At 38.8% G+C, this 72,089-nt stretch overlaps 2 protein-coding genes and 1 long non-coding RNA gene across 4 annotated transcripts in view; all 3 read left to right on the top strand.

Annotated features, from left to right (window-relative positions):
- The window catches only part of LOC122026658 (probable protein S-acyltransferase 22), a 15,796-nt gene extending 6,685 nt beyond the window's left edge, over positions 1 to 9,111 (top strand). The window contains exon 6 of the mRNA XM_042585388.1: positions 8,950 to 9,111. Within this exon, the coding sequence (XP_042441322.1) occupies positions 8,950 to 9,111 (162 nt within the window). The remainder of the gene's footprint in view (positions 1 to 8,949) is intronic.
- A 28,015-nt stretch (positions 9,112 to 37,126) lies between these two features.
- Positions 37,127 to 38,180, top strand: LOC122026172. Of its 2 annotated transcripts, none has more exons than XR_006124042.1 (2): positions 37,127 to 37,694; positions 37,777 to 38,180. It is a non-coding gene; the product is annotated as an uncharacterized LOC122026172 (long non-coding RNA). The 2 variants fall into 2 exon arrangements; XR_006124043.1 differs by having other exon boundaries at positions 37,757 to 38,180.
- A 5,546-nt stretch (positions 38,181 to 43,726) lies between these two features.
- On the top strand, positions 43,727 to 47,276 carry LOC122026991 (luminal-binding protein 2). Its single transcript, XM_042585768.1, has 7 exons — positions 43,727 to 43,907; positions 44,676 to 44,943; positions 45,022 to 45,236; positions 45,330 to 46,052; positions 46,136 to 46,290; positions 46,385 to 46,467; positions 46,552 to 47,276. The coding sequence occupies exons 1-7, from the start codon at positions 43,850 to 43,852 to the stop codon at positions 47,045 to 47,047; spliced, it is 1,998 nt and encodes a 665-aa protein (XP_042441702.1). The 5' UTR covers positions 43,727 to 43,849; the 3' UTR covers positions 47,048 to 47,276.
- The last annotated feature ends 24,813 nt before the right edge of the window (positions 47,277 to 72,089 follow it).

Below are 72,089 nucleotides of genomic sequence, written 5' to 3'. Positions count from 1 at the left end.
CTTATAACGTCGCAGCGCTGCCCTCTCCTTTACCTCTGTGATCTGCGATAAGTGTTCCAGCGATCCCTGTGCAATCCGTTGCTCAGGCGATTCCTGTGCAATCAGCTGCTCCGGCGACTTACCACCTTCTCCTGCGGCAACATTTTCCGCTCTCTGTAGGCTCTCTTCGATCTTCTTGTAGTTCTCTCGGATCTTCATCTCTTTCTCATGTTCATCACATTTTCTATCCATCTTTACTTCTATCGAACTCTTGTTATTGTTTTCCGACCATGGCTAGCTCTTCTCGACAGTCTGACCCTGCTTCTGGTCTCTGGTACAATACCATGGAGACCAGATTTGACGCGGCCGATGCCGAGAGCCTTAGGAATGTCTTTGAGATCCCTTCTGACCATGACATAATCCTGGCCTCCCCGTCCGATCGGCCAAATAACCCGCCAACCGACACTATTTATCTTTTCCGAGACCAATTTGTGGCCGGCTTCGATTCCCGATCCACCCGTTCATCATTGAAGTTTGCAACTATTTCCGTGTCCCCCTTCCATAACTTGTACCAAACTCTTTCCACCTGCTGTGCGGCATGATAATTTTGTTTTGGCTGGACGGCATTCCCCTGACCCCACGTGACTTCCACTATTTTTACTACTCCAAGCAATCCGAGCTGGGGACTTTCCTTTTTCAATCGCGAGTCGGGCTAGTCTTTTTCGACAAGATGTCTTCTTCCAACAAGCATTGGAAGGAGTATTTTTTCTTTCTGCGTCTTCCCGTACGACCTTGCTACCGAACGCGCTGGCAGGTCGGCCTGCCTCCTCAGCCCAATCTAAAGAAGTACAAGAGTCAGCCGGACTACCTTCACGCAGCGACAATGTTGGCCGGCTAGAAGTTTGACATTCATAAGTTGCTATTGGAAGGCGTCATGTATATCTTCGATCTGAGTCCGATCTGATATCGACTCTCGCACGGCTTAGGTAAGAAACTTCTTGGTTCTCTCCTTTGGGTCTAATTGATTTTCTCTTTTCCTCTTGCAGCCTAAATCATGATGCGAGCACGGGTGGCCAGCTTCAGCAAGTTGAAGGATGTCGAGGTTGAGGCGGTCGCAGCTAAGGAGTTAGCAAGCCTCGGCTTAGCGCTGGTCGGCTCCCAGGAGGGCACGGTTGTTGGGAGCGGAGAGACGCCCGCTGTGGGTGAGGGCACCGCCGACTAGACGACCAGCATTGAAGTGGTTGGTGATCCGCTCCCAACCCCCGAAGCACAGCCTGCCGATCAGACCGGAGGCTCCGAGTCTTCCGATGGAGTGCCCCTCCTTAGGCGCAAGAGGCGTCGTACGGACAATCCATCCCGTTCTGCCACCTCGGTCGTGGGGGTCATCAAAAGGGTCGGCACTGTTAGGATCGATGGTCGCGGCTAGAGAGGGGGGGGGTGTGAATAGCCGACCTCAAATTCTTCGCGTTTCTTCCTACGATTAGGGTTAGCGCAGCGGAAATAACTAAATAGAAACGCAAAAAGGAAAGATCAAACCTCAAACTCGAACTCGACGATGTAACGAGGTTCGGAGGTGATACTCCTACTCCTCGGCGTGTCCGTAAGGTGGACGAGCCCTATCAATCCGTCGGTGGATGAGTCCCCGGAAAACCGGCTAATAAATACTCCTTGTGGGTGGAGAAACCTCGCCACAATAGCTTGCAACAGCAATATGGAAATACAAAGAAGAGCAAGAACAAAATACACAATGAATATACAAATACTCGCTTGCCTTCTCGTCGACTGAAGTCCCGGATGAAGCACCAACTTCACGGACGAATGCCAACAAGCAACTCAGTCAAAGAAGCTCACCCGAAGCTTCGGAGCTCAGCAAAGCTCGATCACAGTCAGGAGTAGGAAGAAGAAGAGAGGCTAGTAGAAGCCCTTGAACTCCTTTTATAACCTGCACTCAACCTGCACTGCACCTGTGAAGAACAGAAGACAGAAGACTAGCCGTTGTGAGCCAACGGCTAGGGCCAGACCGATCAGGCATCACCCTGATCGGTCTGGGGCTGATCTGATCGGTCGTGGGGACCGATCAGGCTCTATGCTGATCGGTCCCCAGACCGATCAGAAAGCTTTCACAGAGAGTTGCCCAACTCTCTGTGCGTACCCTGATCGGTCCCCAGACCGATCAGTAAGCTCACAGAGGCACACTGATCGCTTTCTGATCGGTCTCCAGACCAATCCAGGTCTTGGTTTTTGCCCAAACCAAGTCCAAACCAATATCCGATCAACCTTGACCTCTTGGTACATCATGCTTAGCATCCGGTCACTCCCTTGACCTGCTAAGACTCCCCACCAAGTGTCCGGTCAATCCCTTTGACCCACTTGGACTTTTCTCTTCGTGTCAAGTATCCGATCACTCCCTTGACCTACTTGACCTTCTCAACACCAGATGTCCGATCACCCTTGATCCATCTGGATTTTCCCTTGCCCGGCTTCACTCACCAGGACTTTCACCTAGCTTCACTCACTAGGATTTTCACCTGGCTTCACTCACCAGGATTTCCAATCTGCCCGACTTCACTCACCAGGACTTTCCAACTGCCTGGCTTCACTCACCAGGACTTTCCCACTGCCTGGCTTCACTCACCAGGACTTTCACCTAGCTTCACTCACTAGGGTTTTCACCTGGCTTCACTCACCAGGATTTCCAATCTGCCCGGCTTCACTCACCAGGACTTTCCAACTGCCTGACTTCACTCACCAGGACTTTCCCACTGCCTGGCTTCACTCACCAGGACTTTCACCTAACTTCACTCACTAGGGTTTTCACAACTGCCTGGCTTCACTCACCAGGACTTTCCACATCCAGTCCAGAGAACGAGCTACCGAGCCCTCTCTGACCACAGTTCGGAGAACGAGCTACCGAGCCCTCTCCGACTTCCATTCGGTCCAGAGAACGAGCTCCCGAGCCCTCTCTGACCACAGTCCGGAGAACGAGCTACCGAGCCCTCTCCGACTTCCCATGTGCCAAGCTTCCATACTTGGACTTCTCCGTGCCAAGTCTCCATACTTGGACTTTTCCCGTGCCAAGCTCCCTGCTTGGACTTTTCACCATGCCAAACTCCCTGCTTGGACTTTTCCGAGTCAGGTTAACTCACCTCGGGTCAACCAGGTCAACCTTGACCACGAGTTGCACCCACAATCTCCCAAGCTTGTATCCTTGTAAAACATCAAGGTACAACTTTTCTGTTCACGTCAAACATTGTCAAACATAACTCGTCAAACATCAAAACACAACTCGAGTCAAGTCAACTCGAGTCTGGTCAACCAGGTCAACCTTGACCTAAGGTTGCACCAACAATCTCCCCCTTTTTGATGTTTGACAAAACTCATAATCAAACTCATAATCAAGTTAGGTTAACCCGATAACCTAACTTAGGTTTTCCAATGTTCTTCCCTGAACATTCTCTAGACATTCTCCATTCTCCTTTCTACTCTCTCCCTTTTTGACACACATAAAAAAGAGTGAATCAAGGTCAAGAGTTTCTTCCTAATGAAAGTCTCATACCTTTCATTGAAACCCTTAATTTCCCCCTTGATACTAAGGTCAACAATTAACTTAGTGATAATCTCATATCACTCAAGTCTTTAGGAGTAAAAACTCCCCCGTCAACTCCCCTTGACTAATAGGTAAAATTCCCCCTAAAGGTCAACTCCACCTTGACCATTGCACCAACAATGTCTTGGTGAGTTTCAAACCTTTATAACTCTAAACCACCAACTTCCGTAGCTGAAATTTCAGTCAACAGTTGAAATTCAGCAACTTGGCACGCCCTGATCGGTCACCAGACCGATCAGGCTCCCTCTGGATTGGTCCAGTGACCGATCCACACAGACCTGGACCGATCAGGGAACCTCCTGATCGGTCCATGACCTCTGATTTCTGTTTTCTGAATTTTTCTTCTCCCGAAATTCAGAAACCTCTAGAAAATCACAGAAAATTCTAAAAATTGTAAAATTTTGAGGATACACTCCTCATAACATATACTATCATGGAAAAATAGTTTTCTATGAAAATAAGTTCCATTTTCAAATCTTGATACAAAGTTCAAAAGTCTTTGAAATAGCTCAAAGTTAACTCATCTTTGTATCACTTTGCTCAATGATGAATGCTATCACTAGAAAAGCTTTATCAAGGTTTTTCAAATTAATTTTGAAATGATTTTAAACTCTTTAATTTGGGACCACAATCTTAGGGCTAAATGTACATGACTTGTACACAAGCTTTCCCTATGATCCCCAATTTAGAATTAGGCTCATCTAGGTACAAGAACTATGCACCTTGATCCTAACTCATCATCCTAATATCTCACACGCATCTAAGGTGTATCAAACACATTCAAGTCAATTTTGATGTGAGATATGGGTCTAGGTTATCTTAAACTAGATTCTCATGCGTTTTCTAAACTATAATTTGATCTCCATATCAAGTTGTGTTTTTGTCCTTAAATCAATTTAATTGATTATACATGCAAGAGATGATGACATGACATAAAATAGTATCATAAATGAAGACATGTGACAATGTCATGATGTCATGGCATAAAGTGTGAAACTTAACTAGAGCATGACATATAAATAACTTAAGCATTATCATGGCATTTCAAATGATGATAAATTAAGTATGATGTCATGACATGGCATATGGCAAGCAATAACACGTAAAGGTATAGAAAATACCTAACTCTAGCCTTAGTTGCCATTTTTGATCATTTTGCCATAAAATCCATATTCCTAAGTGTATTAGACCTAAAATCATATACTAAGGATTTTTAGATCACTATGTGCTAATTAGATTGACCCTAGAAAACTCTTCAATTGTGATTGGCACATCCTAAACACCTTAGGAATACTTTTCCATTTCATTTCCAAGGCTTGATTACACCTTGAGAATTCCTAAAGTGCCACCTTTTGCCATGATTAGGTTAACTACCTATTCAAGTAAAGTTGGCACACCCTAAACCATCTAGCGTGATGGAATCCCGCTCTTAGGAACCCAATACCTATTGGAGCTCATTGGGTTCACTAAATATTCACTAGGGATGACTTCCCTAGCAACCCTCCTAATGACCCTCCTAGGCTTTAAAGCCTTGGTCATTTGGGACTCATCAAGATCCACTCTAGGGGTGACTCCCCTTGTGACCTTGGTGATGGTCTTCCTAGCCCTAGATTTTATTCCATAATCGAATGGAACATTATGATAAGTGGGCTTGACCACTTGGGACTTAGGTTTGTGACCCAAACCTTTCTTGTCCTTGGACATTGGTTTTTGACCCTTAAACCCTAGAGATAACTTCTCCAAGTTCTTAAGAGCCTTTTCCAAAGTATCAAGTCTTGACCTCAAGACTTGATTCTCCTTCTCTAATACCTCAATTTTTAATTTTTCATTTTTCTTTGAGGTATTCCTAGGCATGTGTCTAGTTGTTTTGGGGTTTCTACCTAGATTTTCCTTAACCTTAGATGAATTAATCCTAGGGTTGGCTTTCCTAGTGTTATCCTTATCTAGGCTCACATGTTTGGCACCTAAGCATGTGTATCGATTTCTAATGTTATCATGCTTACCATTATTAACAATAGCAATAAGGCTACTAGCATGTGTCTTATTATTATTACAATAATGTGCTTTAGAGATTACCTTAAGGTTTGCCTTAGCTCCCCCTATCGATGTGCTCGTCTTCTTGTCCTTGTGAGGTTGCCTCCCCCTCGGACATTGGCTCCGATAATGTTCCCTTCGCTTGCATTGGAAGCACACCACGTGCTCCTTGCTCTTGCGTATCGGGACTCCGGCTTCCTTGATCTTTGGCGCCGGTGGAGTCTTCCTAACCCTCTTTGGACATTTACTCTTGTAATGCCCAAATTCCCTACACTCAAAGCATAATATATGTAATTTACTAGAACTTAAATTGCTTGAGTTACCTAGGGTTGAGGTGGGATGTAAGCTCTCTCTTTCATCCCTTCCAGAGGTAGAAGCTTCTTCTCCTTGCTCCGAACTTGAAGAGGAACTCTCCTCTTCTTCTTCTTTAGATGTTGAGTAGCCCTAAACTTCTAAATCCATCCCTCCATGATGTGAACTCCTTGGCTCACTTGACTCCTCTTCATGGCTTGAATTGGAGTTCCCCTCATGGAGCTTAGCCAAGTTGTTCCACAACTCCTTGGCATCGTTATATCCACCTATCCTACACAAAACATCATTAGGTAAAGAAAATTCAAAAATTTTCAATACCTCATCGTTACTAGGGATTGGTGGACTTGTTCCTCGGTCCACTCCTTCTTCTCTAGGGTTTCTCCTTTCTTGTCCATCGGAGGCTTGAACCCTAATTGAACACAACTCTAATTTTCAAGGTTAGTCATAAGAAAGTACTTCATTATTACATTCCAAAACGCGAAGTCGTCGCGATCGTAGAAGGGTGGAATCGTGACATCTTCTCCAAATAGATTCATTCTCTAGCTCGTGCTCCCCCGGGTGTTGATCCAACGAAGAGAGACCTGGCTCTGATACCACTTGTTAGGATCGATGGTCGCGGCTAGAGAGGGGGGGTGTGAATAGCTTACCTCAAATTCTTCGCGTTTCTTCCTACGATTAGGGTTAGCGCAGCGGAAATAACTAAATAGAAACGCAAAAAGGAAAGATCAAACATCAAACTCGAACTCGACGATGTAACGAGGTTCGGAGGTGATACTCCTACTCCTCGGCGTGTCCGTAAGGTGGACGAGCCCTATCAATCCGTCGGTGGATGAGTCCCCGGAAAATCGGCTACTAAATACTCCTTGTGGGTGGAGAAACCTCGCCGCAATAGCTTGCAACAACAATATGGAAATACAAAGAAGAGCAAGAACAAAATACACAATGAATGTACAAATACTCGCTTGCCTTCTCGTCAACTGAAGTCCCGGATGAAGCACCAACTTCACGGACGAATGCCAACAAGCAACTCAGTCAAAGAAGCTCACCCGAAGCTTCGGAGCTCAGCAAAGCTCGATCACAGTCAGGAGTAGGAAGAAGAAGAGAGGCTAGTAGAAGCCCTTGAACTCCTTTTATAACCTGCACTCAACCTGCACTGCACCTGCGAAGAACAGAAGACTAGCCGTTGTGAGCCAACGGCTAGGGCCAGACCGATCAGGCATCACCCTGATCGGTCTGGGGCTGATCTGATCGGTCGTGGGGACCGATCAGGCTCTATGCTGATCGGTCCCCAGACCGATCAGAAAGCTTTCACAGAGAGTTGCCCAACTCTCTGTGCGTACCCTGATCGGTCCCGGGGACCGATCAGGCTTCCTTCTGATCGGTCCCTAGACCGATCAGTAAGCTCACAGAGGCACATTGATTGCTTTCTGATCGGTCTCCAGACCGATCCAGGTCTTGGTTTTTGCCCAAACCAAGTCCAAACCAATATCCGGTCAACCTTGACCTCTTGGTACATCATGCTTAGCATCCGGTCACTCCCTTGACCTGCTAAGACTCCCCACCAAGTGTCCGGTCAATCCCTTTGACCCACTTGGACTTTTCTCTTCGTGTCAAGTATCCGGTCACTACCTTGACCTTCTCAACACCAGATGTCCGATCACCCTTGATCCATCTGAATTTTCCCTTGCCCGGCTTCACTCACCGTGACTTTCACCTAGCTTCACTCACTAGGATTTTCACCGGCTTCACTCACCAGATTTCCAATCGCCTGGCCACTCACCAGACTTTCCAACCGCCTGGCTTCACTCACCAGACTTTCTCACCCGGCTTCACTCACCGTGACTTTCACCTAGCTTCACTCACTAGGGTTTTCACCGGCTTCACTCACCAGATTTTCCAACTGCCCGCTTCACTCACCAGGACTTTCCAACCGCCCGGCTTCACTCACCAGACTTTCCCACCGCCTGGATTCACTCACCGGACTTTCACCTAGCTTCACTCACTAGGGTTTTCACAACCACCGGCTTCACTCACCGGGACTTTCCACATCCGGTCGGAGAACGAGCCACCGAGCCCTCTCCATGGTCCTGAGAACGAGCCACCGAGCCCTCTCCGACTTCCATTCGGTCCAGAGAACGAGCTCCCGAGCCCTCTCTTACCACAGTCCGGAGAACGAGCTACCGAGCCCTCTCCGACTTCCCATGTGCCAAGCTTCCATACTTGGACTTCTCCGTGCCAAGTCTCCATACTTGGACTTTTCCCGTGCCAAGCTCCCTGCTTGGACTTTTCACCATGCCAAACTCCCTGCTTGGACTTTTCCGAGTCAGGTCAACTCACCTCGGGTCAACCAGGTCAACCTTGACCACGAGTTGCACCCACAATCTCCCAAGCTTGTATCCTTGTAAAACATCAAGGTACAACTTTTCTGTTCACGTCAAACATTGTCAAACATAACTCGTCAAACATCAAAACACAACTCGAGTCAAGTCAACTCGAGTCTGGTCAACCAGGTCAACCTTGACCTAAGGTTGCACCAACAGGCACCTCTTCTCCTACAACCCTTCCGGCCACGACGGAGGCTACTTCATCTGACCAGACCCCATCATTGCCCAAGCTACCCCCGGAGGCTCTTGTTGCCCAACCGGTCACCTCTCTACCGCCGACCCGAACCCAACGGAGACCACTGCGGTCTAGGATCGATCCCGCGTCTGCTGCTGCTCCTTTCGGTTCGGTGGTCTTCACCTTGTTAGACTCGAGCGGTCGGCGATCAGTGACAGCGACCCTCAACCTTTCAACAGAGAACTACCTCGAGCAGTGCACTCGTCCGACCATCCCCGAGCATAAGATTCTGATTCGCGGGCCACTTACTAGTATCTGGGAGGAAGCGAGGGCCAGAGCGACGATGATGTCACCAGGGGCGCTCGACAACAGCCACCTACAGATGTCCACCGGGGTACGTATTTCATCAACAATTCACAATTTACCTCCGACTGATGCTTAACATTTGTCATATACAGTACTGGGTGGAGAGCGTGGCCATGTGCCAACGACTCACTCTTGTGGAGGAAGAGCTAAAGAAACTCAAGATCTCGAGTGGCACCTCTTCCTCCCAGGGGTCATTGGTCGCCGAGTTAAAGGTCAATCTAGAGAAGGCCCAGAAGCTTCTTGAGGCCGAGTAGAAGAAATCTACCGACCAGGCAATCCAGCTGGGCCAGCTCGAGTCGCAGGTGAAGACTTATGAGAAAAAGCTCGAGCTGGCCACGACAAGGAGGAGATGAGCTATCGCTGATCTAGAGCTGAAGAACTAGGAGGCTCGGCAGCTATCTCAGAAGCTTAAAGAAGTCGAGGATTACCTGGTTATCGAGCGGAATTACCGCTCAACTAGAGAAGCTACTCTGAAGGGGCAGCTTAAGGAGGCTGAGGACGCTCTGGAGGTATCCCGCTCGGCTCTGGTGACCTATCAGGAAGCCAAGCCGACTAGGTTCAAAGCGATGAAGCAGGCGTACCTTCACTTGGACCAGTTTACCGACAAGGTTGTCCAGCGGATCGTCTGTGTCTTCAAGCTGGCCATTGACGGGGCACTCTAGCAGCTTAAGGCGGATGACCATCTTCCTCCCGAGACGACGGACAACATCATTAGTCGTAGCAAACTAAATGACTCAATGTCTGACGATGTTTATGATTATATAGAGTGAGGCTGAGCATCTATCTTGTAAAAGTTCTTTTTTGAAGTCTCCTCATATGTACGTCGATCGACGATATTTCCTTTTGATTAATGAAGTTATCTTCCCGCTCGACAGGCTTTCTCTTAAAAATGTCATGTTTGTTTGCATGTCTTCCCGTTCGACTATAGTCATCGTCTATCTACGATTTATCTCCTCTTGGATTTATGGTCGCCGCTCGACCATCGATGGAGATAGGGGTTTAACGTCGTTGCTCGACGATTTGATGAAGTCGTGGGTTTAAGGTCGCCGCTCAACTGTCGATGGAGATAGGGGTTTAACTGTTGGTTGCTACTTGGAATACCGTCCTAGCTCCCCTGTACAAAAATTTGTACAAGCATAGAACTATCCTAACTACCCATGTGTTCTGCTAAAGTTAAATTTGGATTGCAAATGATGCTTAACATTATTAATCCAAATTTTTCCTTTAGAAGTTAAACTTGAATTGGGAACGAAACTTAATATTCTTACTGCAAGTTCAACCGATGTGATCTTCCTAAGTTAAATCATATTACAGAAGTTGATCAAATATCTATTTCAAGGATCAGCTTCTAGGTCAAACGTGGTGAGACACTAGGCCTTCTTGGGTATGGGATCATCCACCACTACTTAGACAAAGTCTTTCAAATAAATCAGATATTTAAACTTCTCACAGTAAACTAGGTTTAACAATAGAGACCTCAATAGAAACACATTATTGAAACATGAAATCGAAACAAATATTGAAAATAAAAATGATAATTAAAATTGATAACCTCTTGTGTTTGGCTTTACAAGATCTATACAAAAGGATGCACTAGTTATGATGCGGAAACTTATAACTAGTTATACCTCTTGTATCTTATAGACATCTTAATCTTCTATTGTATTCCTCTTCTTATCTCAGACGTCGTGTGAGCGACGATCTACCAAGACGAGAATCCACCCAAGCCTTCTTCTTCCTTCCAAGTTTCGGCCACCAACTTTCTCCAAGAGATGATGAAGTTCGGCCACCAACTTTCCTCCAAGGGATGCTAGACAAGAGAACCTCCTTCTCTTCTTCTTCTCCTTCAAGCAACCGGCCATCAATGGATCTCCACACCAATATGCCACCTGCCACCAAGAGGGAAAACAAAGGAGAAGAGAGAAAGAGTAAGAGTCGACCACCACCAAGGAAGATAGGAGAGGAATAGAATATGTATTCTTGTTGTGAGGTGAGACACCTCTACCCTCTCTATTATATTCTTTGGTCTTGGCAAATAAGGAAAGTTTTAAACATAATTAAAACTTCCTTATATTCCTTGTCAATGACTAAAAAGGAAAGTTTTAAAACAAAAAATTAAAACTTCCTTTTCTTCTTGTCATGGTAGGCCACAAACTTGTTCTCCAAGCAAGGAAAGATTTTAAACAAAAATTAAAATCTCTCTTTTAAAAATCCCTTTTGTGAATAGTTCTAAAAGGAATATTTTATAAATTAAAATATCTTTCTTTTAAACCCTTTTATGGATATCTATAAAAGATAAGATTTAAAATAAAACATGGTTTCAAGAAAGGAAAGTTTTATCAAAAAAATTAAAATCTTTCTTTCACATTATAGATAACTACAAATAAGGAAAGATTTCAAATCTCTCTTTTATTCCTTTATAGAAAGCTATAAAAGGAAAGATTTTAAAAATTTAAAACTCTCTTTTAAAACCAACATAAAAGGAAAGTTTCCAACAAAATAAAAACTTCCTTTTATTTCCTTTTATGACCAATCTAAAAAAGAAAAGTTTTATATTAAAATCATTCTTTTAAATCCTTTTAATGGATCTCTATAAAAGGAAAGATTTTACAAAATAAAACTTCATTTTGAATTCAATGTGGCCGGCCACCCTTGCTTGGGCTCCAAGCTAGGGCCGATCACAACTTGAACCCATCTAACCTTGGTTTGTCCGACCCTAGCTTGGGCTCTAAGCTTGGCTTGGCCGGCCACCTTAAGGTGGGTAAGAAGTTGGGTTTGTGTGGATATAAGACTTTATAAATAAGAGGCTACAATAGGGATCGAGAGGAGGAATTGGTTTTGGTCTCCCGATGAGCTTGAGCTTCCCGTGTTTGCCCCGAACACCCAACTCAAGTTCATCAATAATATCTCATTCAACTAAAGAGTTATTATTGTACTACCGCACCAATCCCATATTACTATATAAGCTCCTTCTTATCATGAGTGTGTTAGTCTCCCTGTGTTTAATTAAATGAGTTACTGACAACTCACTTAATTAATATCTAGCTCCAAAAGTAGTACCATTCAACCTTATCATCATGTCGGACTAAGTCCACCTGCAAGGTTTACATGACAATTTTTATGAGCTTCTCAAGGGGACATCATCAACCTAGATTACTATGACATAATTTCATTCTATAATTAACAACACACCATATAAATAATATCATTTCCCAACTTATCGGACTTATTGATTTAACGAGCTAAATCATACCCTTTGATAAAATAAAGAAATAAATATTAAATATACGTGCTTGTTATTATATCATGATTAAGAGTACACACTTCCATAATAACAGAGGTTTTGTTCTTTTATATAGTCAGTATAAAAAGATACTACCTCAAATGGTCCTGCTCAATACACTCATAGTGTACTAGTATAATTTATTAGTCAAGATAAACTAATACCTAATTATACTATAACCACTCCAATGGTTTATCTTATTCCATGTTGGTTGTGAACAACTGTTTATAATTTATAAGGAACTGATAACTTGAACTTTTGTGTGTCTTCTCACACCATGTTATCTTCAATATAAATTCAATGGACAACTACACTTCGCATAAATGTAGACATTTGACCAATGTGATTCTTAAATGTTTATACAAAAGCTAGACTTTTAGTATACACTACATTAACGTCACCGCTCGACGATTTGACGAAGTCATGGGTTTAAGGTCGCCGCACAACCGTCGATGGAGACAGGGGTTTAACGTCGCTGCTCGATAATTTAACGAAGCCATGGGTTTAAGGTCGTCGCTCAATCGTCAATGGAGATAGGGGTTTAACATCGTCGCTCGATGATTTGATGATCCCGCGTTTAACGTCGTCGCTCGACGGTTTGTTAGGCCATTCGGCACAGAGCTCGAAATTTGAGTCTTTTATTTCTGCCCTGCATACAGGGAGCACAAGGATATAAAGATACATTGATTATTATATTAGCGCACCTCTCACCCGGCTCGGTAAGGCTGGAGATGGTTTGCGCTCCACGACCGCTCCAGCCGACGCCCGTCTTCATCCTCCAAGTAATAGGTGCCCGAATGGAGCTTCTCCATGACCTTGAAGGGTTTAGCCCATGGGGCTTCTAGCTTGGTGATGTCGTCGACTGACTTTACTTTCTTCCACACCAAATCGTCGACCTGGAACGACCTTGGGATCACCCTTCGATTGTAGTTCTGCTTCATCCTCTAGCAGTAGGCCATCAGCCGGACGGCGGCTTTTGCACACGCTTCGTCCACCAAGTCCAGCTTTAGAAACCTCCGCTCGGCGTTATCCTCGCTATAGTGTTTCATCCGGTCAGATTCGACTCCGACTTCTACAGAGACGACCGCTTCGCCACCATACACCAGGTGGAAAGGAGTTGCCCCGGTCCCCTCTTTAGGAGTCGTGCGGAGCGCCCACAGCACACTGGTGTTAGAATGTATACTAAAAGTCTAGATTTTTGTAAATAATTATTTTGAAATAAGAATCACACTGGTCAAATGTCTACATTTATGCTAAGTGTAGTTGTCCGTTTAATTTATATTGAAGATAACATGGTGTGAGAAGACACACATAAGTTCATGTTATCAGTTCCTTATAAATTATAAACAGTTGCTCACAACCAAGATGGAATGGGACAAACCATTGGAGTGGTTGCAATATAATTAGGTATTAGTTTATCTTGACTAATAAATTATACTAGTACACTATGAGTGTATTGAGCAGGATCATTTGAGGTAGTTTCTTTTTATACTGACTATATAAAAGAACAAAACTTATGTTATTATGGAAGTGTGTACTCTTAATCATGATATAATAATAAGTACATATATTTAATATTTATTTCTTTAATTTATTAAAAGGTATGATTTAGTTGTGCCCGATAAGTTGAGAAATGATATTATTTATATGGTGTGTTGTTAATTAAAGTATGAAACTATGTCCTAGTAATCTAGGTTGATGATGCCCCCTTAAGGAGCTCATAAGGATTGTCATATAAACCCTGCAGGTGTATTAGTCTGACATGACGATAAGGTTGAGTGGTACTACTCTTGGAGCTAGATATTAATTAAGTGAGTTGTCAGTAACTTATTTAATTAGTGGACATTCAATATCTTAAACACAGGGACACTAACACACTCATAATAAGAAGCAACACATATTGTAATATGAGATTGGTGTGGTAGTGCAATAATAACTCTTTAGTGGTATGAGTTATTATTGATGAACTTGAGTTTGGTGTTCAGGGCGAACACGAGAAGCTCAAGCTCATCGGGAGACCAAAGTCAATTTCTCCTCTAGGTCCCTATTGTAGCCTCTAATATAAAGCCTTATATCCACCCAAAGCCTAGCTTCTTAAGGCTCAAGCTAGGGCCGACCAAGCCTTGCTTGGAGACCAAGCAAGGGGCCGACCAAGCTAAGCTTGGAGCCCAAGCTAGGGCCGGCTAAGCCTTGCTTGGTACCCAAGCAAGGGGCCGACCACACACAAGAAGAAGGAAGTTTTATTTTTTGTAAAATCTTTCCTTTTATAGAGATCCATAAAAAGGATTTAAAAGGATGATTTTAATATAAAACTTTCCTTTTTTAAATTGGTCATAAAAGAAAATAAAAGGGAGTTTTTATTTTGTTAAAAACTTTCCTTTTATGTTGATTTTAAAAGAGAGTTTTAAATTTTAAAATGTTTTCTTTTATAGTTTTTTACAAAGGAATAAAAGAGAGATTTGAAATCTTTCCTTATTTATAATTATCTATAATGTGAAAGAAAGATTTTAATTTTTGTTATAAAACTTTCCTTTTTTGAAACCATGTTTTATTTTAAATCTTATCTTTTATAGATATCCATAAAAGGATTTAAAAGAGAGATATTTTAATTTATAAAATGTTCCTTTTATAACTATCCACAAAAGAAATTTAAAAGAGAGATTTTATTTTTTGTTTAAAATCTTTCCTTGCTTGGAGAACAAGCTTGTGGCCGGCCATGCTATGATGAGAAAGGAAGTTCTATTTTTTGTTAAAAAACTTTCCTTTTTTGTCAAGACCAAGGAATATAAAAGAGAAGGAGGGGGTGCCTCACCCAACAACACATCTTCTATTCCTCTCTATTCTTCCTTGGTGCCCGACCCTTGCTCTTTATCTTCTCTCCTTTTGTTTTCTCTCTTGGAGGCCGGCGACATCAATTGGTGGTGATCTCTTGGTGGCCGGTTGCTTGAAGGAGAAGAAGAAGAGAAGGAAGCTCTCTTATCTAGCATCCCTTGGAGGATAGTTGGTGGCCGGATCTTAGAAGCTTTGGAAGAAGCTTAGGTGGACTACCTCTTGGAAGATTGTCGTCCACACGACGTTTAAGAGAAGGAGAGGAATACAATAGAAGATCAAGAGGTTTATAAGCTATGAAAGGCATAACTAGTTATTAGTTTCCGCATCATGACTAGTTCATCCTTTTGTATAGATCTTGTAAAACCAAACACAAGAGGTTATCAGTTTTAAGTTATTATTTTTGTTATCGATTTTATTTTTCAATTTCATGTTTCGATAATGTGTTTCTATTGAGGTCTCTATAGTTAAACCTAGTTTACTGTAAGAAGTTAAATATCCAATTTCTCTGTGAGGCTTTGTCTAGGAAGTGGTGGATGATCTCATACCCAAGAAGGCCTAGTGCCTCACCATGTTTAACCTGGAAACCAATCTTAGAAATAGATATTTGATAACTTCTGTAATATGGTTTAACTTAGGAAGATCACATCGGTTGAACTTGGAGTAAGAATGTTAAGTTTTGTTCCCAATCCAAGTTTAACTTCTAAAAGGAAATTTGGATTAATAATGTTAAGCATCGTTTGCAATCCAAATTTAACTTTAGTAGAACACATGGGTAGCTATGATAGTTCTATGCTTGTACAAATTTTTGTACAGGGGAACTAGGACGGTATTCTGAGTAGAAACTAACAGCTGGGGAGCTCATCGACCCAGCTGCCTCCCATATGATCAAGCCGAGCGCGTAGGATTCTAAGAATTTCGTGGTTGGCGACCTTCGCTTGCCCGTTGCTCTGCGGATAGGCCACTGAGGTGAAGGCTTGCTGAATGTCATATTCTTCACACCATTCTTTGAGTCTCTGACCGACAAACTGCCTTCCGCTATCTGAGACGAGCCGACAAGAGATGCCAAATCGACAGATGATGTTCTGCCAGATAAACTTCATGATCATCTGCTCAGTTATCCTTGCCAGCGGCTCGACCTCTACCCATTTAGAGAAATAACCCACTACGACGAGCAAGAACTTCCGCTGACCTGTTGCATGGGGAATGTACCTACAATATCCATGCCTCACTGGTCAAACGACCAAGAGACCGTGGATGTCTTCATCTCCTCGGTTGCCCGGTGCGAGAGGCTATGATACTTCTGGCAGGACAGACAGGTGGACACCGTCCGGACGGTATCCTCCTGGAGGGTCGGCCAGAAATATCCAGCCAACAGGATCTTCCTTGCTAATGAGCGTCCGCCCAGATGTCCCTACAGGACCCTTAATGTACCTCCCGCAGTATGTAATCGGCATCCTCCGATCTGACACATTTAAACAGAGGCCTAGAGAAGGCCTTCTTGTAGAGTTGATCCCCAATCAAGGTGAACTGACTGGCTCTTCTCCTCAATATGTGAGTCTCCTCTGGATTGGATGGTGCAGCTCCTGACCGCAAGAATTCCACTAAAGCCATTCTCCGGTCATTTGGAAAGGAGAGTCCCTCCATTCGATCAACATGAGCCACTAAAGATACTTGCTTGATCGCTATGCTATGACAATCGGTAATAGCGAACTGACTAGTTTGGCCAGCTCGTCCACAGCTTGGTTTTCCGATCGGGGGACCTTATGTATGATGACCTCCTGAAAGTTAGCCTTTAGTTTTTCAAAGGCTTCGACGTAGAGCTTGAGTCGTGCACTACTAATCTCGAACGTCCCGGTCAACTGCTGGGCGGCCTATTGAGAGTCCAAATGGACGAAGACTTTGATGGCTCCAACGTGTCGGGCAGCCTGCAGGCTGGCTATGAGCGCCTCGTACTCGGCCTCATTATTCGTGGCTTTGTAATCCAACCGTATGGACAGTAGCATCCACTCCTCGTGGGGGCGAGATGAGCAATATACCTACCCTGCTGTCCTGCTGAGTGGATGATCCATCCACATAAATCCTCCAAACGGCTTCCAGCTCAGGATTTTGCACCTCAGTAATGAAATCCGCCAATGATTGTGCTTTGATGGCCTCCAGGGCTGATATTGAATGTCGAACTCGCTGAGTTCCGTCGTCTATTTGATAAGTTGACCGGACACCTCTGGGTTGAGGAGGACTCTACCCAAGGGGCTGTTGGTCATTACGACGATGGAGTGAGCGAGAAAGTACGGGTGAAGCCTCCGAGCGGCCAGTACCAATGCATAAGCCAACTTCTCGAGACCGATGTAGCGAGACTCAACATCTTTCAATATATGACTCAGGAAATACACTGGATGTTCCTCGTCGTTCTGTCGAACTAGTGTCGAGCCAACCGCGTGCTCAGTCGAGGACAGATAAATTCAGAGTGACTTGCTGACAATTGGCTTAGCTAGTACAGACAATGAGTTAAGATATTCCTTAAGCTCTTCGAATGCTCGGTCTCACTCCTGATCCCATTGGAACTTGGTGGCTCGGCGTAATATCTTGAAGAATGGTAAACTTCGATCGGATAATTTGGAGATGAACCGCGACAGTGCTATTATCCGACTGGTGAGACGCTGGGCTTCCTTCAAATTTCTTGGTGGTGACATGTCTTGTAATGCTTTCACTTTACTAGGATTTGCCTCAATGCCTTGCTTGATGACGATGTAGCCCAGGAATCGCTCGCTCTTCGCGCCGAACAAGCACTTGTTAAGATTCAGTTTGATCCCGTATGTCCTGAGTGTCTGGCAGGTCTCCTTGATATCTGCACATAGGTTAGCTGCTCGGAGGAATTTAATTAATATGTTGTCGACGTATACCTCCATGTTGCGGTTAATCTACCGTCAGAATACTTTATTCATTAGCCTCTGATAGGTGGCTCCAGCGTTGTTTAATCCAAACGGCATGACATTATAACAATACGTGCCATCGACCGTAATAAAGCTAACCTTTTCCTGATCTTCCCTAGCGAGCGGCACTTTGTGGTACCCTTGATATGCGTCCAACATGCATATCAGCTCGCACCTAGCAGTAGAGTCTACCATCTGATTAATCCGAGGCAGTGGGTAGAAGTCCTTTGGGAATGCCTTGTTGATGTCCTAGAAGTCAATGCAGACTCGCCACTTGTTGCCCGGCTTGGAGACCAGCACCATGTTTGCGAGTTAGCTTGGAAATCGCACTTCCCGTATGTGGTCAGCCTCCAGCAGCTTCTACCCCGATGATCAGATTTTGTTCAGCGCTGAAGTCTCTCTTCCTTTATTTCACCGGCCTAGCATCCGGTCGGACGTGAAATTCGTGTTGCGCGATGCTTGGGGAAATCTCAGGGAGCTTGCGCGTCGACCACGTGAAGACATCATGGTTTTGTTGGAGACAAGCGATCAGTTCTGCCTTCTGTTTAGCCTCCAGATCAGACGCTATGAAAGTTGTTGCTTATGCTCGACAAGGATGGATTTAGACTTCTTCCTTTTCTTCATAGACTAAGGTAGGAGGCTTTTTCGAAATGGCGCTAACCTCTAGCCGTAGGGTTTTCCGAGCGAACCTAGCCTCAGTCTTGACCATCTCGATATAGCATCTCCGAGCGGCCAGTTGGTCACCCCCGACTTCCCTGACTCGGTCATCCACCGGGGACTTAATCTTTTGACAGTAGGTTGAAACTACTGCCCAGAACTCATTTAGGGTCGGTCGGCCCAGGATGACGTTGTAGGCCGAGGGGGAATCTACCACAATGAAGGTTGTGGCTCTGGTTCTTCTCAGCGGTCCTTCTCCCAGCGATTTTTCCAACTTAGCTTGGCCAATCAGCTGCACCTCGTTGTTGGCGCTACTCGAAATTCCATTATGTTTCCCCTGTACAAAAATTTGTACAAGCACAGAACTTTTCCTAGCAACCCATATGCTTTTCAGAAGTTAAACTTGGATTGCAAATGAAACTTAACATTATTAATCCAAGTTTAACCCATGTGTTCATCAGAAGTTAAACCATATTACAGAAGTTTATTAAATATATATTTCAAGGATTGACTTCCAGGTCGTTAGCGAGGCACTCGGCCTTCTGGGTATGATATCATCCACCACTTCCTAGTCAAAGCTTTTCAAAGAAATTGAATATTTAAACTCCTTACAGTAAACCCTAGGTTAAACTACAGAGACCTCAATCAAAGCACAAGATTGCTAGCATCTTGTGTTGGTACTTCAAGATCCATACAAAGGAAAAATAAACTAGTACACAACGAAAATAATTAACTAGTTATACCTTTCTTTGTAGCTTAAAGACCTCTTGATTTTCTGCTGTATTCCTCTCCTCCTCTTGAACGTCGTGTGGGCGACGATCTTCTAAGACAACACCACCCGAACCACTTCTTTGCCTCCAAGATTTTCTTCCACCAAGGGATGATAGAATAGGGAGCCTCCTTCTCTTCTTCTCCTCCAAGTAACCGGCCACAAGAAGATGGAGCCTCTTGATGCCGGGGAGAATATAAAGGGAAGAGGGCTGGCCAAAACAAGGATTAAAAGAAGAGACTTAGGTTGTGTTATCCCATAAGGTGTCATCTACCTCTCTTTTATAATCCTTGGTGAATGCAAAAAGGAAAGATTTAAAATTAAAACCTTCCTTTTAATTCCTATTATGTGTGGTCGACTCTTATTTGGGCAACAATTAAGGAAAATTTTTAAATTAAAATATCTCTTTTAAACCATTGTGGATGGGTACAAAAAGGAAAGATTTTAAAATTAAAATATCTCTTTTAAATCCCTTTGTGGATGGCTATAAAAGAAAAGTTTTTAAAAAAATTAAAATTTCTCTTTTAAATCCCTTTGTGGATGGCTATAAAAGAAAAGTTTTAAAAAAATTAAAATTTCTCTTTTAAATCCCTTAGAGGATGACTATAAAAGGAAAGATTTTAAAATTAAAATTTCTCTTTTAAATCCCTTGGAGGATGACTATAAAAGGAAAGATTTTAAAAAAATTAAAACTCTCTTTTAATTCCTTATGGTCGGCCCCATGCTTGGGACTAAGCAAGGCTTACCCGGCCACCTCTTGGGCTCCAAGCAAAGCTTGGCCGACCCTTGCTTGGGCACCAAGCAAGGATGTGGCCAACCCATTACTTGGGTAAGAAGTGGTTTTGGTTCGATACGAGACTTTATACATAGAGGCTACAACAGGGACCTAGAGGAGGAATTGACTTTGGCCTCCTGATGAGCTTGAGCTTCCTGTGTTCGACCCAAACACCCAACCCAAGTTCATCAATAATAACTCATACCACTAATGAGTTATTATTAAACTACCGCACCAATCCCATATTACATTATGTGCTCCTTCTTATCATGAATGCGTTAATCTCCCTATGTTTAAGATATCGAATGCTCATTAATTAAATGAATTACTGATAACTCAATTAATTAACATCTAGCTCCAAGAGTAGTACCACTCAACTTCATTGTCATGTCAGAACTATGTCCACCTGCAAGGTTTACATGACAATCCTTATGAGCTCCTCAAGGGGACATCATCATCATAATAAATAGGACACAGTTTCCTTCTATAATCAACAACACACCATATAAATAATATTATTTCCCAACTTGTCAGGCATTTGATTTAACGAATAAATCTCACCCTTTGATAAATTAAATAAATAAATACTAAGTACATGTGCTTGTTATTATATCGGGATTAAGAGTATGCACATCCATAATAACAGAGGTTCTGTTCTTTTATGCAGTCAGTATAAAAGGAACGACCTCAAATGGTCCTACTCAATACACACATAGTGTACTAGTATAATTTTATAGTCAAGATAAACTAATACCAAATTACACTACAATCATTCCAATGGTTTGTCCAAATCCATCTTGGCTGTGAGCTACTATTTATAATTTATAAGGAACTGATAACATGATCTTCTGTGTGACACCATATACCATGTTATCTACAATATAAATTAAATGGATAACTGCATTTAATTAAATACAGACATTTGACCAATGTGATTCTCATTTCAAAATAAATGTTTATACAAAAAGCTAGGCTTTTAGTATACATTCTAACAATCTCCCACTTATACTAAAATACTATGTTGTCATATATGCTTCCATACATCTGATCTCCATCCCCTCAACATGCCTATCAAAAGCTCTCGTCGGAAGGTCCTTAGTGAAAGGATCTGTCAGGTTATCTTCTGATGCAATATTGGCGACAGCAACTTCTCCTAGCTTTACGATGTCTCGTATCAGGTGGTACTTGTGCTCAATGTGTTTACTTGCCTTATGGGCTCATGGTTCCTTCGAGTTTGCTATTGCGCCACTATTATCATAATAAATTGTGATAATTTTGGACAAACCAGGAATCACATCTAAGTCCATCAAGAAGTTTCTGAGTCATACAGCTTCTTTGGCTGCCTCAGAGGCTGTCACATACTCAGCTTCCATGGTGGAGTCTGAAACGCATTTCTGCTTAACACTCCTCCATGCTATGGCTCCACCTCCCAAAGTAAACACATACCCTGAGGTCGACTTACTATTGTCCCTATCTGATTGGAAGTCTGAATCCGTGTAACCCACAAGGAGCAAATCATCTGGCTGGTAAACTAGCATATAATCTCTAGTCCTTTTCAGGTACTTCAATATATGTTTTACGGCAATCCAATGCCCTTTTCCTGGGTTACTTTGATATCTGCTAATCATGCCCACGGTAAAATAGATATCCGGTCTCGTATATAGCATCACATACATTAGGCTTCCTATAGCTGAAGCATAAGGAATTGTCTTTATGTCCTCTATTTCCTTTGATGTTTTAGGAAACATCTCTTTAGATAAAGGTACTCCATGCAGAAAAGGTACAAAACCTTTCTTGGATTTTTGCATGCTAAAACGAGCTAGAATAGTATCATTGTATGAAGTTTGGGATAAGCACAACATTCTTTTCTTGCGATTCCTTATTACTTTAATCCCAAGAATATGCCCACATTCTCCCAAATCATTTATATCAAACTGCTTGGACAACCATACTCTTACGTCTGACAACACTTTGACATTGTTGCTAATGAGAAAATGTCATCTACGTATAGTACAAGAAATACCACCACATTTTCGTCACTCTTCTTGTATACACAAGACTCATCCGGACACTGAATAAATCCATAAGACTGGATTACTTCATTAAACCAGATGTTCCAAGATCTTGAAGCTTGCTTCAGTCCATAGATAGACCGATTGAGGTTACATATAAGATGTTATTTGCCCTTCGTAATGAATCGATTGCTTCATATGGATATTTTCTTCAAGACTTCTATTAAGGAAAGCTGTCTTGACATCCATTTGTCAAATCTCATAATCCATATGAGTGGCAATAGATAAAAGAATTCGAATAGACTTAAGCATGGCTACCAGCGAAAAGGTTTCCTCATAATTGATTCCCTCTTTTTTAGTATACCCTTTTGCAACAAGCCTTGCTTTAAAAATTTTCACCTTCTCGTCTGTCCCTCTTTTTTATTTGTAGACCCATTTACATCCAATGGCTTTTACACCATTTAGTGGTTCTATAAGCTCCCAGACCTGATTATAGTACATAGATTTTATTTCACAGTTCATTGCACTTTGCCAAGATGCTACATCTTTATCTTGGAGTGCTTCATCATATGTCCAGGGATCAGGTTCATGTTCACCAGGGATCAAGTCTGAAGATTCTCCCAAAAACATGAATCTATCAGGTTGCCTAACAACCTTCCCACTACGACGAGGCACTACTTATAACTGTGCATCATTTGTGACACGTGTCGTAGTTTCTTGTGGTATCTCATCTTGTATTGTTGGTACTAAAGTAGACGTGTCTTCTCTTATTTCCTCAAGAATAATTTTACTCATGGGCTTGTGGTTTATTACATAGTCCTCTTCTAAAAATCAGGCATTGGTGCTAACAATGACCTTCTGATCTTTAGGACTCTAAAATAAACCACCTTTCGTTCCTTTAGGATAACCCACAAATAAGCGAATTTCTGTACGTGATTCCAACTTATCAGCGTCTCCCTTCAGCACATGTGTTGGACTACCCTAAATCTGAATATGTTTCAGATTAAGCTTATGTTCATTCCATAATTCTGTGAGAGTAGAGGTTACTGACTTAGAAGGTACCAAGTTCAGAATGTACACTACCATTTTCAGAGCATATCCCCAAAACAAATTTGGTAATTCTGAATAACTCATCATTGATCTAACCATTTCCATAAGAGTCATATTCCTTCGTTCTGTCACACCATTCTATTGGGGTGTACCAGGTGCAGACAATTGAGATTGAATCCCAACTTCTGATAAGTAACTCCTAAACTCTCCTAAGAAGTACTCGCCACCACGATCAGACCGTAGTGTCTTGATACCTTTACCATGGCGTTTCTCCACATCAGCCTTGTATTCTTTAAATTTATTAAAGCACTCAGACTTACGGCGCATCAAGTAAATACACATGTATCTTGAATAGTTGTCTATAAAAGAGACAAAATATTTGAAACCACCTCTTGCCTGGATAGTCATAGGTCCACACAAATCAGAATGAACCAATTCCAACACATTTTTGGCTCTATACCCCTTGGCCTTAAAAGTTCTCTTGATCATTTTTCCTTCCAAGCAAGATTCGCAGGTTGGAAAATTTTCCACCACTAATGAACCCAAAGGTCCATCACCTATTAGCCTTTGAATCCTACTCAAGTTAATATGACCAAGCCTTAGATGCCAAAAATATGTTTGATTTATTTCTGAAGGTTGCTTTCTCTTATTAGAATGAGAAGATGTGTTATTAATTTCCATTTGTTGTATCGTGAGAGTTATTGGATTTAGAGTATACAAATTGCCAACCAACCTACCAGAACAGAATAACTACCCTATTTTTATTGACAACTACTTTATCATCAAAAGAAACAGAATATCCATTCATAAATAGTTTAGAAACTGAAATCAAGTTCTTTCTAGAACATGGTACATAAAGATAATTTCTCAAAATCAATATTTTATTTCTATCAAAAGATAAATAAACATCTCCCACTGCAACAGTCGCCACTTTTGTAGCATTGCCCATGTAGACGGTAATCTCCCCTTCATATAGTCGTCGAGTTTCCTAGAACCCCTCTAATGAATTACAGACATGATCAGTGGCTCCCGTGTCTACACACTAGGTACTGGTAGATAACACCACTAAACATGTTTCAACCACTAAAGAATAAAATATACCTTTATTGTTCTCTTTTCTACGAGGGCAGCCCACTTTCCAATGTTCAGACTACTTGCATATGAAGCACTTGCCCTTCGACTTCTTCACACCTGCATGCGGCCCAATTCCTAGAGATCGATTCACTTTCTTTGCTGAACCAACTTATTTCTTTTTCTTCTTTCTGCCTTTCAGTTTCGAAGCAGAAACATTTTTAGCATTGTGAATTTGAGAACTTTGACGAAATAACCCTTCTGCTGCTTGAAGTTCTGTCAGAAGTTCCGCCAACGAATAAACCCTTTTGTTCATGTCGTAGTTCAGGCGGAACTGCTCAAAACGTTTAGGCAGCGTTTGGAGAATGATATCGACCTAGGTTTCCCCATCAATTTCTGCTCCAAGGACTTCCATCTCATTTAAAAGAGGCATCATTTTGAGGATGTGATCCCTTACGGGTGTCCCCTCAGTCATGGTGGTCGTTATCAAGTTTCTCATAGCCTCTTGCCTAGAAGCTCGATTCTAGTGTCCGAAGGGTTCCTTGAGATTGTGCATCATGTCATAAGCGGTAGGCATGACCTGATGTTGATGTTGCAGCACATTTGACATAGAAGCCAAAATGTAACACCGCGCTATCTCATCTGCCCTGACCCATTTCTTATAATACTCAATCTCCTCTTCACTAGAATCGCTTTTAGGCAGACTTGGATAGATCTCAAAAAGTACGAACTTGTAACCTTCAACAGTTAAGACAATGTCCAAGTTCCGTTTCCAATCAATGTAATTGGGACTAGTAAGTTTGTTTTCTTTCAATATAACAGCAAGAGAATTGAAAGTCATTTGAAATCCTAATAATCATAAAATATTTGGTCAAAACTTTAGAATTTAAAATAATATTGATTCCTCAAGCAATATCATTTAAATTCACCAACACCTCAAAACACCGTCAATTTTGTATGTCATGATAGTGTGGACGTATACAAATTCAAACATTTGTAAGAGGGGGGTTTTACCCATTAATTTTATTATCTTGTCAACCTAACTTTATGACAAATAAAATGAATAGTTGGTTTTCTTCGATCACACAAATAATAACAGTGACTCCGATGGGGAGGATAATATTAAATGTGCCTAAGTGTATATCATTACTTGATACTTAGTCCATTAAATAGGAATGTGCCCCTTCAGATGGAGAAGATCACACAAACCTAAATAATTTCTTATAATCATCCATAAAGGGAGTTTGATCTAGTGATCCGCAAACAAACTCATCCGATGTGGAGGAAGGCACTCAAAGCCAACGCGCAAATTTGAATGCATCACTTACAAACCAGTAATGGAGATCGTGGAATTTAAATAATTCCTCTCCCACTTAGTTATTTAAACGAGGAATTTTAACATGCACACACACACAACACATATAAACAGCATAAAAGACAATAAATATGCCTAAGTGTATATCATTACTTGATACTTAGTCCATTAAATAGAATTGTGCCCCTTCAGATGGAGAAGATCACACAAACCTAAATAATTTCCTATAATCATCCATAAAGGGAGTTTGATCTAGTGATCCGCAAACAAACTCATCCGATGTGGAGGAAGGCACTCAAAGCCAACGCGCAAGTTTGAATGCATCACTTACAAACCAGTAATGGAGACCGTGGAATTTAAATAATTCCTCTCCCACTTAGTTATTTAAACGAGGAATTTTAACATGCACACACACATAACACATATAAACAACATAAAAGACAATAAATATGAAAAATAATTTTCCAACTATTATGACCTCATCCATAGCTGCCCTCCGTGTGCCACCAACCCTAGCCGCCGCCAACAGGTCATGTCGTCGCGTCTATCTTCCTTCCTTTTCCGCTGCGTCTCTGGTCATCAAATAGCGCCACGCCTCGCAAGGATACGATCCGCGATAAAAATAAAATTTTACATTTATCGATCCTATATTCCACAAGGGAATGTACATGTAATCTAGATCGAACAGAATGTAAAATCCTAAAACTAATACAGCTCCTGCTGTATTTAATAATTACAATCATGCACACACATAAAATGCCCTCGACATGCCCGAGAGTCCAAATCATACACAAACACAATAGGACCATAATAGTTGGAACTAGGATGCCTACAACCACATAGTTAATCTATTTGCACATCCTACCATTATCTTGCCTAAATTTATGTACAAAAAGTGCATAATTTAACTGAAAACCAAACACACAGAGGCAGAAAACTAGCTTTGATACCAATTGTTGGTGCTACTCGAAATTCCGTTCTATTTCCCCTGTACAAAAAGTTGTACAACCACAGAACTTTTCCTAGCAACCCATGTGCTTTTCAAAAGTTAAACTTGGATTGCAAACAAAACTTAATATTATTAATCCAAGTTCAACCCATGTGTTCATCAGAAGTTAAACCATATTACAGAAGTTGATTAAATATCTATTTCAAGGATTGGCTTCCAGGTCATTGGCGAGGCACTCGGCCTTCTTGGGTATGAGATCATCCACCACTTCTAGTCAAAGCCTTTCAAAGAAATTGAGTATTTAAACTCTTTACAGTAAACCCTAGGTTAAACTACAGAGACCTCAATCAAAATATAAGATCGCTAGCTTCTTGTGTTGATACTTCAGGATCCATACAAAGGAAAAATAAACTAGTACACAGCGGAAATAATTAACTAGTTATACCTTTCTTTGTAGCTTAAAGACCTCTTGATCTTTTGCTGTATTCCTCTCCTTCTCTTGGATGTCGTGTGGCCGACGATCTTCCAAGACAACACCACCCGAACCACTTCTTTGCCTCCAAGATTTTCAGCCACCAAGGGATGCTAGAATAGGGAGCCTCTTGATGCCACCGGCCCTGGGTAAAGGAAACAAGGGGAGAATAGAAAGGGAAGAGGGTCGGCCAAAACAAGGATTAAAAGAAGAGACTTAGGTTGTGTTATCCCATAAGACACCATCTACCTCTCTTTTATAATCCTTGGTGAATGCAAAAAAGGAAAGATTTAAAATTAAAACCTTCCTTTTAATTCCTATTATGTGTGGCCGACCCTTATTTGGGCAACAATTAAGGAAAAATTTTAAATTAAAATATCTCTTTTAAACCATTGTGGATGGCTACAAAAAAGGAAAGATTTTAAAATTAAAACATCTCTTTTAATTCCCTTTGTGGATGACTATAAAAGGAAAGTTTTAAAAAAATAAAATCTCTCTTTTAAATCCCTTGGAGGATGGCTATAAAAGGAAAGATTTAAAAAAAAAATTAAAACTCTATTTTAATTCCTTGTGGTCGGCCCGTTGCTTGGGCACCAAGCAAGGCTTGGCCGACCACCTCTTGGGCTCCCAGCAAAGCTTGGTCGACCCTTGCTTGGGCACCAAGCAAGGATGTGGCCGACCCATTACTTGGGTAAGAAGTGGTCTTGATTCGATACGAGGCTTTATACATAGAGGCTACAACAGGGACCTAGAGGGGGAATTAGCTTTGACCTCCTGATGAGCTTGAGCTTCCTGTGTTCGACCCGAACACCCAACTCAAGTTCATCAATAATAACTCATACTACTAAAGAGTTATTATTGAACTACCGTACCAATCTCATATTACATTATGACCTCCTTATCATAAGTGCGTTAATCTCCCTGTGTTTAAGATATCGAATGCCCATTAATTAAATGAGTTAATGGCAACTCACTTAATTAACATCTAGTTCCAATAGTAGTACCACTCAACTTTATTGTCATGTCGGAACTAAGTTCAACTATAGAGTTTACATGACAATCCTTATGTGCTTCTCAAGGGGGCATCATCATCCTAATAAATAGGACACAGTTTCCTTTTATAATCAACAACACACCATATAAATAATATTATTTCCTAACTTATCGGGACTATTGATTTAACGAATAAATCTCACCCTTTGATAAATTAAAGAAATAAATACTAAGTACATGTGTTTGTTATTATATCGGGATTAAGAGTACGTACATCCATAATAACAGAGGTTCTGTTCTTTTATGCAGTCAGTATAAAAGGAACAACATCAAATGGTCTGCTCAATACACACATAGTGTACTAGTGTAATTTTATAGTCAAGATAAACTAATACCAAATTACACTACAATCATTCCAATGGTTTGCCCCAATCCATCTTGGTTGTGAGCTACTATTTATAATTTATAAGGAACTGATAACATGATCTTCTGTGTGACACCACACACCATGTTATCTACCATATAAATTAAATGGACAACTGCATTTAACTAAATACAGACATTTGACCAATGTGATTCTCATTTCAAAATAAATGTTTATACAAAAAGCTAGACTTTTAGTATATATTCTAACACTCGTTGCCAGTGAACCCATATAATGGGGTCGTCATTGGCAGTAGCTCACCTCGGTCGATTTGGAGCTGATCGAAAGCCTTCTTGAAGATTATATTCACCGAGCTTCCTGTGTCAACAAAAACTCGGTGGATAGTATAGTTAGCGATTACCGCTCGGATGATGAGGGTGGCATCGTGAGGGACTTCCACTCCCTCTAGATCCCGGGGCCCGAAGCTGATCTCAGGCACACTTGCCTTTTCTCGGCTGCTACCTATCACATGTATCTCTAGTTGGCGAGCGTATGACTTTCTGGCTCGATTAGAATCATCGCTGGTCAGCCCACCAGTGATGATGTTTATTTCCCCCCGAGCGACATTACTTCTGTTTTCCTCCTCCCGAGAGGATGGCCTGTTTCGCTCGTGCGCGACTCGAGAAGGATCAATGCTTCCCCTTCGCTGATGATGCTGTTGTCGCTTGGGTGATCTTCTTGCATCTTCCTGCCATCCGACGGATTAATGCCTGTGTCATCGTTCGGGAGAAGGAGATCGTCGACGATAGCCCCTTGGGGCCGGTCTGGCGATTGGTGTCAGAGCCCGGCAATCACGTGTGTTGTGTGACGCCGACTGGTGGAAGGAATGGAACATAGGTGTCCATACCTTGCCCTTTGGTGCCTTTGGCCGATCGGAAGCCACATGCTGCACGACCTACACCCTCGTTTCTTGGTGCAGTCAGCCTTCAACTCTCGGCCCCCTTGGTGGTGGGTGGTTGTTCGGCGATTGTCGTTCGATCGACACCATGGGTTCGGTTGGCACCTCCTTCCTTCTTACGGCTTGGGCCTCCTCCACATTTATATACTCATTAGCCTTCTTGAGCATGTGGTCATAGTCGCGGGGCAGCTTCCTGATGAGCGATTGGAAAAAGTCTCCCTCGACGAGCCCCTGTGTAAAGGCGTTCATCATGGTCTCGGATGTGACCGAGGGGATATCCATTGCTACCTGGTTGAAGAATTGGATGTACGCTCGGAGGGTCTCTCTCGGCCCTTGCTTCAAGGAAAACAAGCTGACGCTCATTTTTTTGGTAGCGCCTACTGCTCATGAAGTGGTGTAGGAAAGCCGTTCGAAAATCCTTTAAGTTTCGTATCGATCCGTCCGGCAGCCTTTTGAACCAGCGCTGTGTTGAGCCAGAGAGCGTGGTGAGGAAGACCCAGCACTTCACCCTATCTGTGTATTGGTGAAGTGTAGCTACGTTGTCGAATTTGCCTAAATGATCATCTAGATCAGTCGATCCATTGTACTCTCCGATCACCAACAGGCATAGTGCCTCGGCAACGGGTCATGCAAGATTGCTTCGGAGAACTGGCGATTGATCAGCTTAAGGGACGCGTTACCTCGCGGCGCTTTGCCTTTCCGGGCATCCCGAACGAGTGCTTCGTTCGAAGAAGACCCATGCTCTTGATTTGCCTGTGCGATTTCTGAGGGCATATGGAACAAAGCCCGATGAAACGGTATCTGTTGGTGCGGTTAGCACTAACGGTCTAACTGAAATTTTGATGATTGACAAAGTAGGTTAAGTTAGTTTCATATTGATCTAACACTTTGACGAAGTGTGCAGGAGAAATCCAGCTAGGTCAACGGGTCGACCTGATAGCTGGCACGAAGCCCAAACTAGTCGACGGGCTAACCGGATGTCTGGCACGAAGTCCATCCAGGTCAACGGGTCAACCTGATAGTTGGCACGAAGCCCAGACTGGTCGACGGACTGACCAGATGTTTGGCACGAAGTCCAGCTAGGTCGATGGGCTAACCTGATAGCTGGCACGAAGTCCAGACGGGCCGAAGGGCTGACCGGACGTCTGGTAGGTAGGTTAAGGTAAATCACTGGAGGGGAGTGACTATGAGGACGTGTTCTCGGGAAGGGAGCATTAGGCGTCGATCCAACTTAGATCCATTTCAGAAATCTAAGTTGAGATCGTGACTAGATTCCGGTCTCGAGGAGACGGAATCTAATTACTATTTTTATTACTATTATAACTGTACTATTCCTTTTAAAACTTTGCTAACACTTTGTTTTGTAGGGTAATTTTGCATTTTGCCTCAGACTAACGTTTTCGTGCATGTTGCTGGAAAACAGAGGTCCGGGTGCCCGGAAGGGATCCGGGCGCCCGGGATGCAAACTTTATCCCCTCGCCGTGTCGCCACGTGGAGTTTCATGTTTGGACGAGCTACGTCACACTCCAGGCGCCCGGAAAGGATCTGGGCGCCCGGAGCCTCCTATATAAGGAGGATGCACCCTGGAGCAAAGAATCATCTCAGAACAAGATCTTCCAAAGCTTGCTCTTCTGTGTTGTGCTCCTGCAACACTGCGAGGCTTCTCCGACAAGTGTTGTTTTTCTTTTCCTTATTATTGTCGGTATTTTTTATTTATTAGCATTCCTGTAATTTAAATTGTGTAATCATCTTTTCGAATTGCTAGTAAATTATCCAACAAAAGCACTCAATGAGTGCGGGCCTTGGAGTAGGAGTCGACAAAAGCTTCGAACTAAGTAAAACGACTCTTGTTAGCATTGACCATTTTATTCTTCCGCTATGCACTCGACTCGAGTTTTTACGATATTTTTTAATCGCTATTCACCCTCCCTCTAGCGAATTCATCGATCCAATAAGTGGTATCAGAGCAGGTACCACTCTGATTTGGTGCAACCACCAATTAGACAGGGGGTGAAACTTTTTTTATTTTTTTTTTAGGTTTTCAGTTTTATGTTAAAAATCCAAACTGGCATCGTTGTCTTTTTGGGAATTTTTTTCGTAGTAATTAAGCTGAATTGGCGCAACACCAATTCAGTTTTTCTATAATTTTATTATGTACTACTAATCCATGACCAAGTCTTGGGATTTCTTGTCTCTTTGTCTATTTGTGTACAGGATAAAAATGTCTCAAGTCGAAGGCTTCAGCACAGTTCGTCCCCCCTATTCAACGGGGATGACTTCCCCTACTGGAAGAAGTGAATGGAGGTTTACTTAAAAACTGACTTCGACTAGTGGTTCAACGTCACCAGAGGATACAAGGTGCCGGTCGACAACTCTGGAAACCTACTAGACCCGGAATAGTGGACTCCGGACATGAGAAAGAAGTCATCGACGGACTACAAAGCTTTCAACACGCTGCAATGCGGGTTGACAAAGGAAGAGCTGAACCGAGTGGGACCGCACCAAAATGCTAAAGAGTTATGGGACAAGTTGATCGAACTACACGAAGGAACGAGCGACGCCAAGGTAACTAAGCGTGACCTTCTGTTAAATAAAATATTTAATATTAAAATACAGGAAGGAGAAACAGCGAATCAACTTCATGCGAGGATCAAAGATATCTTCAACGGACTCCACGCGATAGGCCACCAAATGAAAAAATCGAGACTTAATAAGGTACGCTTTAAATGCTTTTCCACGTAATACATTGTGGGCATCTATTGTGGATGCCTACAAAATTTCAAAAAAATTATCAAAATTGAAATTAAATGAGTTATTCTGCGAGCTAGAATTACATGAGCAGACTAACACCGGAACCAAGAAAAGTATTGTTTTGTTTGCATGTTCCTCCAAGGAAAGGATAAAGACCAAGCCTGAACCTGAAGTCGAGTCAGATCAGGATTCTGAAGACGAAGAGTACCTGGTGAACCTGGTAAGGAAGATGTTCACCAGGAGGAAGAGGAGCTTCAGGAAAAAGGACCTGCAGAAGATCAACTCCCCGATTGAACCAAGGAACGTGACCTGCTTCAGGTGCAATAGGAAAGGCCACTACAAGAACAAGTGTCCAAGATTGAAGAGCGACAAGCCGAAGACATCCAAGAAGAAGACTCTCAAAGCGACTTGGGACGACTCATCCTCAGAAGAATCAGAGGCCGAAGATCAAAAGTACCAGAGTCACCTCACGTTGATGGCCTGTGAAGAAGAATCGGACGACAAATCGGAAGACGGGTCCGAACCCGAATTGAGCCACGAGTCCGTACTCATTTCTGAAGGTCCCGAAGAGGTATGTTTTAATTTGAATAAGAGATTTTTTAGAATTATTGCTTGTTTAAATAAAAAAATTAACTACAATAGAAAATGAAAATAAATTGCTCCTTGAGGAAAACCAAAACCTCAAGGAACAAATCATAAATTCTAATCCAATTCAAGACCTAACACTTGAGGAGGAAAATTTAACACTAAAAATATAAAATAATAAATTAAAAAGTATGTTAGAAAAATTTACAACAAGATCTAAGAATTTATATCTAATTTTAAATAGTCAAAAAGCAGTCTACAATAAAATTGGACTTGGCTACAAGTCAAGTTTAAATAAAACATTTAAATCATTAATAACCCAACATAAACAACAAAATAAAGTTTGGGTTCCAAAAGCATGCTTAACACGCAAGTAGGAATTAACCAATATTACATATCTAAAGATAAAATATACTATATCAAATCTGATAAACCAAATCAAAAATCAAAACACAAACCTAGATCAACAAAATCAAAAAATTTTAGAACCCATCAAAAATTAGGTTATCATCAAGTTAAATATAGTTATAAAAGTAATAGACACAAATAAAGAATTAAAACTTAAAAATAACAGACCAATAATTCAGGGGGAGACCCCAGAAAAGCTGGCACCTCCAAAATTAACCTACCCGACAGGGTAACCAAAACCAACCTACCCGGCAGGGTAATTAGGATTAGTTCAAAGGGATAATAGTTTAACTTGACCAATGGTACTGGTAAATTTTTGGATGATAGTACGTTAGGGAAGCTTTGTCTATGTATGTCTAGGAAGATATGACTTCAACCTGGTGCATTTGGCTTAGTGGAACTAATCGAAGCTACCCTTTATGGATCATAACCAGTTAGACCAAGGTTTTGTATTAAGTTCAGTGGATAAAACTATTTGGAAAACCTCGAATGCATGGTTACACTAATGATATCCAAGTGACTCATCATAGCTTAGAAATTTATCCAAAGAATGTCTATTAGTTGAGCTTAAAGCTAAACCTGAATCTAACAAAAAGTTAAATCAAACCCTAAAACTAAACATAATTCATCTCACAAAATTATACAATTCCCTAATTGAAAATAGATCGGGTGAGATGATTAAAAACTGAACTTTAAAAATAAATTAAATTACATTAAATTAAATTAAATCAAATCAAATCAAATCTAATCCAATAAAATTAAATCAAACTAAATTAAATTATTTTAAAAATTCTTTTTAACTTTAAATTTTCTTTAACTTAAAATTTATATTCAAAATCTGTTTAAATTAAAAAAATTTTGAATTTCAAAATCCTTTTAACAAATTTTTTTAAATTAAATTTATTTTAAAAATCTTTTTAACCTAAAATTTATTTTAAAAATCTTTTCAACTTAAAATTTATTTTCAAAATCTTTTTAACATAAAATTTATTTTAAAAATCTTTTTAACTTAAATTTTTTTAACTTAAAATTTTTTTAACTTAAAATTTTTTTAACTTAAATTTATTTTAAAAAAAATTTTAAATTAAATTTTATTTTTTAAAAAAATCCGTTTTAACTTAAATTTATTTTAAAAATCTATTTAATTTAAAATTTATTTTAAAAAAATCTTTTTAACTAAATTTTTTTTACTTAAATTTATTTTAAAAATATTTTTAACTTAAAATTTATTTTAAAAATCTTTTAACCTAAAATTTATTTTAAAAATCTTTTAACTTAAAATTTATTTTAAAAACTTTTTAACTTAAAATTTATTTTAAAAATCTATTAAATTAAAATTTATTTTAAAAACTTTTTAACTTAAAATTTTTTTAAAAAACTTTTTAACTTAAAATTTATTTTAAAAATAAAATTAAAATAAATAAATATAAATTAAATATAATCTAATTAAAATTATAGTAAATTAATTAAATCTTGGCCAATAATTAATTTAAACATATAATAGGAAATAAAATCAAATTCATTAAAATTAATTAAAAAAGCTTAAAAATAGTTGCCTTTGGAAAAAATTATAAATTCAAATTAATTGGTATAGGTAAAATTGATTTTAAAATTGATTTTATTATTAAAAATGTATTAATTATTTTAAATTTTAAAAATTATTTTATTATTATTATTTAATTATTTTAAACTAGATATAAAATTATTTTCTTATTTTAAAAATTCTTAATTAAAAACTTAAATATAAAATAATTTAAAATTATTTAAAAAAAAAAAAAAATTTTAAATCTTTTTAAAAATTATTTTAAAAAAATCTTTTTAAAATTATTCTATAAATATTTTTAAACTTATTTAAAGATTATTTAATTTTTTTTAAAAAAAAATATTTAAAAAAATCATTTAAAAATTATTTTTTTAAAAAATATTTTAAAAATTATTCTAAAAATCTTTTTAAAATTATTTTTAAAATATTTTTAAAAAATATTTAAAAAAAAGAGAATCTTTTTAAAATTAGTCTTAAAATATTTTTAAAATTATTTTTAAAAAATCACTTAAAAAAATCCTTTTAAAAATTCTTTTTAAAATTATATTGAAAAAACCAATTTAAAAATTCTTTTAAAAAAAATTATTTAAAAATCATTTTAAAAATCCTTTTTAAAAAATTATTTAAAAATCCCTTAAAATAAATTATTTAGAAAATCCTTTTAAAAATTCTTTTCAAAAGATTTCTTTTAAAAATTCTTTTAAAAATTGATTTAAAAATCCTTTTATAAATTCTTTTAAAATTTATTTAAAAAATAATTTTAAAATTTATTTTAAAAATAATTTAAAAATTTATTTAAAAAATCATTTTAAAAATCCTTTTAAAAACTATTTAAAAATCATTTTAAAAATTCTTTAAAAAATTATTTCAAAATCATTTTAAAAATCCTTTTTAAAATTATTTAAAAAATCATTTTAAAAGTCCTAATGAAATTTATAACATTTGATTAACTTAAAATTTTAAACTGAATTAAATAATTGAAATAAAAACTTCAAAAATTAACTGTACTCTAAATTAAATCTTACCTTAAAACTTAACCTTAATTTAATTCAATCAATATTAATTTTAACGTTAGTCAAAATCTTAACTTCACTGTAATTAAATCATAATTTATCATTATTTACGATTGATTCAAATTGAACCTTAATAAATTAATACTAATTCTAAACTTAGCTAATCCAAATTAAACGTAACTTAGGTTACTTAATCAAATCCTAACAATTAAGTAAATGAAAAACAAAATATAAATTATAACTATTATTTTTAATCCATTGTTATCAAGTCAATTAATACGAAATTTAATCAATAAGTTAAGTAAAATAAAAGTATATCAATAAATTATTGATAATGATTAACTATTATTAAAGTTTGTAACAAATTACTAAGAATAATTGATTATTGATTAATTTCAATAAATTTATTTTTATCAAACAATTATACCAAGTATATAGAAATATTTATGTAAATAATATACTCGATAAAGATAAGTATTACTAACACTGAATCCCTTAAACACTTAGGTAGGAAAATGTGTTAAGGCTTTGAAGTTTAACCCAAACCTTAGTGTTAACTTAAGGAGGAGAGTCTGAGAGATAAATTAAGGGGGAGTAATAAATTCAAGAGAATACCAAATTTAGAGAGAGAATCATTTTTTTTTTTAAAAAATTGTCTCCTAAAGTTTATTTAAATATCTTAGATTGGTTTTCTAAAATCCCACCTCAATTTATTTTTGAAAATCTTACTTTAAATATTTTTCTGGTAAATATTTTCAAAAGTTTTATTTTAAAATTATGTCAAGTTCAGGGGAATAATCAATTATTTTTCATACTTATTTTGAAATTAGTTTTTGAAAAATATTTCCTTAAAATATTTTAAAATCTGTTAAAAAATCTGACTTATTTTTGCAAATCTAATTTGATAAATCTATTTTTGAAAATTAGATTTTAAAACAAAGTTTTGAAAATTAGATTTTAAAACAAAGTTTTGAAAATTAGATTTTACAAACTTAAGTTTAAAAATTGAGTTATTACTTGAAAATATGGTTAATTTTACAAAGTTTATATTTAAAATTACTCTAAAGTTTACAAAGTTATCTTTCTAAATTATTTTTCAAAATTTTTCTATGCTAGACTCCCCCAAGTCAATCAGACTTTAATTAAAATTCTTTATTGCATTTTCTCTTACTTCCTTAATCGCGTATTTTTCTATGTTATTTTTGATAAATGTTAAAGGGAGAAGGTTAGGTGGTTTAAGTTAGTTAAAATAAAGTTAAAACAACGAAATACCAAATATAAAACTGTAAAATACAACCCCCAAATATCAATTAAATAATAAAGTTATTTGAGAAATAATCTTATTGGATTTTTTTAGAAATTTTTCTGGATTTAATTGGAGCCCGTATGATATATTTTAAGGGGTAGAATTATTGGACTTAGTGAAAGTCTGTTTGGAATACCCCTTAAATCGGAGTTGATTGAGGAATAAACTTAGAGGTTAATTAAGTTAACCTAAGTTTATTAATCCCTAAATTCCCGATTTACTCTCCCAATCTTCTCGTTCTCTGCACATCGCGCCCGAACCCAAGCTTTCCTCCCGATTCCCCTCTTCACCGTGCCCTAGCCATGTCTCTCCCTCTCTCGTTCTCGCGGTTGTGATCGCACTGACCACCATCTACGTCGCTATTGCCCTAGATTGCGGACTGACGCCTGACATCGTCGCGCCTCCTCGTCGACTATGGAGTTGTCTTCCTCTCTTGGCCACAAGCACCAGGTGCTCGCCGGGAGCCGAGCGCGCGAGTCTGTGATAGAGGTAGGTTTCCTGAGTTTTTTTTTCTGATTCCATCGTTTGTCGATCTCCTTCCGTGCCCTGTTTCCTCCTCAAACACACCACCGGATTGTCATTGCATCGCCCACCTCCCCTCGCGTTCCCGACGATCTCCTTTCTCTGCATTTCCTCGTCGGCCATCCTCTTTCATTTGCGTTTCATGGGTCGGTCATCCTCTTTCGGCCTCAAGAAGGTATGAAGTGTTTCCCTTTCTTGTCCGATTTCTGTCGTAGTATGCCACCAGATTGACATGTGAGGGCAACTGGACAGAACGAGGCTTCGTGCCCAAGCGTGGAGGTAATAAACAAAAATCAGTTTCCATTCTGTGTATTGTGATGAGGAATTTTGATGGCTGACAGGTCATTGTAACTTTGGCTAGCACTGTTCGCCGGCGAACTACAGTTCTAGACATCCTGTTCCAGAAGTGAACCTTTCCAGCAGTGAATCAATGAAGGAGAAGTCCAGGTTGGATAAGTTGTGCTATAAATTGATTACATTATGTAATGAATTAGATTAAGGGATTAATTGAGATGTGGATTAATTTGAAGGTTGTAGTTGGTTGTTCTTGTTAGGTTGATGTGATTTATATTTGGTTTAGGGGAGTTTTTGGGAGGAATCATGTATAAACCTAATCTAATTAGGTTGTAGTATGGGTAAGGTTGATTGGGGGATTGTTGGAGAAGCTTGGCTATAGGGTATGCAGGTGATTTCATGATTTCGGTTTGGATCTATAGCTTGTTTAAAAATTCAGATTTGGGTCAATTGATTAATAAGATTTGGTTAGCTGGATTTGGATTAGAATCTGTGATGGTAATCAAATGGATTGATTCATGGGCTGAAGATGAAATAGATTAATTAGGTTGATTTACTCCATGGATTTAATAATGGATTAAATGAAGTTACACTAGCTTAACTCTAGGTTAAGTGGTGAATTGTATTAGTAAGCCTAAACATTAATCTAGGGTTAATCAAAGATTGTGTTTGATTAGGGTTACCCTAATTCGTTTGAGGATTTTATTTAGCTACTTAATTCATATGAATTTAGCTAAATAAAATATATATATTGACTGATGCGAGACTTTAGTATGGGATGAGCATCACGGCGTGGGACGTATTTTAGCACGATCGACAGATAAAGGCGGGTACTTCTTGCTTTATCTCTTTAGTACATTGATCTTAGTGCATGAGCTATATTTTCGGATAGTTCCTACATTTATCTTGACTTCACTCATATTTTTTTTGTGCTTGTAGCTGATCCACTCGATCTTTGAGCTACTCGTTTCTGTATCTATACAGTCTCTCATTGCTATCTATGATATTTAGCATATATCATATACTAGATATTAGATATTAGATATTGGATATATGGATACTAGATACCATGCTTACTTGCTTGAATGTTGTTATTTACACACCTTACTGAGTATGCTGGTTTCATGTAGCATACCTGTTTTCTGTTTATATATATACGATGACTGTTGTATTTTATGCATCATGTCATTGCATGCATGTCGACGACCATGTCTCCCTTGTGGTTGAGAGGGTCATTGGCTAGGGCCGCACGCTCGGCCACTCATGGGTAGTGGTAGCTGGAGCGTACCGCTTGTCCTGTCGTGCTCCCACTCGCTTACTCATGGGTAGTGATAGCTGGAGTTGCGAGTAGCAGGGACCCCCATCGCAGATGTAGCTAGTTAGTTACTATGCAACTGCCCCCTCGGACACTCGAGAGTAGTGGTAGCTGGAGTGGTGTACAATCTGTCATTATCCTGGCCTCTTGACCATACAGGGGTCATGGTACAGAGGGTGGGCGGGAGTGACCATCAGTGCATACGCTGTTATTATTATACCTGTTGATGTTGTTGCTTACTTATGCTGCTATTGCTTACTTATGCTGCTATTGCTTATTTATGCTGTTGTTGCTTACTTATGCTACTATTGCTTATTTATGTTGTTGTTGCTTACTTATGCTGATATGCTCACATAGGTTGAGATATATACCTGAGGTATGAGTTTAGACACTTGTTTGCTTATTGGTAATATGTATATACCTCATATGTTACCCATGTAGTTATGAGCAGTACTGTAGCAGATCTTTGCTATACCTGACCTTCTATTACTAGCCTAAGATATGGTTTTAGGTATGACCACTTATTATGATATCACTGTAGTATCTGTTATATTCCCTATGAGACTGTAAACCTTGCATCTTTAGTTATTTATTATGTTCATGCACTATCTATTCTATTATCAGCTGAGTCTTAGTACTCACCACCCCACAAATTGGTTTATTTCATCAAGTAGCATGTAAAGGATTTATGGAGTCACCTGGAGATCCTGTCCGTCAGCCCCAAGTCACATCGAGCTTCTCCTTTCGTTAGTGTTTCCTTTCGCATTGTTGGTTTTGTACTTGTTCTTGTATTTGTGTATTCTTTTATATGGAGTTTTGTTTTGTGGTATATTGTATTTGGTTGGGTGATGATGTGTCAAGCCGAGCCAACTCGCAGTTAGTTGTTTTGTTCGTTTCATGTTCGTTATTTTGTGATTTTCGCTGTGCTATGTTTCAACCGAGTGGGTTGCATTATTAACTACGTGGTTATGCTATGTTTCAGTCGTGTGGGCTACATTATTAACTGCGTGATTGTGTGTATATTCCAGCCGTATGTGGATGATGTATTTTGTATGTATGCCTCAGATTGTCATCGGTACAGGGGAGATGTTGTCGAAATTTTTCTGTAGGGACTCTTTTGGGGGCATGACAAAAATAAGACTAACTTAAAAACTTTATAATTATTTATTTTACTTGCATATTTTTTCACTAACTTAACTCAGGTTATCATTGCATCAAAAAGGGGGAGATTGTTGGTGCGGTTAGTACTAACGGTCTAACTCAAGTTTTGATGAATGACAAAGTAAGTTAAGTTAGTTTCGTATTGATCTAACACTTTGACGAAGTGTGCAGGAGAAATCCAGCTAGGTCAACGGGTCGACCTGATAGCTAGCACGAAGGCCAGACTGGTCGACGGGCTGACCCGATGTCTGGAACGAAGTCCAGCTAGGTCAACGGGTCAACCTGATAGCTGGCACGAAGCCCAGACTGGTCGACTGACTGACCGGATGTTTGGCATGAAGTCCAGCTAGGTCGATGGGCTGACCTAATAGTTGCCACGAAGTCCAGACGGGTCAAAGGGCTGACCAGATGTCTGGCAGGTAGGTTAAGGTAAGTCACTGGAGGAGAGTGACTGTGAAGACGCATTCCCTGGAAGGGAACATTAGGCGTCGATTCAACTTAGATCTATTTAGGAAATCTAAGTTGAGATTGTGACTAGATTCCGGTCTTGAGGAGACGAAATCTAATTACTGCTTTTATTACTATTATAACTGTACTATTCCTTTTAAAATTGTGCTAACACTTTGTTTTGCAGGGTAGTTTTGCATTTTGCCTCGGACTAACGTTTTCGTGCAGGTCGCTGGAAAACAGAGGTTCGTGCGCCCGGAAGGGATCCGGGCGCCCGGAAGGGATCTAAGCGCCCGGAATGCAAACTTTATCCCCTCGCCGCATCGCCACGTGGAGATTCATGTTTGAACGAGCTACGTCACACTCCAGGTGCTCGGAAGGGATCCGGACGCCCGAAGCCTCCTATATAAGGAGGATGCACCCTGGAGCAAAGAATCATCTCAAACCAAGATCTTCCAAAGCTTGCTCTTCTGTGCTGTGCTCCTGCAACGCTGCGAGACTTCTCCGACAAGTGCTGTTTTTCTTTTCCTTATTATTGTCGGTATTGTTTATTTATTAGCATTCCTGTAATTTAAATTGTGTAATCATCTTTTCGAATTGCTAGTAAATTGTCCAACGAAAGCACTCAACGAGTGCGACCTTAGAGTAGGAGTCAACAAAGACTCCGAACATAGTAAAACGACTCTTGTTAGCATTGATCATTTTATTCTTCCGCTGTGCACTCGACTCGAATTTTTACGATATTTTTTTAATCGTTATTCATGCCCCCCCCCCCCCCTTAGTGAATTCATCGATCCAATAGTATCAGCGCGGGGGGTGCTTCTCCTTGCGTGCCGATCGACCCTCTATTTTGTCCCCAGATGGAGAGTTGTTCCGACCGGTCCTCCTGCGGTGCTCAACCCCTGGATGGCAATGTTGCTTGCTGCGCCAGTCGCTTGGCTAGCGCCTTTTGCTGTTGCTGCTCGACTATCTTGGTTGCTCGAGCTTGTACGAGCATATCAAGTTCTTCTTGAGTGAGCGTCATAGTGTGAAGTCATCCAGCTTCTTCCATTTTCTCGGCTCGGATGCAAGTGTGTTCCCACAGACGGCGCCAAATTTGATTCTGTCCGAAAATCGAGGCGATGGATGCTGGGAGACGTGGCACTCCTGTTGCCTGTTGGTGGACTCCGAGTCAGAGAGACCTACAATCACAACAACGTTATGCCGAGCCAGGGAGGGATTCCCCGGCGATGGCCGTCCGACGCTCAAGTCAGTAACCGGTGATGTAGAAGAAGCGAGGAAACAAAGTAGCAGAGTAACAGTAGCTACAGTAAAGATTATGCCTCCCTCCGTCAAAGCTTGGAGCCCTTTATATAAGGTTTCGGGGAAGCGCGTGCACGCTTCTCAAAGCTTTCCCTGAAAAGACATGTCAGGAAAGCGTCCCTGAGACCATACCTCAATGACCCGAGCATATCCCTTACATGACAGTGGAAGCTTTCGCCGTACGATCCTCTGCCTGTCCATGCCGCCAACCACACCGTCTGTCGATGGCGCGAGTTCCCACGAGGATATCGGCTAATCCTCCTTTTGTCTTTTAGTGGGCCAAGCGGTATGGTAGCTCGGCCAGTTTTTAGCCGTTCAGGTGGTCTAGCTCTTTGGTCGAGCGGAGTGGTCGCTCTGCCAACCTTCCACTGTCAGAGCTTCGTTGTCATGCTGCGATCCTTTTTCACTGGTTCCGATGTTCGATGTAAGTCCGAGCGAGCTTGCCGCTCGATGTATGTCTCTGTTTCGAGTGTCGGAAGCTCGGTGCCTAGTCGAGCTATAGTGATATCTGATCGGTACTTTTTTATCTCGCTCGAGCGAATGAGTTGTTCAATCGACCAATGACATAAGAATATTGACCGTCTAGATTTTAACTTTCACCATGATCATGATCCTCTAAGGGATGGCCCTTACCATCGGACAAACTCCATTGTAACTACTGTGTCTAAACGTGTTACGGTAACAATTATTTCCCTTCGTGTTTTGATTACTATCATGTCCCGTCACATTATGATAACTATGGTTTCCCTTTGCATGTCAGGAGGTCAGACTAACGATAAATCTGAAGGTTGGACAAGAGGCAAGTCGAGAGGTCGGAAGTTAACCGATTGGAAGGTAGGGAAGTTGGCACGCTGATAAGTCAGACCAGCTCAAGTCAAAGATTGGACCAATTCAGGTCGGGAAGTTGGATCAACTCGGTAGTTTGAATATTGATGCAATCTGTACTGCGCCGTATCGTATATGAAAAAAATGAAAAAAAAAATCACGGTATAGAAGATTAAAGTGGGAGATCTTTTTATATTAGTTTTCTACTACACATATTTTGATTCGTATCCTTATCTGCTTCCCTTTGCATATCAAATATGTTTTAAAAAATATTTAAAGGGGCATTTTGTTTTATTTAAAATTTAAAAATATCTCAATCCTTATGGCAGTTTTAAAAGAATTGCACTAAATAATTTTAATTAAACTATTTAATATTATAATAATTATGATTAAAAATATTAAAATAAATTAAAATAATAATGAAATAGTTTTGATCAAATTAAAATAGTTTTAATTAGAATAATTTTAATCAATATTAAAATAATTCTGATTAAAATTACATTAAATAATTTTTTTTAAAGATAATTTTAAAATAGAATTGAATGTCATTTTAAAAAAAAATATATACTAGACATAATAAAAATAAGGGCATTTTTTTTATTTTATCCAATAATTTATTCAAAATTGCCAACATTTTACAAAGACCGACCTCCCCTGCCATAGAATCCTGAAAGATCAAGAAACGCCACAGAGTTTCCAGAAAATCTCAATGGGTCCCACTTTACCCGCCGACCGGTACCTGATCTCTCTCTCTGCAACAACGAGATCGCCTCTGGCCCGTCAGATCCACGTCTAACGGCTATCGTCGTCGCAACGACATGGTCGTATGCCATTGGCCAAGAGAGGAGCAACTCGAGTTATGATTGGTCCACGTCGACGAAATGACATGTAGTCTTCACCGTCAATGGCGGTGACACGAGTCCAACTAGCACACACCGTCCGACTCAGAGCCCATTATAAAGGCCGCTTTGGGTTCGTTAATTATCAGATCACTCGACCGAGAGAGATACAGAAGAGAGAGAGGCCGATCAAGAGGGAGATCAAGTTGTCTTGGTGTTCTCGTTGGAAAGGAAGCTCCAGGGAAGCGTCTATGGCTTCATCTCTGCGGAATCGCGGGTCCCTGATCCTGTTGGGTCTTCTGCTCGCTGGTATGCGTTTCTTATCTGATCTAGTGTCGCATTATACTTCTGATTTGGTTTTGCTGCTCTAATCTCGGCCCCTAGGTCTTGATTGTGGTGAATGAACGCGGGGATCCTAATTGGGTTTCCTTTAGATTAGTCTTAACTCCGGATTGGTTTGATTTACGATCTCATATCCGGTGTGAGAGGAGCGTATGTGTGTGTGTGTTTTTTTAATATAGAATCGAGCACAAATATGTTTCCGGTGGTTGCTCTTCCTGACTGGTTTTGATTTACTCATTTTTGTTGTAATAGTGGAATTTCTTCAAATAGAGCTAACTTCTGTCAGATTCGATGGATCGCTTTTCTGGATAGAAGTATGAAACTCATAATGCTTGGAAATATATCTTAATTTTATCGTCGCTCAACTAATTTCAAGGCCTTTTAATATTGTTAATAATTCTTACTCATCTTTAGATTTTTTTTAACGTTGTTACATGCCCGATGGTCATGTCTTAACTCTGTTCTCCGCTAGGAGTTATAGTTGGTATCTTATTTGAAGCATTCTTAGCCGACATATACAAGGAGTCTGTATTCCTTACCTTGAGTTTGTTAAATTATTAATATACCTGTCTTCGTACACGTCCATACCATGTTGACGTTTTGCATCTCCCTTTAGTGTTTTACTGGACTGCTTGAGAATAATGGTATCATGGAGTTGAATCATTTTTGCCCATTACCATGAAAAGTTGGCTATTTGATAAGTAAGGCTTGTTAATATGATGAATATATTTGCAGGATCTTTGATTGCATTCTCAGTTGCTAAAGAAGAAGCCTCTAAGTTGGGAACAGTTATCGGGATTGATCTTGGGACCACCTACTCTTGCGTTGGTGTCTACAAGAATGGTCATGTTGAGATCATAGCCAACGACCAAGGAAACCGCATTACACCATCTTGGGTGGCTTTCACTGATTCTGAGAGATTGATTGGTGAGGCTGCAAAGAATCAGGCAGCCGTGAACCCAGAAAGAACTATTTTTGATGTCAAAAGATTAATTGGAAGAAAGTAAGTTTGCTCTTCTTAAGGTCTAATATATTGTTTTTTTTTTCTTCTTTAGTCTAAACTAAACATTTCCTGACATAGATTTGAGGATAAAGAAGTTCAGAGGGACATGAAACTTGTCCCCTACAAAATAGTGAACAAAGATGGTAAACCTTACATCCAAGTCAAAATCAAGGATGGGGAAGTAAAAGTTTTTAGTCCTGAGGAGATAAGTGCAATGATTTTGACTAAGATGAAGGAGACAGCAGAAGCTTTCCTCGGAAAGAAAATTAAGGATGCTGTGATTACCGTTCCTGGTGCGTGCAGAGTTCTAAGATTGTACCTTCCTGTCAAAGACGCTACCATTTTTTATCCTAGAAATCTAATTTCCATTCTTTTTTATGAACCAGCTTATTTCAATGACGCTCAAAGACAGGCAACCAAAGATGCTGGCGTAATTGCTGGCTTGAATGTGGCCAGAATAATCAACGAGCCAACAGCTGCCGCCATTGCATATGGCCTGGACAAGAAGGGTGGCGAGAAGAACATTCTTGTTTTTGACCTTGGTGGTGGGACATTCGATGTTAGTATATTGACAATCGATAATGGAGTTTTTGAAGTTCTGGCAACAAATGGTGATACTCATTTGGGAGGTGAGGACTTCGATCAGAGAATAATGGAATATTTCATTAAATTGATCAAGAAGAAGTACGGGAAGGACATCAGCAAGGATAATCGTGCTCTTGGGAAATTGAGGAGGGAGAGCGAACGTGCCAAGAGAGCTTTGAGTAACCAGCACCAAGTCCGTGTTGAGATTGAATCACTTTTTGATGGCTTGGATTTCTCTGAGTCCTTAACACGAGCCCGCTTCGAGGAATTGAACAATGATCTATTCAGGAAGACTATGGGGCCAGTGAAGAAAGCAATGGAAGATGCAGGACTGGAGAAGCATCAAATTGATGAGATTGTTCTTGTCGGTGGTAGCACTAGGATTCCCAAGGTGCAACAGCTCCTCAAGGATTACTTTGATGGCAAAGAGCCAAACAAGGGGGTTAACCCTGATGAGGCCGTTGCTTTTGGTGCAGCCGTGCAAGGAAGCATTCTCAGTGGAGAAGGTGGTGAAGAAACCAAAGGTACTATCATGGTCTACAAAGATTATTTATTATAGTGTCTATCTTAAATGCTCAATCCTAACAGTGTGATCTTTTGCATTCAGACATCCTTCTTCTGGATGTTGCTCCACTCACCCTTGGCATCGAAACTGTTGGAGGAGTGATGACTAAGTTGATTCCAAGGAATACAGTGATCCCAACCAAGAAGTCTCAAGTTTTCACAACTTACCAAGATCAACAGACTACTGTCTCCATCCAGGTAACACCGGATTTCTTCTTGTTTGTTGCTCTCCTTTCCCTTCTTCAATTCTTACTAAGATTTGTAACGAGACCGGGGATGGGATGCACTGTAGGTTTTTGAGGGCGAGAGAAGCCTCACAAAGGACTGCAGGCTGCTTGGGAAGTTTGATTTGTCTGGAATTCCACCGGCACCAAGGTTTGTCTTCTTTAATGCTATTCAGAAATGCTTTCTCATCTTTCAAATTTCTTGCTACTAACTTTGCCTGCGACGATAACACAGAGGCACACCCCAGATTGAAGTCACTTTCGAGGTCGATGCCAATGGTATTCTGAATGTGAAGGCAGAAGATAAGGGCACTGGCAAATCCGAGAAAATCACCATCACAAACGAAAAGGGTCGCCTCAGCCAGGAAGAGATTGATCGAATGGTTCGTGAGGCAGAGGAGTTCGCGGAGGAGGACAAGAAGGTGAAGGAGAAGATTGATGCCCGAAACCAGTTGGAGACTTACGTGTACAACATGAAGAACACCATCAATGAGAAGGACAAGCTCGCCGACAAGCTTGAGAGCGAAGAGAAGGAGAAGATAGAGGCAGCCCTGAAGGATGCACTCGAGTGGCTCGATGACAACCAAAGCGCCGAGAAAGAGGACTACGAGGAGAAGCTCAAGGAGGTGGAAAGCGTTTGCAACCCCATCATTTCTGCAGTGTATCAGAGATCCGGCGGTGCGCCAGGAGGTGATGCCGAGGATGATGACGACTCACACGACGAGCTTTAAGCGGTACAAGAAATATCATTTGACGAGGGGAGATCGATTTGGAGATCAATAATTCCTTCATACTTTGTTTTCTTGTAATATTATGGTATAGCTCATAGGTTCTAGTGATGAGGCTAGGGAGTCTTTGGTTTTTTGCCTTTTAGAATACTTTTCTGTTCGTTTGTTCAATGGAAAGCCAGCTCAAGATGCCTTAGGCGAAAATAAATTTAGGCACATTATTTACAAAAAATTTATCATCCTTTTTCATTGTACAAGGCTGAGTTTAAATTTTTTTAAAAAATAAATTAAAATACTAATTTTAAAAGGTATTTTTTATATAAAATTTATTTTTTTTTACTTTTTGTAAGAGGTAAAATTATTAATTAATTTTGTATATTTAAATTTTGATAATGATTTTTTAATTAATAAAATTATTAAATTATTTAATTTTTTTGAAACATAATTTAATATAAGCAAGTGTATTTAAAATTACTTAAAAATAAAAAAATAAAATTATGTCTAAAAGAAATAAAATTAAGGAAATAATGTGGCAAAAAGAATTATGCTCCAATCCATTCATCATTATCCTTGAAACACAAAAAAAAAAATAAAAAAATAAAAAATATTGGTACAAAATGATAAAACTCATCTATCAAGAATTTAATGAGTTTTTTTAAGCATACAAGAAAATCATATTTTTTATCACCTAAACCAGAACAATTGTAAATGATATAATAAAGACAAAGGAAAAATCGAAAAATTTATGACTATAAATATATTTAAATAAAAGCTAAACTAATGTCTATCAAGGAAGTGAAATGGTAGAGATATATGACTTTCTATTGCTAATAAAATCCTCTATTTCAATTTGACATAACACGAACAAGTGCAACATTTGAACTGAATCAAGCATGGAGCATAGTAACACCAACCGGATCATGCTAGTGCTAGGTGTGATTTCTCTTTTCCAATCTTAACGAATGAGAGAAGTATAGAGAGTGGGAGTTGGAAAAGGGGAAAAATAGTAATTTTATTTTGCATTATATGGTTAAAATTTTTCTAATTCATAGTAGATCTTATAAAATAACATACATAATTAAAAATAAATTTAAAATATTAAAAAGAGAGTCCTTTATGACTCTATCCATTAGAACCATAACAAGATCTTTATGAAATCCGAAGAGTTGACCAAAAAATAAGATCATGCAAATCTTTTATCGTGTGGACCTTATTCTTTTCCATTATCTTACAAAAAATGGCGATTTACCAAAGTGTGTAGTTAGTTTTACGTTTTCCCCACATTGCATAGGCATTTTGGAAATGTCCAAATTGCATAGCCTCCCCTGGTCTAAATTCCCATTTTACCCATCTAAAGCCAAAAAAAAAGAAATTTCTTAACCACGAAGACATCTTCTCAGAGAAAATGACCTATGTCCAAACCAAAGGCGATGGGGCAGGGAATGGTGTATTGGTGTAGGGTGCACCATAATCAAACCTATATTTTGATGTTGTTAATTGTTCAAGTTAAATCTTAATGTGATCTAATGAAATAATCAAGATTGTAGGATGCAAATTTAGAAAGTCCTAAGTAAGTCAAGTAGACTAGATAGTAGGCAACGAAAGTCTCGACAAATGGTGGGAACCAGACAGAAAGTCAAATGGGTCAGGTAGACTAAACATTTGGCAAGGTGGATTCGATAAGTTAGGAGGATCAAAGATCAAATCAAGAAGTCCTGACAGGTTGATCAGATGTTGAGAAAATGAAGTCCAAATAGGTCTGGATGACCAAATTGTTTAGCGGGTAAGTTGAGGTAAGCTCCTAGAGTGGAGTGAAGTTGGTTTAAGTTAAGTTTTAAGTTTTAATTTAATTTAAGTTTAAGTTTTAAATTTTAATTTAAGTTTATGTTTTAATTTTAACTTTAAATTAAGTTTTAGTTTTAATTTAAGTTTAAGTTAAGTTTTAAGATTTTTATTTAATTTATTTTAAGTTTTAATTTAAGTTAAGTTTTAATATTAAGTTTAAGTTAAGTTTTAGTTTTAATTTAAGTTTAAGTTAAGTTTTAAATTTAAATTTAATTTAAGTTTATGTTTTAATTTAAGTTAATTTTAAATTTAAGTTTAAGTTTTAATTTAAGTTTAAGTTTTAATTTAAGTTAAGTTTAAATTTACTTTTAATTTAATTTAAATTTATTAAATTTAAATTTAATTTTATTAATTTTAATTTTAATTTTAATTTTAATTTTAATTTAATTTGATTTTAATTTTAGTTTAATTTTAATTTTAATTTAATTAAATTTTAATTTTAATTTTAATTTAATTTAGGTTTTAAGTTTAATTTCAATTTCAATTTTAAATTAAATTCTATTGATCTAATCATCCCACTTAATCTAAATTTTTAAACACAGGTATTCCTATAGTTTTATAAGATGAGTTAGTTGAATTTTTATTTAAAGATAGTTTGACTTTATGTTAGTTTCAGGTTTAACTGTCAGTTAATTAAATGTACATTTCAAAAATTAGCTTCTAGGCTATGGTAAGACACAAGGGTTTTTTTTAGGTATCGGAGTAACAACCACTTCTAGAAAAAGCCTTTTTAAGAAATTGAACATTTAATTTTTCTATTGACAAGTCTTGGTCTAACTAATCTAGGATGTGACGAAGTAACTTTGGTTAGTTCCACTTAGCTAAGTAGACCAAGTAGGATATGTCTTACCCTACTTGACTCCCTATACCAAGCTTCCCTAACGTATTATCATCTCACTCTACTTTGATACTAAGTTAGACAAGAGTCAACTTATCTTTTTAATTTAGTCCTAATTACCTAGTCGAGTAGACTAGTATTTTAGAGGTACCAGCTAATTTAGTGCCTCCCCCTAAATCATAATATCTCTGTTTTAAGTTTTTTTGTAGTTTAAATTTGTTATTATTTTTATTAATTAATTTCATAATTAAAAGATACTTATTATAACTTAGTTTGTAGAGTTTAAAATTTGATTTAGACTTTTAACCAAATCTAGGTTTTGTATGTTAATAAAATTATCAATAATTTTTTCTAGTTTATCAATTTTATCTTTTAAAATCTTATTTTATTTTTCTAATTTTCTAACACTTAAGATAAATTTTTAAACTTTCAAAATTATTAAATGATTTTAAATTATATTTATTTAGATTTAAATTAACTTGATTAATTGATTTGTCTAATTTTTGGAGAGAGCCTAAACTTGAGTGATAGTGATTCTCTATGTTACTAACATGTGTAGAAAAAAAATAGGATTTTCATATACTATAAACTTATTGACATTTGCTCCTCTTGGATCTTTGGGTCTCTTTTCTGGGTGATATGGGTTGAAAGGAGTGGAGTCCGTGTAATAATGTGAAGGGGGATGTGAAGAGAAGAGGGAAGAAGTAGGGAGGCCCAGGTAAGATGAATGCACCCAGTAGGCAAATCTCGGTCGAGAATATAAACTGACCGGGATAAAACTAGCGAGGTGCACGATCTGAGTAGGCATATTCGGCAGACAAAGCTCGACCAAGCAGATAGTGCCGGACGAACCCAAATGGGTGAAGTATTAGCAAAGCACACCTACGCCCAGTAGGGGAACCTCGATCGAGCATGAAACACTGATCGAAAATATATGTCCGAACGAGTATATAAGCCTGGCTGAACTAAAACAGATCAAGGATTAGCGCGTTCAGATACGCTCGGTAGAAGAAGCCCGACCGAGCATACACATAACTCGCTCGGTAGTGTAATCTCGGGTGATCAAGCAGGCATACGAACCAAGGCTGTTAGAAAGGACTCGGCTTGGAAGTATACGATCAAACATAGGCACAATACGTTCGATAGTAGAAGCCCGGTCGAGCATACACATAACTCGTTCGGTAATGTAATCTCGGACGATCGAGCCAACATACATTGTCAGAAGGGACTCAACTTGGAAGTATACAGTCAGACATAGGCACAATACGCTCGGTAGTAGAAGCCCGATCGAGCATACACATAACTCGTTCGATAATGTAATCTCGGACGATCGAGCAGACATACAAACTGAGACGGTCAGAAGGGATCCGGCTGGGAGACATCCGGTCAGACATAGATATGACACGCCCGGTAGTATAATCTCGGTCGAGCGTATATATGACTCGTTCGACAATATAATCTTGGACGATCGAGCAGACATACGAACCGAGACGATCAGGAGGGACTTGACTGGGAAATCCAATCAAACATAGATATGATACTCCCGGTAGTATAATCCCGGTCGAGCGTATATATGACTCGTTCGACAATATAATCTCGGGCGATCAAGCAGACATACGAACTGAGACGGTCAGAAGGAATCCGGCTTGGAAACATTTGGTCAGACATAGGCATAATATGCTTGGAAATACAATCCCGGACGAGTATATCAATACACACCTATATAAGCTATTAGTATGAGATCGTCTTGGAAAAATCTGACCGACCATAAGGGCACTCACATTTATTAAATCTCATAAACATAACCAGTAAGGAGCAGTGTAACTAAATATATGTGATGTATGAAAATAATATATGATCATATGACAACTTGGCGGGAAACAACTTCTAGAAACTTCTGTAAGTGCACTAGGTAACAAAGAAGGTACATCTGGGGGACAAAAAAGATTCCTTAAACTATTATTGCAGGTATTTATGTCATCTGATAACAAACTCTAACAAACCAGGGTCCACCTCATGACCACGGAGGTTATATGAGGTGGTATAAAAAGGAGAATCCTTTCCGTTGGCTAGGTACGCGCACAACACCACCACTAAAACCCTAGTTCCATTTCAGTTTATTGTACTTCTTCTTCTTCTTCCCACCTAGAACAAGAGGGGATTGACTTGAGCGTCGGAGGGTCTAGCCAGGGATTCCCACCCTGATCTTAGGTCACTAACGCTTTGTCGGTTGGCTTCGTAGTGCGCAGGAGGTGATAGCATATGCCAAAGCACTAATTCGTGGTTTTCTTCATCACGGTGCTCCAATTCGTTGGAGCCTTTCCTAGATCTTCTTTGGGTTTCTCAGATTTACTTTCATCTTGTCATTCTCATCGCTGGAAGGTATTTTTTGATTGGATTTCTTCAGGATTTGCTTTGGGTTTTCTCAGATCCATTATTATTTGTTTTCCCCGGAGTCGTCGTCTATCTCTCCTTAAGAGTCATCGTCTGTCGTCCCCAACTCTTCATCTCGTCACACTCTCAGACAGGATCACTGGGCATCGATGTTTAGAGTGGTCCATCTGTTTGCACTTGAAACATTGGATGTGCTCCTTTCCTTTCTGGACTTTTGGTATTGATTTATCCTTTTCCTCCGATTGTGTGGTTCAAGTCTTATAAATGAGGCACTTACTTTTGTAATATCCTCTTTCACTACATTTAAAACATGTTATATATCTTTAACTTTTGAATTTACTAATTTACCTTTTGAATCCTCGTTAGGATTCTCCTCCTTGTCTATCGTCATCTCAGAATCGGATTCTGACTTTTGTTCTGACTCAGATTCAAGTCCTTTTACTTCCTCCTTAGCCATTAAGGCCATGAAGCTAGTCTAGTCTATTAGACAATAATTCTAAAATAAAGTTTATTACCTTTTGGTTTGCTTCCAAATTTTGGATGGATCTTTTCAATGTTATCCTGCAGTCGAAGTCACCCATTATGATGAAGCACTCCATCTGATGCTTCCATATTCTGAAGTAATCAATTTCGTATGATGGAGGTTCATGAATGCTTTGTCCTTTGCTTTGAGCCATTGATTATGAGAAGATCTTGCAAGACAGATATAGGCAAAAAGACAAGTTCCAAGATTAGATATTGGATTAGTAGTGCGGGAGAAGAAAGAACAATAGAATAAAACGCGAGTGGTCTTGCACCAATTCAAGAAATTTAAGGAAATTAAAGAAAAAAATTTATCTGAAGAGGCAACAGTGCTGGTTCAGATTGATTCGAAAAAAAACTTAAAACTTAAAAAATAAAGCAAAAAAAGATCATAAAAATAAACCCCTACTTGATTGGTGGCTGCACCAATTCAGAGCTAACAAGGCTCTGATGTAGGGGATCTCGTGTGTGGCCGACTAGAAAGGGGGGGTTGAATAGTCGTGCCCCCAATTCGATCGCTTCCTAGGTATTCGTTAGTGTGCAAGTGGAAATACAATAACAAAAACAAATACGAATACAAATAAAGCCAAAGATTAAGAAAGAATAAGCAAACAAACCGACACGCCAATGTACGTGGTTTGGAGCTAAAGCTCCTACTCCACGGCTGTCCGTAAGGTAGACGATCCCTATTCGTCGGTGGATTACTCCTTGGAAGACCTCTGGCTAGCTCATGTAGCTCCATGTGGATGAAGAAACCTCACCACAACACTCACCAAGATCTCTTGGATTACAAAGAACTCTTGAGCACTTGTTGACTACTAATTAGGGTTAACCACCACTAATTTCGTCAACCTTAACCAAGCTCCCAAGGCTTGGTTATATAGGCCATGGGTTGGAAAACCCCGCCTACCAATCGATTGGTGAAAGTGCCAATCGACTGTCCTCTGTGGAGATTTGACCGTTACAACCCAACGGCTCGATACCAATCGACTGCTCCACACTGGTCGAGTGAACAAAAGCATTTTGTTCGCTCCAAGTCGACTACCCAGTCGACTGTACCAGTCGACTAATATTTTTATTAATCAACTGGTACCCAGAGTACAGACTCTCAGCACTCGGACCTTCACCCTTACGACTCACTTGACTCTTCTTCATTGTAGCCTTGACCTCTTGCCTTCAAGCCTACTTCCTTTGACTCTCGTACCTCATATGCACCCAATCCCGCAGCTCGTCCCAATGTCATCCTTCGCGTAAGCCTCAATGTCGCTTCCCTCGGTCCTTGTCCTTTCTGCCTTGTCCACAGCCCCTCGAATGCTTCATTCTTCACCGGACCCGAAGCCATCAACCTAAGTCATATGTATATCCTGCAAACCTACATAACTCAAATACACATATTAAATACAAGGATGAACCTAACTTAAACTCTTTTCCCAAACACCAAAACACATGGTCGCACACACCATTGGGATTCCTCCAACAATCTCCTCCTTTTTGATGTTTGACAATACGTTTAAGTTAGGAAAAACATAATAGCAAAATAATATGCTAAAAATAATGGACTTACATTGTCAAGGCTACACACTTCGACTTACACCGCCAAATGGACTTACGTTGCCAAGACTACACACTTGAATTTACACCACCGAATGAAAAATGCAAACATGCACTGGAACCTATCCCAAGGCTCCCCCTACACTTATGCTCCCCATTGAGTTAGGAATTTTATCACAGGGCTATTTAAGAACCTATCACAAGGCTCCTCCTGCACCTATGCTCCCCATTGAGCTAGAAATTTTACCACAGGGGTATTTAAGAACCTATCACAAGGCTCCTCCTACACCTATGCTCCCCATCGAGCTAGGAATTTTACCAAATGCAAAGGTATTTAAGGTTTTCCCAACTAAATCTTACTTCTCCCCCTTTGCCTAATATAAAAAAGCTCCAACAATATCCCAATTGTTGAAACTTGATCACCAGAATTGACCATAAACTCGTGTATTTATCCCCCATGGATCTCATACACCTATACGAGTTGACTTGGTCACAACCAATGCTGAAAATAATTTTAGGCTGGTATCAATCGACTGCCACAAGCATCAGTCGATTGATGCTTGTGGCAGTCGACTGATGGATCTCATACACCTATACGAGTTGACTTGGTCACAACCAATGCTGAAAATAATTTTAGGCTGGTATCAATCGACTGCCACAAGTATCAGTCGACTGCTCCTATCGAAACAACCTCACATAACCATTCTGTGTTTGATAAACACTGTTACCAGTCGACTAGTAACTATACCAGTCGACTGGCACACTATTTTCAACCCAAATAACATTTAAAACTCAACTTCAAAAATACATAAAAAATTCCACAGATATCCAAAAATTCCCAAATTTTGTAGAGAGGTTTGTTTTACCCATGTCCACTTTGGAAATATACATTCAAAAATGTATCTATCACCAATCTTAAGATTGACACAAAACTCAAAACTAGCTAAATGGTTCAATTAAACCTTAACCTAAAATCCTAGTTTTGGCTTCCTCTTGATGTATTTGCCCATACTAAACCACAATGCATCCCTAGCATTGGTTTATATGGTATATATACATCAAAAACTAATTATCATGCTATATGACCTCAATGTCATATTTCTAAGCATGAAATACAATCCAATTGTGCCAATTTCTTAAGGTTGAGACTCAAATCCGTCTCCAAACTTTTTGGCACATTTTATGACCCAATCTAGACTCCCAAGTAAAATTCACTTGAGATCCATTTATCATGGGTCCCAAATTGACTCTTTGAGCTCCCCCTAAAGCTCTTAGCCTTAGCCACCTCTCTAGGTGACTCATCCACAATTGTTAGGCCACATCGGTGCACCTCCGGTGACACTTGGCCTACAAACCTAACCTTCTTAACCTTGGAATCTTGTCCTTGGTTAATTTCTTCTTATTTTTAAATGACTTTCCCTTGTCATTTATTGACTTCCCCTTGCTATAGTCATATGCGACCCTAGCATAAGATTTTCCCTTAGCATCAGAGACATTAGATCAGTATCCCAAACTCGATCTATCATTGTTGGGTCTTTGGCTACTCAACATCATACCTAAACCCTTAGATCCAATATTGAATCTATCTAGGGTTTTCTCCAAATGATCAAGCTTTACCTTTAAAGCTTGATTCTCCCTTTCTGAGTCAACATGTCCACCATGGACATTCCTAGACCCACCCTTCCTAGGCATGTGTCTCCCCTTTTTGGGATTAATGCCTTGGTTCTCTATTACCTTTTTCTCCTTAGGTAATGAGAATTTAACTTACCTAGGTTTATCATGCATAGGTCTCCTAAGGTTATGATCTACATTTATCCTACTCCTATCATGATATCTAAATTTGAAATTTTGCATGGGTAAATAATAAAAATTATTTTTAGCATGCATAGAGGAATTTAAATTTGAATTAACCTTCAAGTTAGGATATACCTCCCTTACCCTTGAAGCTCCCCCTAGACTTGAGCTCCTCTTCTTCTCTTTCTCCCATTTCTTAAATTGCGCTAGCTTTTTGATCTCTCTCTTCTTAGGGCATTTGGTGTGGTAGTGACCCTTCTCCCCACACGTGAAGCATATAATACGCATTCTCCTCTTTTGGGCTTCTTCATTCCTACAACCTATGTTAGTATTTAAAATAACATGATTAGGTTTAGGAGTTACCTTCTTCTTACCCATTGGACACCTATTCTTTTACTGCCCCTTTTCATTGTACCCGAAGCAAATGATGTGATCTTTTGACTTCACTTCGGTGGAGATGCTCACTAGGTTGACATCCAAGACTCCCTTTTCACTTGTCTTGGACTCTTCTTCAACCCTTGAGGATGTTGATGATACTTCCTCATCTTTCTTTTTCTTGGATGTGACCGAATTCACTTCCTCTTCCTCTTTTGATGTTGAATTGGTCTCCACATCCGATTGATCCTTCTCCTCCTCTTGGATCACTTCATCCCTTTCTTCAAATTTTTCTTCCTCTTATGTAGGCATAAGTTCTTTGCCTAGAACTTTCTTTACTTTGCTTCACAAATCGTGGATATTTTTGTATTCACCTACATCACTTATCACGTTAGGTGGTAAAATATCAATTAAAATTGATATTACCTTTGAATATGCCTTTGCTTATGACATTTGCTCTTCCGTCCAATATCGCGGTCGGAGATTCTTCCATTTCTTATCTTTTGGGACTTCAAATGGTTCCTCGATGACCAACATAGTGTCCCAATCTGTCTCGAAGAAGTTCTTCATTTTCACCATCCAAAAGGTGATAACCCATAAGCTTCCTCCTTCATACTTTGGCGATTCTATCAAGTCGGTCATCTTCTTGTAGTTGCTCTTCTCGGCGGTTAGTCATGTGAAGTGTGACCTTTGCTTTGATACCACTTGTAGGGGATCTCGTGTATGGCTGGTTAGAAAGGGGGGGTTGAATAGTCATGCCCCCAATTCGATCGCTTCCTAAGTATTCGTTAGTGCGCAAGCAGAAATACAATAACAAATACAAATACGAATATAAATAAAGCTAAAGACTAAGAAAGAATAAGCAAACAAATCGACATGCCAATTTACGTGGTTCGGAATAAAGCTCCTACTCCACAGCTGTCTGTAAGGTGGACAATCCTTATCAGTAGGTGGATTACTCCCCGAAAAACCTCCGGCTAGCTCACGTAGCCCCTTGTGGGTGGAGAAACCTCACCACAACACTCACTAAAACTTCTTGAATTACAAAGAACTCTTGAGCACTTGTTGACTACTAATTAGGATTAACCACCACTAATTTCGTCAACCTTAAAGGCTTGATTATATAGGTTATGGGTTGGAAAATCCTACCTACCTGTCGACTGGTGAAAGTGTCAGTTGACTACCCTCTGTGAAAATTCGACCGTTATAACCCAATGACTCGATACCCGTCAATTGGTGAAAGTACCAGTCAATTGCTCTACACTGGTCGAGCGAACAGAAATATTTTTTTCAATCCCAGTTAACTGTACCAGTCGACTAACATTTTCATCAGTCGATTAGTAACCCGGTACAATCTCTCAGCACTCGGATCCTCACCCTTATGACTCACTTGACTCTTCTTCGTTCCAGCCTTGACCTCTTGCCTTTAAGTCTACTTCCTTTGACTCTCGTCCCTCGGATGCACCCAAGACCATGGTTTATCCCAATGTCATCTTTCGCGTATGCCTCGAAGTCGCTTCCCTTAGCCCTTGTCCTTGCTGCATTATCCACGGTCTGTCGGATGCTCTATCCTTCACCGGACCCTTAAGCCATCAACCTGAGTCGTATGTTTATCCTGTAAACTTGCACAACTCAGATACATATATCAAATACAAGGATGAACCTAACTTAAACTCTTTGCCCAAACACCAAAATACATGGCCGCACGGACCATTGGGATTGCTCCAACATCTGATACCACTTGTAGGACCATAGCGCACGTGAGGAGAGCGGCGGGAGGGGGTGAATCACGTGGTTTTAAGAATCTATTTTTTGATTTTGAAAATAAGTACGCAGCAGAAAAACTAAGTATGAAGGCGAAACAGAAAACTTGGTCGGTTACTTGATTTGAAGCCTTCGATGACTCTTACTCCAAGACCCACGATCCCTCAGACCATATCGATGAACAATCCACTATAATCCTCTTCCAAAATTTCCAAAAGAGGGAATCAAGTATAATATAAATGATAGGATAAATGTAACAAGTTACACTTTCCTCTATGTAGTAATTAAGTAAAAAAAGAAACTTTATTACCCAATACGTTTGAAGATGATTGGATCAAACTCGATGTTGGATGGCTCCTCGGCAGTAGCGTTGTAGAAGAATAGAAGCACAAAGTTGGAGTGGTTGAAACGTTGAATGGTTGCACAATATCTTGTAGAGGAGCTAGTTGAATGCATTGGCCGAAGCTCTCTTTTATTGAGCATTGGAGGTGGCTTCAAGCCAATCGAAGGCGCCTTCAACCCGAAGGTTTTATCCCCCAAAAAATAGCTCTTATCATTGACGAAGTCTTCTACCTTATCCAATCGAAAGCATCTTCAATGCTATCTAAGGCGCCTTCCATCACCCAACTCAAGGTGCCTTCCATGCGGTTGAAGGCGCCTCTGTGCCCTCCTATGCGAAGTCTTCAAGTAGGCCTCCGAGACACCTCCACTCACACAGGAGGCGCCTCTGGTATTGTTCCCCCAAGACTGAATTTGTTCCTTTCATCCTGCAAAATGTGTTAGTCTAAGAAAATAAAGTATACCCTACAAAATAAAGTTAACACAATAAAAATAAGCAGTATTAATTAAATATAATTTCCCAAGACCAAGATCTAGTCATAGTCTTAATTTAAGTTTTCAAACTAGACCTAAATTGGACTTATGCTAAAGTCCCTAATTGAGACTTGTCCTTACTGGAACACTCTCCTCTAGTGCTTACCTCCATTTACCTACTAAACATCTGGTCCTTCAGACATGTTTTGACTTTTTTTTTTATTTTACTTAATATCTAACTAAGCTGATCTATTAAGACTTTCCTACAATACTGAGTTAGCATAATAGATGTAAAATAGTAAGGAAAAATAGTGTTAGTATTATTAATAATTCGCTGATCTGGTCGACCGCTCGGTCACACATGCTTGGAGTTTACTCCTCTAAAACTTTTCTTTACCTAGGGTTACCTTTCCCTATGGTTGTCCAGTTTTACTCACTAGGACTTCCATTACTTGGCTTCACTCACCAAGACTTCTATCACCTAACTTCACTCACTAGGGTCTGACTTCACTCACTAGGACTTTCAATACCTAACTTCACTCACTAGGGCCCTGTTTCACTCACCAGGACTTTCACTACCTAGCTATACTCACTAGGGGCTGGCTTCAATCATCAGGACTTCGATTACCTAGCTTCACTTAGTAGGGTCCAACTTCACTCATCAGGATTTTCACTACCTAGCTTCACTCACTAGGCCCCGATTTCACTCACCAGGATTTTCCTTTGCCTAACCTCTAGTTAGGACTAGTCACTTAGTAGACTTCTCACTTGCCTAACCTTCGATTAGGACTTACCCTTGATGGTCATCTAGTGCTGACTAGACTTCTCTCTTTCAAACACCAAGTTCTGTTTAGATCATCTCTTAGTCAAACTGACTAGACTTAGGTACATTATCAAATATCGAAACTCTCGAGGTCGATTGCACCAACAGGATGTCTATGCAAATCTCATTGATACTCTCTAGAAACTTATCAAACTTTGCATCATTCATGGATTTTGAGATTCTCTAGGGAAAAGGGAAATATTTTTGATGGATGCCCTTCAACCTGAATGGTAGCCTCCTCCTCCTCTTGAACAACTCCATTGAAAGAGGTAGACGGAGACGACTTTCCATTATGGTCAACCCCTTTGTCTTTACCAGTCACTTGGGGTTCTCCCAAGATCTGCTCGCTCCTTAATTCAATCCTATTGCAGTGCTCAATTATATTTTGTTGTGATTTTCCTAGAAAACTTCCATGTGTTCTTGAAGATGAACTTACCACTTATGCTATTTGAGTATCAAGCATTTTCATATGCCTTTTGGTGTTGTCCATTCGTGTGTTCGGTTGTTTGATATAGTTTTTCATCTCCACTTGGTTGGCAAGTAACTCCTCAAGGAGCTTCTCCACTCTTGATGGTTGATTGCTTTGTTGGTAGCTTTGTTGTTGCTCTGGTTGATAACTTGGTCATGAGCCTTGCTCTTGAGTGTTCTTGTAAGAGAAGCTTGGATGATTTTCTAACCAGGGTTGTACGTGTTGGAGTATGAATTATTCTGCCTTTGGTTAAAGTTGCCAATTGCATCAACTTGTTCAATTTGGGCCACTTGTGCAGTGAAGGCTTCAATTGGGCAACTTTCCCTGACATTCTCTGTACTTCCACATCCTTCACATGTGGTGATAATGGTGTTCACTGAACTAACATTGATTGTATCAAATTTCTTCATCAGAGCATCTAGTTTTGCAGAAATTAGATTCATTGCATCAACATCATACTTCCCTAGAATCTTGGTAGGGTTAACACTTCTTTTAGAGCACCATTGATGGTTATTGAGCGATACACTTTCAATGATCTCCTCGGCTTCATCAAATCCTTTGTTCATTAAGGCTCCACCAGCTACAGAGTCTAAAGAGACTTTAGTCTAATAGTTGATATCGTTATAAAAGGTGTGTATTACTAACCACTTTTCCAAGCCGTGGTGTGGGCATAATCTAAGCATACCCTTAAACTAGTTCTAAGCTTCATACAAATATTTAGTGTCATTTTGATGAAAGATAGCAATCAAATTCCTCATATGTGTCATTTTACTTAGAGTGAAGAACTTCTCCAAGAATATTTGCTCACATTGCTCTCATGAGGTGATGCTATTTGTGGATAGGGAATTCAACCATGCCTTAACTCTATCTCTGAGAGAAAATTCAAACAATAGTAATCTGATAGCTTCGGGAGGAATCTCATTCATTTTCATCGTGTTGCACATCTCGTAGAAGATTTCTAGATGTTGATTTGGATCTTCATTGGGTCCTCCCCCAAACTGGTTTTGTTGTACCATGGAGATAAATGCTGGTTTAATCTCAAAATTGTTGGCCTAAACAGTAGGTTTGGTAATGCTAGATCTGATTCCCCTAGCATATGGTGTGGTATAATCCTTTAGAAGTTTGTCTACCATGACTCTCTAGGCTTGTTCTTCTTACAAAACTTATCTCTGCTGGTTTCTTCTTCTCCTAAAGGTTCTATCAATCTCGGGATCAATAGGTAGCAAATTTCTTATAGAGATCAACCTTCATATAAAAGGACTCAAATGAAATCAAATTTTGCTAAAAGAAATTGAAATGTAGAAAATGAAATGCATAATTAAAGGGAAGAAAGTGCAAAAAATAAGTATTCACAAAAAGAAAAGAAAAAGTGTCTAGACAAAACCAAATGCAAAACACCTAATGTTATTCAAAACTAGTCTCCAACAATGACGCTAAAAACTTATTAACCGTCTGCAAGTGCACGGAATAGTCTCTAAGTAACAAAAGATATTGATCCTCAGGGACTGGTGGTAAGCACTAGGAATGTTGCAAAGTGAATTATCTAGACTATCAAAAAGTTGATGGTTTGTGAACTAGAAGATGAGTGAAAGCTAGAGAGAGCTAGAAAGAGAGAGATCTAGAGAAAGAGTTGTTTGAGGAAGTCTATCTTGGGAAGGACGTTCTAGGATGTTAGTTTTATTGTGATGCTCCTTAATGTAATATGGATCGCCAATTCCTTGTCCTCTAAGTTTATGCCTCATAGGGAACCCAAGTAAATACCAATGCTACCCTATGACAATCTCATAAGAGTGTTTTTCCATTGGTATTCAATGCTATTAAGTAAGAAGGGTAATGTATAAAATCTAGTTTAATGGTTACCTTTTTTATCACCTAGGGACCCTCAGTTTTATAATCTAAATCACATTAATCACCTCTTAAAATGAATAGGGGAAAACCTTGTAAGCATAACTTAGAGTCTCCCTTGTATGAATTTGACCTCCATTTCAAGGGAATCCCTAAGATGTCTAGTTTAATGATTATCCTCTGTCACTAAGGGACCCTCGGTCATACAATCTCGAGATTCCCACTACATGGTAACTAATCCATACATCTATTCAATTAAACAACATGTCTTGGCAATAAGGATTCACACATGCATTCAATCAAACAAAAATCAAACATAAACATGTCATTGAAACAAGATAAGCGCATATCTATAGAGTTTTACATCAATTTGTATCACAACTACTCCCTTAGTCCTAGACTAGAATAATCTACTCCATAAACAAAGGAATATGACTCAAAAATATTGAAGAAAGCATTCTACGATCAAATCATGGAGAAAGGAAGAGACACGCTTAGCCAAGATGAGAATGGAGTCTTTAAGATCCAATCCTTCACTTGGGAGAAGAGCAGATGGTGGAAATGACTTTAGATTGCCCCAAAACTCCCGAAAATGATGACGGTTGCCTAAGATAGTCTTTTCCCAAAGGATAAAAATTCCTCCTCAAAAAAGGGGAGGAGTTCCCTTTTATAGAGTCGGGGTCATGTGTTCTAGTCCCTTGAGTCGCACGACCATGCCAATTGGCATGGTTGAGCCATACACGTGGTATTATAGGGGACACGACCATGCTTGGTAGGCACGATCAAGCCGTGTGCCCTCTTGGATTGGAGAGACATGGTCATGCCATTTGGCACGGCCAGACCGTGTGTAATTTTAGAGGAGGAGTCACAGTCATTCTAAGAGGGATGACCGAGCCATGTGAACCTCTAAAGTGAGGGGCACGACCGTGCCTCAAGGTATTACCTTCCCATGCTAGCTTTTGGAAGAGTTTTTCCTTGTGTTCTTTATCTGATTTCACTCCTTGTCATGCCCTATAAATAAAAACAAAGAAGGAGTAGATCTCCAAATAAAATGAGTAGCCATGTTGATAAAACAATGGAATAGAGTGCGATAGCGTAAATCATAAATGAGAATTACAAACGAATGTGCATCAATAATGGTCTAAATGCACGTACGTATAACCTACGCACATAAATAATTTAGCAGAATAAATAAAGAATAGAAGCAATGCTAATACTTTATTTTTTTTTAACTTAGTTCAAAATCTTTGACGACTTCTACTCCAAGGCCCACACTCATTGAGTGCTTTCGTTGGACAATCCACTAAAGATTCATCAATTACAAAGAAATGTCTACTATATATAATGAAATGACAATTAAAAAATAATTATACCGACAATTTGAAAATGATATATGTAGACTTGAGCATTGTCGTCGGAGGAACGATTTGGCATTATGGAGAGCTTTTCGAAGCAGCACGCGAGTACAGAAGTCATAAAGAAGTGTATTCTAAAGTAGCTAATTGAAGCCCTTTTTATAGCCTTTTCTAGGTTCCTGGACTGATCCTGAACACCTAGACCAAATTCTATTCGATCCTACTTCGTCGGGGATTTATCTAACTCCCGGCGCCTGGACCACCCCTTAGCGCCTGAACAACTGATGTCAACTTGGTGAAGCTCTCTATCTGTGTAGGTGTTATCCATCTATGGGCGCTTTGACCCATCTGAGTGTCTGGACTTTGACGTATGTTGGCCAATTAGAGTGCACCACCTCACTGCACTTGTGGCTGGGTTCATCCAATTTGGGTGCTTGGACCCACTCTGAGCACATGGACATTCGGGCACCTAGCCCTTCCTAGATGCCTGTAAGTCTTTTTTCTAGCCAACTTTCAGTTTCAATTTCCTATACCATAGAGTTAGAACAGAAGGCAAAATATAGTATTTTAACTTAGTTTGATAGTTTCGAGACTATCTGATTCTGACTTTCAGATTTCTCATGAAATCTTAGGTCGAACTGTCGCCTACTATTCCCTCAACAAAAAATGCCTCCTCGCCTACTCCTCTAAGGAGAGTTACCTTTTGACAAATACCTATTTAGACTTTTACTCAGCATCTGACCTTGACCCTTGGGACTTCTACTAGATGTCCAATTCTTGACCTTCCTAGACTTCTGCCCGGTGTTCACGACCCCTAGTACTTCCATTTGATGTCCTCGATCTATCAAAATTTCTGCCCAATCCACTTGACCAGAACTTCATGCCCAATCCCTTAACCAAGACTTCATGCCCAATCCCCTTGAACAAAGCTTCATGCCCAATCCCCTTGACTAGGTCTTCATGACCAATCCCTTGACCAAAACTTTGTTGCCTAGCCTCAACTAGGTCTTGCCTCCACACTCAAGTAAGCTTGTTAGATTACAAATAAGCTTAACTTTGAACCTTTACTAATATCAAAACACAGGTTTGATTAGCTAGTGCTTTCAACACCAACAACTCTTACCTGTCTTGCATTATGGCTCATGGTTGATCTTGAAATTTGCATTGCCAGCATCGTTTTGGCCCTTGATATCTTTCCAACTTACTGTTACGAGCTTGGTTACCCTATAAGGATTGACTTTCATAAGGAGTGATGAGTGTGAGATATTATAGCTTTCCCATCCTTGTCTCTTGTCTTAACTGTTCAAAATTTTTCATCCCTTCAATTTCATCCAAAGGTACATGACTATCCATTGCTTTTATCCCTCCCACCTAAAGAAACACTGTTGTATCATCTGGATTTACTCGACGACCCAAGGGATCCCTTAAGCCGGCTGTGGAGAATGGTGTGGGTTACTAAATCATATTTTGGCCAAAGTTTTATCAGAAAAATCTGGCACTACCTCATCCGATGAATCCAATGAACTGGGTTTACCTCCCCTTAAATTTACAAGAACCCAGTCATGCTTCCATCCGCTATAAGGGATTATTACATAACAATTTCACTTTTTCATGTTTTGTGTAACCTCTCTTTATTCATATATGCAGTGTGCTTATTGTTTACACCTCAATAGGTCGCTCAAGGCATGTTATCATAGGACATAGTGGGCAACCATCTATGGTGCATTGCACTGTTACAACAAAACCTTCGTGTTTTGAATATTATGCAATCAATGCATATATTTTTCTAATTTTTCCAAATCACATAGCTCTTCTTATTTCATTTCTCATGGTACCCCTCTTCCTTTTTAGTTATGTTTGCAATGTGTTAGGTCCATCAGAGGGTTTCATCCCATAAGTGGCTCATGGACTGACAAACCTCCAATAGTATCATTCATGTTGGATCGAAAGCGCTAGAGGGGGGGATGAATAGCGCTCGTGGCTATTTTACGTTTTGGAGTCGGAAATCGTTCGAGAGTTAAAGCAGCGGAAACAAAAGGACAAACACACAGGAACTCGAGGAGTTACTTGGTTCAGAGCCTGTGACGACTCCTACTCCAAGGCCCGCGATCGTTGATCGCTTCCGGTGGGAAACAACTATAATCTCGTTAATGTGTTTACAAGATGAAGTACAATGATTAAAAGAAGCGACTAAATTATACCAACGACAGTAGGAAAAACTAAAGATTCGGAGCTCCGGGTCGTCGATGTCAATTCGCAGCACTTCTAGGTCGTCTCGTTGGCAGCATGTTGAAGAAAGGAAGCTTAGAACTTTATTCCCTGAGTTCTGCCTCGAGACCTTCTTTTACACTGTGCTGAAGGCACCTCCAAGCCTGTCCAAGGCGCCTCCAGGCCGCCGAGTCGCACGCGTGGATCAGCACAAAACTGGTCGCACCTTATCTAGTTTAAGGCGCCTTCAAGCCTCTTCAAGGCGCCTTCAAGCCTTGGTCCAAGGCGCCTCCAGCTACGTCTGAGGCGCCTCCAGCTCCTCTAGACAGCTGGCTTCAGCTTGCACCCGAGGTGCCTCCAAGCTCCATGGAGGCGCCTCAGACACTGTTCATCCGAGGCTTAACTGTGGTATTTTGTACCTGCAAGATGTGTTAGCTCCAAAACAATAACCTACTCTGCAAGATAAATATTAGCACACATAAAATATAGTAAAGACAGTAAATGACAGTCTCCGAACTGTTCGGGTCTGACTTCAAATTTTTGACCGGAAACCATAGGTCGACCCGACGCCTACTGTTCCCTCTACGGGGAACACGTCCTCACCTACTCTCCTCAGGAGAGATTACCTGGTGCCAGTCCGGTCCTCCAGACCGACTGGACTTTCCGCATAGGGTTACCACCCCATAGGACCTAGGGTTACCGCCCCTAGGGTTTTTCTCCACCTAGGGTTATCACCCCCTAGGACCTAAGGTTGTCGCCCCTTAGGATTTTTCTCCACCTAGGGTTACCACCCCCTAGGACCTAAGTTTACCCCCCCCCCAATTAGGTTTTTTCCTTCACCTAGGGTTACCACCCCCTAGGACCTAGGGTTACCACCCCTAGAGTTTTCACCTTGCCTAACCGCAGCTAGGACTTTTGCCTAAGTATCACTTAGGACTTTCCTGTAAGCTCCATGAATATATTAGATAGCAAATAATCTTAACTTTGAATCTCTTTGCCATTATAAAAACTAAAGTTCGATCGTCAGATGCTTCCCGCACCAACAATTTCTCACTTTTTGATTATGGCAACCGAAATTCAAAGTTAAGAAAAAAGATGCAATAAAGAAAGGCATAACTAGCATAAATTTAGCACAAGGAAAAAAAATAAGTTAGTCCAAGAGTTTTATAAATTTTGTAGAATGCTCCCCCTTAATAAAAGCTCTCCTTAAATTTATAAATTTTCAAACTTTCTTTAATTCAAACTTTCTTTAATTTCCTTTTGAATTTCTTCTACTTCCTTTTGAATTTCTTCTACCCCCTTTGCCATATATCAAAAATAAATAAGTAAGAATGATCAATGGCCTTAGCTTATTTTGAGAAACTTAACTTTTCAAAAAAGTTTAGAGAAGGAAAAATAGAGGGTTAACGATAAAATTATATTGACTTTGAAAAGTAACTTAGCTAATTTTTTATATCAAAATATTTAGTTAAACTTTGAACAAATACTTAGCAAATCTTGAAAAAGCTTTTTGGAAAGATATTTAGTTAGATTTGAAAGCTCTTTGAAAAATATTTAGCTGCTAAAACTTGAAATGCTTTTGAAAATACTTAGTTTTGAGAGGTACTTAGCCAAAATTTGTGTAAACTTAGGTTAAGTTTTAAAAGATTGAAACAAACGATTTTCGAAAGGCAAGTTTCGAAAATAGTAGGCTAAGTTTTGCAATTGGAGAGGCCTTTTTGAAAATATTTCGTAAAATTTTTTAAAGCCTTTTAAAAATCATTAATTTCGAATAGCCTTTTTAGAAAACTATTTAACTTAGTTAATTTTGAAAAAAGGCTATAGAAGTCACTTAGCTAAATTTGAAAAGAAGCTTTAGAGAATACTTAGCTAAATTTTAACAAGCCCTTTTGAAAAACACTTGGTTCAATTTGAAATAGTTTTGAAAATACTTAGCTCAATTTCAACAAAAATTAGCTAAATTTAATCTTTTGAAACTAATTGTTGTTTGAAAATGAGCTATTAAAAAGATTTTGACAAACACTTAAAGGTATAAATACTTAACCCCCTTTTTTTAAAAAAATTATTGATAAAAGTTTTGCTTAAGTACTTAACTTTAAAAGGATTTTCATAAAGCTTGACTTAAGTACTTAGCTTTGAGAGACAGTTTCTTGCAAAAAACTTAGTAAAAGATTTGGATAATTTTAGTGCTTAGTTTTGAAAAATGATTAACTAAAAATCCAAGCTTTTAAAAATAATGTTAATTCAATATTAAGCTTAATATCATATATATTTTAAAGCTGAGTCAAAAATAATTTTTTATTCTAAGTCAAGTCAAAAATAATTTTTAAAATCAAGTCAAAGATAATTTTTATTTTAAAGAAAAACTAACTTGAGAAAAAAAAATCAGTCCCCCTTGATTAATGCCTTAATAAGTTCTTAGGGTTCTTTAGTCCAAGCATGTATTTAAGAATTATTTTCCTAATTTTCCATCTCACTCATTCTAGGTTATCAAGCATGTTCAGCTTATGAGTGAGTGTGAGATGGAGTTACCTTTATTTAAGTTTAAGTTTGAATTTCAAATGAGTGAATATTTAGAATTTTGATGAATATATTAAAATTAATACTTTGATTGAAATTAATTAATTATGATTTGAACCTTAATAATTAAAGAATTAAATAATATTTTTGAAATGATATATAATTAAATAAGATTTATGATTTTAAAATTAATTATAGAATTAAAATGTTTTTTTAAAAATAATTTTAAAATGATTTTCAAATGTTTTTTAAATGATTTTCAAATGTTGTTTTTAAAAGATTTTTAAATAATTTTGAAATTGATTTTAAAAGATTTTTAAATAATTTTGAAATTGATTTTACAAGATTTTTAAATAATTTTGAAATTTACTTTAAAAGATATTTCAATAATTTTGAAATTGATTTGAAAAGAGTTTTAAATAATTTTGAAATTGATCTTAAAGGATTTTTAAATAATTTTGAAATTGACTTTAAATAATTTTGAAATTGATTTTAAAAGATTTTTAAATAATTTTGAAATTGATTTAAAAGATTTTTAAATAATTTTGAAATTGATTTTAAAAGATTTTTCAAATGATTTTTAAGAGGATTTTTAAAATGATTTTAAAAGTGATTTTTAAAAGGATTTTTGGAATGATTTTTAAAAGAATTTTAAAAAAAAAATTAAATAAGTTTTTAAAACAATTTTAAATAAGTTTTTAAAATAATTTTTAAATAAGTTTTTAATTTAATTTTTAATTTAAGTTGAATTTTGATTATTAATTTAATTTGAATTATTAATTATCAATTTAATTTAACTCTTAGTCATCTCACCCGATCTAAATTTTAAATCAGGGAATCCTATAATTTTGTGAGATGAATTAGGTTCAATTATTGGGTTTGGTTTAACTTTGTGTTTGTAACAACCACCCTTCTTACTACTACTACTATCTAAGGATGATCGTTACTTAACTACTAACTCTACTTAACCGGTATGATTAAAAAATCACATGGAAACCCTACCCAAAAATTTCGGCAGAGTCTCCCCTGTACCGGTGACCTTAAACTGACATACATAACATAATATACACAGCCACAGGCGGCTGGAACACATATCAGACACACGAAAGGAATAACATCACCACGCAGTTTAATGAAATCAAATCATGCAAGTAATGAATAGCGGAAACAAAATAAAATCATACAATTAACTAACAGCGGAAGACTAAATGACTCATCTAATACATTCTTAATAAATGACAATCTTAATAAATTCTTAAACTAAGTCCCAAGGCTTCCATAGTCCTGGCATCACACACCATCGGCGCCACCTTGTCGCCTTCCTTGCTAAATCTTTTCTTTTCCTTTATCTGCAGTAAGAGGAAGTGTAGTCTATAAGCAAAATTTGCTTAGTAAGCACTATCTAACTCACAAAATCACGAATGTGCATGTATACGAAAAGAACTAGAAACTATATGCTCTAAAAAGAAATAAAGCATAAACATAACTGCTCATGTCAAACTAATAGCAAAGAAAAGCTAAGAAATCTACTCATGTAATTCTACTCGCTAATCATGCTACTCATCTAATAGGTAAACATGTAACTACTCATCCACTAGATAAACATGGTAGAATAAAGAACTAAACTTACTGAATTCTAAACACCTTCTGAATCTTATTCCACTTGTTTAAAGACTTATTCTTTAATAGTTTATGTAAAACTCGTTTTACTTGTTGAAAAACTTATACTCTATAATACTTATAATACTTCAAAATAATAATCAACTTCTTCTTGGGCCCGGCAACTGTGCTTTTACTTTTGTAACGACCCGACCCATTCGGCGGCCCATTTGGCGGCCCATTTGGCGACCCTATGGTCGTCGACCGTCGACCGTCGGCCGAGCTGTTACTACTAGATTATCTAAACCTAGAAAGTCGAGTGCAGTGCCACTGATAAAAGTAAAATACTTGTTATCTTTTAATACTTCTATATAATGCCTCGGCATTTTCTTTAGCACCTTGTGTGCCAAAATCCCTAAAGTCTTGACTTTGGGATTTACTTAAGGCCTTGGCCTTTTTCTTTCTTTTCTTAATCTTTCTTATACTTTTCTTATAAAAGAATGCTTCTTACAAAACTGAAATGTTTAAACAAATTCTAACATTGCAATGCTTAAACAAAATCTGCATACAAGTTTAAACAGAAATCTGCATATTAAGCTTATCTAAAATCTTCATACTAAGCTTATCTAAAATCTGCATACTGAGCTTATCTAAAATCTGCATACTAAGCTTAACAAAATCTGCATACTAACTCAATCGAAATTCTGCATACAAGCTTAATCAAAATCTGTATAGTAAGCTTATCTAAGATCTACATACTATGCTACTAAAATTCTGCTTATTAATACTTTATAGAATCTACATTGATCAATATGTAAACCTCATAGTCTTCTTTTGTCTCCTGGATCCCCTCGGGAAATAACAATTTCTCTAAGTTATCTTTAGCTGGCCTAATGGGAAACCCTGTCTGTAACCAATAATAGAAATTTGGGCTTCTTATAAAAATTGTACCTCCATCTGTGAGACTCACCTCTGTCCTGATCAACCACAATTTCTTCACTGAATCTTATCTATTTTGCTTTATCTAATATATGAAAAGTCCCTTTACTTAAATCAGTACCTTTACGTAACATGAATCACTTCCAACATAACAAAGCATAAGGAAAGAATTTGCTACTGCTAACTTTGATTTATTAAGAAATCTGTAACTAAAACACTATACTACGAGATCAATGAATCTAAAACCATATAACACTTATTTCCATTGTCTAGCAGTGAAAATCCGAAACCTTTAAACTCCATATGAACTAATCATGTCCTTTAAGATCACCATAGAAAAACCTAACTTAAAATCGGAATTACCAATTATAAGGCCTGAAGGAAGAAAACAACCCTATGCCTAACCTAAACAACTCATCTCCTTACTTTGAAGTTCACGGCAGCAAACGCACGAGCAACTTCACAACACACTTCAAAAATCGGAAGGAACAAGGAAACATCAATCGAATTCCTCCAAAATCTGTCCCAATACATGCATAACGAATTTAAGAACATAACTCAAGAATACATCAAAACTCTCGGCAACAAATAGATCCAAAAGCTGAAACGCAAGAAAATTCAAGCAAAGCTTCGGAAACCGGGAGAGGAATACAAAATATGCTTCGGAGCTATCTTACTGCAGGTGAGTAGCGACTTACCTTGCTTCTTGGACTCACAACCGAACAAAAAGGGCTTCTAGGACCTTGGCCGGCCGCCGGAGATGATGCCCTAATTCCCTTTCATTTTCTGCCCGAGCTCCGCCATCGTACGCAGAAGAGAAGGAGAGAATGGTTTAAGTCATGGGAAAACAGAGCATTAACTTATCCCTTTTTATAACTTAATATTTCTGTTAATTATCTTAAATAAATTCGCTACTTTTTCTAAACAAACAAATCCAACATCAACTTATCCCTTTAATTATATTCTGTTAATTATCTTAAATAAATTCGCTACCTTTTCTAAACAAACAAATCCAAGATCAACTTATCACTTTTATAATCCAATATTCTGTTAACTATCTTAAATAAATTCGCTACCTTTTCTAAATAGAAAAAATCTGTTTGCCCACCTGGTCAGCCAGGTTTTGACCGAGTCAAAGGTCGTGGGTTCAATTCTCGGCTTGGATATTTTTTTGTCAAAACTTCCTTCGTTTAGTAAAAATACCAAACGACCTCCAAAAATTACATAAAAATACTCTAAAAATTTATAAAAATCCCTAGAATATTTCTATAGCATTTTTAAATATTTTTAAATTACTTTTAGGAATCTAATTGAGGAAATTTGGGGCGTTACAGTGTTAGATTCAAGTTTAGTTTTGGGCTCAACAAATAGGTATTCTTTAGATAAACTTC

Source organism: Zingiber officinale, chromosome 10A, assembly GCF_018446385.1.
Source record: "Zingiber officinale cultivar Zhangliang chromosome 10A, Zo_v1.1, whole genome shotgun sequence".
Classification (NCBI taxonomy): Eukaryota; Viridiplantae; Streptophyta; class Magnoliopsida; order Zingiberales; family Zingiberaceae; genus Zingiber; species Zingiber officinale.
The sequence above is the reverse complement of the archived record's forward strand: the minus strand, read 5'-3'. Positions and strand labels throughout refer to the sequence as shown.

Excerpts from the sequence above, each read along its gene's own strand:
- LOC122026991 (XM_042585768.1), top strand. The coding sequence starts at position 43,850 with ATGGCTTCATCTCTGCGGAATCGCGGGTCCCTGATCCTGTTGGGTCTT. Across the intron at positions 44,944-45,021 it reads AAAAGATTAATTGGAAGAAA|ATTTGAGGATAAAGAAGTTC; the intron begins GTAAGTTTGCTC and ends TTCCTGACATAG. Across the intron at positions 46,053-46,135 it reads AGGTGGTGAAGAAACCAAAG|ACATCCTTCTTCTGGATGTT; the intron begins GTACTATCATGG and ends TTTTGCATTCAG.